Raw genomic sequence first — 66784 nt, 5'->3', positions numbered from 1 at the left:
AAAATAATCCCAGGAGACAGTCTGATTAATCCGGATTGGGTTAAGCACCCACCCAACTCTAATCAAGGCAGAGGGAAGGGTCACATAATATAAACATGGCCACAGAACCCACCTATGTGAGTGGAGGGTTGCAGTTCTCACCAGAGGAACCTAGAATGGAGAGATCCTATCTACTATCGACAATATGGGTGTCTTAGTTCATTTTCAACTGCTAAAACAGAGTAACAGACTGGGTAATTTACAAAGAAAAGGCATATATTTGGCTCATAGTTCTGGAGGCTGGGACGTCGCAGGGTATGGCACTGGCATCTGCTTGGCCATCTGGTCAGGGTCTTCTTGTTCTATCCTCCCATTCGATGAAAGCAGAAAGGCAAGTGAGTGCAAGAGCCAGAGAGAAAATGAGGGCCAAACTCATCTTTCATCAGGAGTCCACTCCCACAATAACTAACCCACTCCCAAAATAACTAACCCACCCCTGAGGAAACAGCTTTAATCCATTCAATGAGGGCTCTGCTCCCAAAGGTCTCACCCAACACTGTCACAATGGCAACCAAATTTTAACACGAGTTTTGGAGGGGACATTTAAACCATAGCAACAAGCAACTGCATTGGTACTAATGCCATCTGACAGAGTAGGAAATTCATGATGGGGAGAAGATTGAAATAGGATAATTTAAGATGATAACTTAAGCTTGGAACATGCTCAATTGAAGTGCCTGCAGAACACCCAAATATATCATTTAGGAGGTAACAAAATGGAGAGTCTAGAGCTCAGCATGGGAATTTGGGCTGGAAATCTAGATTTGTGACAATTAGCGTGAAATTCTGTTTGAAACCATGAGTAAGTAAGGGGGAAAGAAGATGGTTCAGAATAGAACCTTAGAGAATAAGACACATTTACAGAATGAACAGAGGAAGAGGAAATGCTGAAAGAGACAGAAGAATTGGCCAAAGGACTGGAGGAAAAAAAAGAAACAGAAAAATCATGGTGAAAGAGAGAGAAGAAAGAGAAAGGAAGTTTCAAGTAAAAGAAAGTGGTCAATTTTGTCAAATGCTTCTGAGAGGTCATATAAAATAAGCCCTGAAAACTCCTTGTTTGGATGTGGCCTCAAGAAGATGTCTGATAATTTGGGTATCAAAGTGAAGGATGAAGCCAAATTGCAATACACTTTAGGAGGTTAGGAAATGAATTCCTCATGATGCAATTCCTTTGCCACATTCATGAACGGGTAGGTGACAAGCTTTGACTAACATTAAATAGAAGAAATAAGCCATTGTGCTTGTATGTCATGGTTTTTCTGCAAATTCTGCCCCCTCTTTTTTTTTTTTTTTTTTTTTTTTTGAGACAGAGTCTTGCTCTGTCGCCTAGGCTGGATGCAGTGGCACGATTTTAGCTCACTGCAACCTCCGCCTCTCGGGTTCAAGGGATTCTGCTGCCTTAGCCCTGTGAATAGCTGGGATTATAGTCATGCGCTACCACGTCTGGCTAATTTTGGTATTTTTAGTAGGGACAGGGTTTCGCCATGTTGGCCGGGCTGGTCTTAAACTCCTGACCTCAGGTGATCTGCCTGCCTAGGTCTCCCAAAGTGCTGGGATTACAGGTGTGAGCAACCACACCTGGATGCAAATCCCTTTTAATAGGGTAACTTGGACTAATCTCGTCAGTTCAGAACATTTACAAAGGCCAAATCTCAGGTTTATACTTTGAATTCACAGGGCAAATCACAAAGGTCCCCTTGCGGTTGGTGATTCTTATATACTCCCAGTCTAGAGAAACATCAGAACAGGGGCCAGCCAGCTACAGTCCTTGTGCTGCATCTGGCCTGCTGCAAGGTTTTGTATGGCTTGTGAATAAAGAATATTTTTTACATTTTTTCAATGTTTGAAAAATAGCAAGCCGGGCGTGGTGGCTCACGCCTGTAATCCCAGCACTTTGGGAGGCTAAGGTGGGTGGATGACTTGAGGTCAGGAGTTCAAGACCAGCCTGACCAATATGATGAAACCCTGTCTCTACTAAAAAGACAAAAATTAGCCAGGCGTGGTGGCATAAGCCTGTAATCCTAGCTACTCGGGAGGCTGAGGCAGGAGAATTGCATGAACCCAGGAGATGGAAGTTGCAGTGAGCCAAGACTGCACCACTGCACTCCAACCTGGGTGACAAAGCAAGACTCCATCTCAAAAAAAAAAAAAAAAAAAAAAAAAGAAAGAAAGAAAAATAGCAAAGGAAGGAAAATATTTTGTGATACATGGCATTATATGGCATTCAAAATTTCAGTGTCTATAAATAAATTTTATTGGAACTCAGCACTCATCTATGTCTGACTGCCTTTGTGCTACAATAGCAAAGTTCAGGATCTATGACAGAGACCATAAAATGCTTACTATCTGGCCCTTTACAGAAAAAGTTTGTGGATCCCAACTCTAGAAGATTGGACAGAGCAGTCCTGGGACTTTAGGTTGCTCTTTGGAGATACAAAAATAGCTTAGTTATGGTCACCAAACCTCAACAAAAAGCATACTATATATTTGTCTAACCTCCTAAAATTTTAGGTATAGGAACAACCCTAGCATAATTAGGCCCACACGAATGGCCAAATCTAGGGGTTTTCACTTTTGACATGTAGCGAGCTATGTACTTATTTGTCATATCTTGGAACACAGCTGGACAAGACTCTGTGCCTGGCATTGGGACAGGCTAGAATAGAGAGAGGAAAAGCCAAGATCTGTAACTAAACTTAGGCCCTGGTGTGGAATAGTTCCAGGACGGGCCCTGGAAGTTAAGTGGCAGGGAACAATAAAATGCCATGGAGTACTTCCCAGATGAGAGGCTTACCAAGGGCTTTACACACACTTACCAAGATAAACAAGACTAACGCCTCCTCTTTCACCAAAAAGCTTACCGTCTGAAGAATGGGAATACAAATCTAGGGTTAAAATCCTAGGTTCACAGCTGGATCTGGGAGATCGCCCATTCCAGTTTTCCCTTTCCAGGTGAGTTGAACACCGTGAAACAGAGGCAAGCAAGATGCTAAGGTAGTTTAGAGGAGGATGAGCTTACTTGCTGGCAGGCAATTTCAGCCTGGAAGGAAGGAAATACTTTAACAAAAGAAAGTGGAAAGTGTGAGAGACAAGACACCTCAGCGTACATTTAAGGAACAGCATGAAGATCCTACTGGCTGAAATGGAGGGTGTGTATGAACTAATTTTTAACTTACAAATTTACTTTTAATTTCCAGCTATGCCCAACAGGAGGTCTTTTTGGGTTCAACTAAACATGAACTCACAATCTAGACCACACTCGGATACTTCAGCGGATACTCCAAAGGAAGCATAGATTGCCATCGGGCCATGGCCATGTCCCCCAGGGACTCCCTGCAGCAGTCAACCCAGCAGCGCTGCTTAGGTTCCTGCAGCAAGATCCTTACTGGCCACCAAAGGTTGAGTTCTCATGCAGAAAGGGAAACAGTTTTGCTAGCCCTTTACTCATGCTCCCCAACACCAGCTCCAGTTTCACTGCTTTCTCCCCAAATAACTCCTGGTAATATTTTTCTGAGAATTTACATGAAATTATGTAGATATAGGTGGACATTTGGTTTAGATCTATTTTTTCACTATTAAAACAAGCAATGAACATCCTTACACATGAAAGTATTTCCTATCAGTGAAATTACTTGATCAAATGGTAAATTTTCAATTTTTTTTTTAAGAGACAAGGTCTCACTATGTTGCCCAGGCTGGAGTGCAGTGTCTATTCACAGGTATGATCCCACTACTTATCAGCATGGGCGTTCTGACCTGCTTGATTTCTGACCTGGACTGGCTCAACCTTCCTTAGGCAACCTGGTAGTCCCCTGCTCCCGGAGGTCACCATATTAATGCCAAACTTAGTGTGGACACCAGATCAGCATAGTGCACTACAGGTCAGAATTCCTAGACTTGAGCGATCCTTCCACTTCAGCCTCCTGAATAGCGGGGACTACAGGCACGCACCACTGCACTCAGTAAATTTTAAATTCTGATAGGTAATATTAAGTGGCTATTACTCTTAATGCACACCAACAATGTATAAGTACCAATTTCCTTTCACTCTCTGTGGCTGAATATTAGACATCTTTAAATTTTGTCTTTATAATGAACCAACGTCTTGTGTTAATTTGCATTTCTCTGATTACTAGTGAGTTCATACATCCTTATTTAAAAAAAAAAAAAACTTTTTACATTAGAGCGGGAGGGTCTTGCTATGTTGCCTAGGCTGTTCTCAAACTCTTGGGCTCATGTGATCCTCATGCCTTGGCCTCCCAAAGTGCTAGGATTACAGGCGTGAGCCAACATGCCTGGCCATGTATCTTTTCAAATGTTTATTAATTACCATTTGTATTTTTTGTATGTGTGAATTACTTGATCATATTCTTTGCCCATTTTTCTATTGAATTGACTTTTTTCATCGATTTGTAGGAGATATATATATATATGGCATACATATTAATGTATTGTTTATATACACATGATAAATATTTCTATTTTATTGAGCATTATTAGATATGAATGGAAACTATTACAAACTTTTGATCAATACAGCTTGGTGGCTAAGTGAATGTTAGGGCTTTGTGTGTCTCAGCTCTATGACTTCCTAGTATGTGACCTTGGGCAAAGCCCTTAATCTCCCTGAACCTGTTTTGCTAAGTGGGGATAATAGATGTACTCACTGGCTTGTCTTGAGTATGGGGCACATAAAGTATTCAGTAAATGGTAACACTTAGCTTTTTTTTTAAAATTGAGATATAATTCACATACCATAAAGTATACAAGTCAGTTGTTTTTAGTATATTCACAAGGTTGTGCAACGATCACCACTATTTAATTCAAGAACTTTTCCATCACCCCCACGTAAAAAAATTCTGTACCCAGTCACTCCCCATCCTCCCTTCCCCACCCATCTCCTGGCAACCACTAATCACTCTCTGTCTCTATGGATTTACCTATTCTGGATGTTTCATATAAGTGGAGTCATACGGTAGGTGGCCTTAGTGTCTGGCATCTTTCATTTGGCATGTTTATAAGGTTCATCCTGCATGTTTAGCACATCATTCATTTTTACTGCTGAGTAATAATCCATTGTATTGATACACCACATTCGATTTATTCATTCATCAGTTGATGGACATTGGGATTGTTTCCAATTTTGGCTATTCTGAATTATGCTGCTATAAATATTCATGCACAAGTTTTTGTGTGGACATGTTTTCAATTCTCCTGGGTATATATCTAGAAGAATTTTGAGGTCATATGGTAACTCTCTGTTTAACATTTTAAGGAACTCTGAAACTTTTTGTACAGCAGTTGCATCTTTTTACATTTTTACCAGAAATATATGAGAGTTTCAATTTCTCCACATCCTCATCAACACTTATTGTCTGTCTCTTTTATTGCAGCCATTCTAGTGGATGTGAAGTGTTACCATCATTTTGATTTGTATTTCCAAACGATGTTAAGCATCTTCTTATATGCTTATTGGCCATTTGAATATCTTCTTTGGAGAAATGTGTATTCAAATTTTTTGCCGAATTTTTAATTGTCTTTTTATTGTTGAGTTGTAAGAGTTCTTTATATATTCTGGATACTCGACTCTTGTCAGATATATGAGTTGCAAATATTTTCTCCCATTTTGGGGTTTTTTTTTTTTCACTTTTTAAAGAATGTCCTTTGAAGCACAGAAGTTTTTTTTTTTGGGGGGGGGTGGGCAGATTCCTGCTCTGTTGCCAAGGCTAGAGTGCAGTGGCATGATCTTGGCTCACTGCAAGCTCCGCCTCCCGGGTTCACGCCATTCTCCTGCCTCAGCCTCCTGAGTACCTGGGACTACAGGCACCCGCCACCATGCCCGGCTAATTTTTTGTATTAGTAGAGGCAGTGTTTCACCATGTTAGCCAGGATGGTCTCAATCTCCTGACCTCATGATCCATCTGCCTCAGCCTCTCAAAGTGCTGGGATTACAGGCGTGAGCCACCACACTCGGCCAAAGCACAAAAGTTTTTAATGATGAAGATCAATTTGCCTTTTTTTTTTTTTGAGACAGGGTCTTGTTCTGTTGCCCAGGCTGGAGTGCAGTAGCATGATCCTGACTCACTGCAACCTCCATCTCCTGGGCTCAACTGATCCTCCCACCTCAGCCTCCCAAGTAGCTGGGACTACAGGTGCACACCACCATGCCCAGTTAATTTTTGCATTTTTTTAGTAGAGACAGAATTTTGCCATGTTGCCCAGGCTGGTCTTGAACTCCTGGGCTCAAGCAAGCCACCCACCCTGTCTCCCAAAGTGCTGGGATTACAGGTGTGAGCCACTGTGTCCAGTCAATTTTTGTCTATTTTTTATTTGGTTGAGTGCACTTTAGGTGTTGTATATAATCATTCATCCTGCAACTTTGCTGCATCCTTTTATTACCTCTAATAGTTTTGTGTGTGTGTGTGTGTGTGTGTGTGTATTCCTTGGGGTTTTCTTTATACAAAATTATGTCATCTCCAAATAGAGATCATTTTACTTCTTCCTTTCTAATCTGGATGACTTTTATTCCTTTTGCTTGCCAAATTGCTCTGGCTAGAACCTCCCACACAATGTTGAATAGATGTGGAAAGAGTGAACATCCTTATCTTTTTCCTAATCTTATGGGGAAAGAATCCAGTCTTTTACCACTATGTATGATGCTTTCCACTGAGGAAGTTCTCTTATATTACTAATTTGTTGAGTGTTTTTTTAATCATAAATGGGTATTGGATTCTGTCAAATGATTTGTCTGCATTTATTGAGATGATCATGTGTATTTTCTATCCTTTGTTCTGTTAATATAGTCTATATGTTAGTTATTAAGGCTGCCATAACAAACTACCACATACGGGTATTTGGTATTTATTTTCCCACAGTTCTGCAGATTATAAGTCTGAGATCAAGTTGTGGGCAGGAGTAGTTTCTCCTGAGGCCTCTCTCCTTGGCTTGTAGATGGCTGTCTTCTCCCTGTGTCTTCATATGGTCTTCCTTCTGTGAGTGTCTGTGTCTTAGTCTCCTCTTACAAGGACACCAGTTGTATTAGTCTATTTTCATGCTGCTAATAAAGACATACCAAAATTGGGTAACTTATAAATAAAAAGAGGTTTAATGGACTCACAGTTCCACATGGCTGGGGAGGCCTCACATCATGGTGGAAGGTGAAAGATGAGCAAAGGAGTGTCTTACATGGTGGCAGGCAAGAGAGTGTGTGCAGGGGAACTACCCTTTATAAAACCATCAGATCTCATGAGACTTATTCACTATAATGAGAACAGCACAAGAAAAACCAGCCCCCATGATTCAACTACCTCTACTGGGTCCCTCTCACAACAAGTGGGGATTATGGGAGCTACAATTCAAAATGAGATATGGGTGGGGACACAGCCAAACTATATCACCAGTCGTATTAGATTAGGGCCCAACCTAATGATTATAATTACTTATTTGACACTATCTTCAAAAACAGTCACAATCTGAGGTACTAGGGGTTAGGGCTCAACATGTGAATTGGAAGAGGGTCACAATTCAGCTCATAACGGTGTATTACACTTATTGATTTGTATATGCCGAACCAACCTTGCATTCCTGAGATAAATCCCAATTGATAATGGGACTTATTATCCTTTTTATGTTGCTGGATTTGGTTTGCTAGTATTTTGTCAAGGATTTTAGCAGATGGCCAGCATTATTATCTTTTTATTCTTACCATTCAACACGCTTTTACATGTGCTATGTCATTTACCCTTAAACAGAATTCCGTGAGGTAGGTAGTATGTTTACCACAGCAAACTGAGGCTCAGGAAAGTTTATTTTCCCCTAATTATAAACTTGCAGTAGTATATAGTATAAATTGGAATTAAAATTACAGATGGCGAGAACATTTAGGGAGATGAAAGAAAGCAGGATTTGGTGAGAACAAAGAGAAACTTTGTATGGATGGAAGTTTACAGAATCAATTTGAATAGCATCAGTGATCTCAATGATGTAAGAACTGAGGTCATCTGCTGATGTGCAAAATAAGAGTAAATAGATTCGTGGTTTCAATTCATGCATGTAATTAAACCAAATAGGAGTGACAATTCTCATTAATTTTGAGAACATGATTTAACCAGATTAACTGGTGGGAGAATGAGCCAAAATTTTAATAATAGGGATTGGACTATATCAGTAACAGTAAACCTCAGCTTACAGATTTCTTCTTTCTTGGAAAGTTTGTTTCCCAGTTGATTTCCAGTTTGCACACTCTTCTCTAAGCTTTGGGGGAGCTGTACCATGACTGTTCAGTCAGGAAATGCTGAATTAAAATTGAATCTCTGGTCCCAACAGATTGTGTGACTCTGAAAGTCATTTAATTTCTTCATGGCTTTACTCCCTTATCAAATGAGAGAATTAAGTTAGATGATTAGCTCCCAGCTTTATGACTCTATTCATTTAGTGAATAAGCAGACTGGTGATTCAGTAGACTGGAAATTTTCAGACAGCAACAATTAAGAATTTACTAAGGGTAGACTAAGGAATTACTAAAGAGCAATGAAGCCGTCTTGAGGGTAGAGAACAGTTAACTCAGGATAGCCAGTGAAAGTGAGAAACAGCAAACAGATTAGGGTGGAGATCCAGGAGGGCTACCTAGAGTTGGGGATTGACATGAGGCATATTACATAAGGCTACTGAAATCTAGGTGGTCAATTGGTTAAAATTTATCTTAAGTACAAGTAACTAAAAATAATTTAAAAGCCAGATCAGAGAGTCCAGGCTGGGGGCAAGAGATAGATGAAACTTGTACCTTTAACTATTTTTACATTAGGATCATAATGTTATTTATCTGAGTTCACTGGACAATGCACTGAAGAGCGAGGACCTTACCCGTAAGTCCCTTCAGTAAAGTTCCTGAAGGAGTCCTGGCCCTGGTCCCTTACATCATTTACAGGTCATGTTTAATTTCTTTGAACTGTCACATGACACTTCATCACAGGAGGCAATGTTCTGATAATCAAGACGTCTGTTTTTCCTTTTCATTTAATTTTTAAACTATTTTTATTCTCTTTCACTCAAATGAAATGCATTATTTTTTAAAAAGCTAAATATTTAGATACATAACGAAGATAGTTACAGTCCCTAAAATTCTTCCTGTTAAGTTTGGTGATGATTCATTCCTCCAAGTTACTTTTCTTTGCTTACTAACATATTACTTACAAAAATTGAATCATAAACACTGTTTTTCAAACTGCCTTCCCTCCCCCACCAACAAACCAGCATAGATCTGCTTTATTCATTTTGACAACCACAGAGGATCCCATTGTATCATGATATATCATATTTATACAGCTTCTATTGATAGACATTTGCCTTGCTTCCAATTTTTTTCTTTTTTTTATTGTAAATAATGCTGTAGTGAAAATTCTTGTGCATATCTTGCATATTTGGATAAATGGTTTGTAAGTAATACACTTTTTTTCTTATTTTTTTCCTTTTCCCGTCTTTCTTCTGTGAAAATAAATATTCCTAAAACTCTACTTGCTTTCAATAAAAAAGTAAACAAGTGTGAATTTTAAAAGTGAAACTGTTGAGTCAGAGTCTTTTAGCAGATATTCCTAAATTATCCTCGGAAAACATTGAACTAATTTATAATCCCATCATTGTATAAGGGTAGCTGTTTCCTCACTCTCTTGCTATCACTGTCTTTTTTTGTTTTGCTTTGCTTTTTTTAAATCTAAAATTTAAAAAGTAGAGTTAGCAAATAAAAATATAGTATGTTTAGTTAAATTTGAATTTCAGATAAAAAAATGATACTCTATCTCAAGCTAGGCATGGTGGCTCATGCCTGTAATCACAGCATTTTGGGAGGCCAAGGTGGGCCGATTGCTTGAGCCCAGGAGTTCAAGACTAGCCTGGGCAATAATATGGCGAAATTCTACAAAATATAGAAAAATTAGCTGGGCATGGTGGTGAAGGTCAAGGCTGCAGTACTCCAGCTTGGGCAACAGAGTGAGACTCTGCCACAAACAAACAAACAAAGAAACAAACAAACAAACACACTATCTCCATCTCCAGATGGCCTGTTTCTGGTCTCTCTGTTGGTATCATCAGTGGTGTCTTCTCTGTTATCAATTTATCTGTACCATTTATCTCATCCTACATGGATGAGAAATATTTGCTATTTAAATATGCATATTCTTAAGATTAGTGAGACGAAGCATAAAATTGGTTATTTTTATGTCCTCTTCAGTGAACTACCTGTCCAAGTCTTTTGCTCCTTTTGCCAGTGGTTCATTTGTTTTCCTTAATGATTCATAATAATTCTTTTAATCTTAAAGCTTTAGACACATATATGTCCCACTTTTCCTTTAGGCTATTTTTATTTTTTGTCTCCATCTAGAAGCGTTGCATTTTATGTAATACAATTTGTGCAGTTGTGCCACTATGCCATTTCTCAAATCGCCTGGATGGCTTGTACAAATGCAAATTCCTGGGCCCCATTCTAGACCTAATCAAATGTCTTTACTATTGTACTCTGAAATATTAAGAAGCTCCCTAAGGGGTTTTCTTTCTCCTTTCCTAACTGCCCCCTTTATTTTTTCCTCCCTCCTATCCATTCTTCCAAACTTCTATTACATTCAGTGATCAGTACTGAAGAATTTGCTAGAATTGTTAAAATAAAACATACAAGTAAACATGCTAACCATGCAATTGGAAGCTACTGTCATCTTGTGAGACAGTGTGCTGATCCAGTAAGATCAAGATAAGATTGACTTATTCTTCATCAGTTGACTTAAGGGAGAAAAAATGATTTTCTCTGACATTATTAAAAACCTTTTTATGGAAAATCTCAAGCACACACGAGTTCAGAAAACAATAAATTCCCATGTACCTATTATGAAGCTTTAATAATTAGCAACAGCCAATCTTGTTTCATCTGTATTTCCTATTCCCCCACCATCCCCTTTCCCCAGATTTAGCAACTCTCAAGAGATTCCTAAACTCATTCAAATTTGAGATCCAAAACTTTATGATTTCTGGGTTTTGCATTGTACTTTCCAACTCCAAGAAAATAATATTTACTTTTTTTATTTCTTTTCTTTATCAGTTGTTGGCAGGGGCTGGGTTAAGGGGAAGCAATTTACTCTTATTTTTTTCCTAGCTGGTACTTGTATGATCTCATTTTCTTTCTTTTTTTAAAAGAGACAAGGTCTTGCTCTGTCACCAGGCTGCAGTGCAGTGGCCCACACATAGCTCACTGCAGTCTCAAACTCTTGGGCTCAAGCAATCCTCCTGCCTCAGCCTCCTGAGCAGCTAGGACTACAGGAGGACTACTCCACACTTGGCCAATTTTTCTGTTGTTTGTGTTTTTTGTTTGTTTGTTTGGTTTTTTTTTTTTGTAGAGACCAGGTCTCACTATGTGACCTAGGCTAGTTTCAAACTCCTGGCCTCAAGAGCTCCTCAGCCCCACAAAGTGTTGGGACTACAGGCGTGAGCCATCATGCCCAGTCATTTTCTTTGGTTTTGATCTCAAGAGTTTGAAATCTATTATTAAAAAACAAAACTGAAGACATTAGGGGTAATGTTAAGGAACAGGTACCTGAAATGTTTTCTAAAGAGATTTCAAATATCTATGCTTTAGTATTCCATCCAACAGAATTAACACTAGAATTTTCTTACATGTTATTAACGGCTAGCAAGATTTTTATCTACGGTGTTTTGCATTTATGCTACCTGATGTTCGTATTTGATATGGTATTAAGTTACTACAATTAGTTAAAGGAAGGAGGTTTGAGAAGTATTTAGGCATGAGCAACAGACAATTAAAAATGCTAACACTTTGAACATGAGAATTAAGTATTAATGAGACAGAAAAGCCCATAGCAGATTACTCATCTGAGTCACTGCTGGTTGACTCAACACCAAGCTATAGTTCCTTAATCTCCTATCTGTGAAATATGAATAACATCACCAACCACCTACATTAGTTAGAAAAAATGAGACTAATACTTTGATCTTCTTTCAAGAAGTGAGCTGCCTAATTAGCTGAGTTTCTTTAATTCTTCTTATTGTCTAGATGAATAAATTATCCCTTGGGAAATACTCTCTTTCCACTTATAAAAGAATGGGAAAATCTATCATATGGAGATACCACATTTAAAAAATGCATTCATTAGTTGATGGACATTTTGAATTGTTTCCTTTTTGGCAGTCATGCATGATGCTATGAACATTGATGTACAAGTTTTTGTGTGAACATGTTTTCATTTCTCTTGGGTATATATCTAGGAGTGGAATTGTTGTGTCATTGGATAACTATGCTTAACTTTTTGAAGAATTGCCAAGCTGTTTTCCAAAGTGGCTGAACCATTTTACATTCCCACCAGCGATATATGAGGGTTCCAATTTTTCCATATCCTCACCAACTTTTTTGGGTATTTTGTTTAAAATTATAGCCACAATGGTGGATGTGAAGTGGTATCTCATTGTGGTTATAATTCACATTTTCCTAATGATGAATGATGCTGAGCATCTCCTCATATGCTTATTGACCATTTTGATACCTTCCTTGGAGAAATCTCTGTTCAAATCCTTTGCCCATTAAAAAAATTTTTATCAAGTTATAGGAGTTCTTTGCAATGTCACAGTGAAATCCTACCAAGATTAAAGCCAACAAAGAAACAAGAGCGAATAGAGAGTAAGATTGAGCCATGACCACATATTTTGAACCCTTGTATGCATGCATGAAGTCAGACCTACCTACATGGACTTTAGTTTTATGAACCAATACATTCTTGGGGAGCTGACTAGAATAATGATTGCCTGTGCCAACTCCTCAAGTAGAATGGGGCTTTTCCCTCATGTCATTTTCCTGATCTATCCCCAGGCCCTATGCTATACTTGGGGAATCTTATCATGATGAGCCTGGCAGGTAGGCATGGGGATAAAAGGTGCGGAGAAAATGAATGATGCCTGGCACAATTAAAAGTACCACCATCAAGCCCCAGAGGGCTCTGGCCGAAATTTCAGACCACAGAGGCCTTTGTACATCCTCCATAATAATTGCAAAAGTCACAACTTTAAAAAATAAAGCCACAAAGTAAAAAGTAACCAATCCATCAGGGCAGACAGATAAAAAAGTATTTTTTTTTCCTAGGTTGCCAAGATGGTTCAGCCAACATACCTTTAAAGATTAGGTATTAATGAATGTTAAAAGTAGATGAATCCAAAAGTAGAGGACTTGCTGTGTGGATTTGAACAGAAGAGGCTAAAGAGGAGAAGGTAGGAGTAGTGCATGAAGCTAATGCACAGCTGCAGCTGCTTCCCATATGTCTCTACAAAAGATTTAATTTTTTTTTTTTTGAGATGAAGTCTCATTCTGCTGCCCAGGCTGGAGTGCAGTGGCGTGATCTCAGCTCATTGCAACCTCTGCCTCCTGGGTTCAAGCAATTCTCCTGCCTCAGCCTCCCAAGTAGCTGGGATTACAGGCATGTGCCACCATGCCCGGCTAATTTTTGTATTTTTAGTAGAGATGGGGTTTTACCATGTTGGCCAGGCCAGTCTCAAACTCCTGACCTCAGGTGATCCACCTGCCTCGGACTCCCAAAGTGCTGGTATTACAGGCGTAAGCCACCGTGCCTGGCCCCTAAGAATTAATATATTTGTATGTGAAGAATAATGACACTGTGATATAGGCAGAACAAAACTTAAAATATAATCTTTGCCATCAAAGAGCTTCTATATGCGACAATGAGTGCCAATAAGAGATGTGACGTCACAATACTATAAAGATACTTTAATTGTATTGAGGGAGTTCCAGAAAGTCTTCAAAGAGGAAGAAACACATCAGGAAGGAGAAATAGGATCTGTAAACTACATTTATTGAATACTTACTGGACACATCATATACAAAAAAGATAGGATGGGGGCAGGTAAGAACTTGAAGAAATTAAATATACACATTAAGTTTCTTCACTAATTCTAGCCACTAAAGAAGTACAAAATTTGTACAAGTAATACTTTATAATGAAATTTTGATGCCTGTCAAAAGGGTAATAAGCTATACATATACTACAATAAACATTTTTAAAAACTGTGCTTAATATCATAGAATTTTCTTAAAATGTGTTGGTAAAATACCTATATAGCATCCATTCTTACACGCATATTTTCCATTAAAGATTGCTTAAATAGTACAAATTCCTATTGCTAAGAAATTCATGGTCAACAGCTATATATGAAGTTCCTCTAAGAAACATCATAGCATTTGCAGTAAGTCCATTTCTCCAGTGAAGCCCACCTTATTTTCAGTTTAGCTTACTACCAAGTTCTCATGAGAACTGTTTATATGTCTTTTGCTTGGTCATCTTCTTCAAGTTTTCTGATTTCATTTTTTAAACAATTTATAGTTTCACGACTTGCTTTTAATCTCTCCTTAAGCTCTGCAATCTCAAAGCTTGTTTTTTTCTTAGCAGCTTCTAATTTTTCTCTGGTTTTTACTTCAAGCTCTGCAACTAAAGAAAACAAAGACTTTTACTAAAGTATTTTTCTCACATGTTTAAGATATATGACAGGGTAATAAATATGGCATTTCCTGACGACAATGTCTCCATGATGAAATGTGGATAACTCAAGAATTACAACATTAAACATGGGTGCAGGTTGGGGGAGTGGAAGAATGTCTGAATTCCCAAGAGAGGATCTAAGATGTTTCCTACAACTAAAAATGAAATTCTGGTCACCAACTCACAGTTAAAATTTTAAGACATAATGTCCTTTTTTCCATACACATATTAAGATTGAAATAAGGGGGCACACAAACCCAAGATACATCAGCTAATGAGAGGTGACTGGGCGCAGTGGCTTATGTCCATAATCCCAGCACTTTGGGAGGCTAAGGCAGGTAGATCACTTGAGGCCAGGAGTTCGAGACCAACCTGGCCAACATAGCAAAACCTCGTCTCTACCAGAAATACAAAATTAGCAGGGTGTGGTGGTGCACACCTGTAATCCCAGCTACTCTAGTGGCTGAGGCATGAGAATCACTTGAACTTGGGAGGCAGAGGTTGCAGTGAGCTGAGATGATGCTAGTGCACTCCAGCCTGGGTGACAGAGTGAGACTCTGTCTTAAGGGGTGGGGGGGAGAAGAAGCGTTAACTACAAGTATTCTTAAATATATATACAGGTGAAACTTTTTTTTTTTTTTGAGATGGAGTCTCGCTCTTGTCGCCCAGGCTGGAGAGCAGTGGCACGATCTCAGCTCACTGCAACCTCTGCCTCCCAGGTTCAAGCAATTCTCCTGCCTCAAACTCCTGAGTAGCTGGGACTACAGGTGCATGCTGTCATGCCTGGATAATTTTTTGTATTTTAGTAGAGACGGGGTTTCACCATGTTGCCCAGGCTGACTGTGAACTCCTGAGCTCAGGCAATCCGCCCTCCTTAGCCTCCCAAAGTGCAGGGATTACAGGCGTGAGCCACCGCGCCTGGCCCAGGTGAAACTTATAAACAAAATCACACTATCAAAACAAGCCAATATCTTTTTTTTTCAAATAGGTGGCAATAACTGCTAAAATTTGAATCCCAGCTCTGCCACTTACTAGCTGTGACACTGTAAGCTATTTCACCTATGTTCCTCACTTATGAAACAGAAATGATAATGGCAAATACTTCATAATATTATTTGTTGGGAAACTTTTGAGACAGGATCTTACTCTGTCACCCAGGCTGGAGTGCAGTGGTGTGATCTTGGCTCACTGCAAACTCTGACTCCGAGTTCAAGTGATCATCCCACCTCAGCCTCCCAAGCAGCTGGGATTACAGGTGTGAGCCACCACACCTAGCCTGTTGAGAAGACTTAATGAATTAATTTATGTAAAGTACCCAGAATACTGCCTGGTACAGAAAAAGCCCTATCAACTATTGTTATGAGAAAAGAGAAATATTAAGTGATATCTGAAACTATCTATCCATAACAAAGTACTAAAGAAACGTTACTGCACAACAGGACACATCTATTTAAATATGCCACTTGGATATGTAGCATGATGTTTTACAAAGAAAAATATCTGCTTGTGTCTAACATTTCCATCTTGTGGACATTTTTGGTAACTGCTGCTCACTATTAAAGTACACTTATACTTACTTTCTTCACTAATAAAAGATGGTCACTAACTGGAAGCCAGATGGTTTGGTGGGAAAAAACCCAACTATGGAATCAGAAAAGATCAGAGTTCAAATAAACCCTTGCTTCCTTATTAGCCGAATGCTGACATTTCTAAGGCTCCATCAATCTCTTTGTACAATACAGTTAAAACTAGGTATTTCTCAGAGGATTTATGAGGATTACATGAAGTAATTATATGTAAAGTATCTAGCACATAAAAAACATGCAATACATGGTGAAACCCTGTCTCTACTAAAAATACAAAAAATTAGCTGGGCATGGTGGCGAGCGCCTGTAGTCCCAGCTACTCGGGAGGCTGAGGTGGGAGAATGGCATGAATGCAGGAGGCGGAGCTTGCAGTGAGCCGAGATCGTGCCACTGCACTCCATCCAGCCTGGGTGACAGAGCGAGACTCTGCCTCAAAAAAAAAAAAAAAAAAAAAGAATATTAATGAGTTCTTTCCTTATTTTGCTCATTGCTGGTGACTTGCTTTTTGTGATTGCCAAAACAATTCATATTTTACTTTGTAATTTTCATTCTTTTAAAAATTATTTTTATACATAGGTAGTACACACAAGATTACAAATTAAAAGATTAAAGAGTAGACAGTGAAAAAATATGCCCTTCTACACTTGTTTCCCAGCCTGCCACGACCAATCAGTGCTTCTTTCCAGAGATAATCACTGTTGTGTTCTCTGATATCTTCCCAGAAATAGTCTGCTGATATACAAAGCATATACCCAAGTGCAGTTTCTTCTTCTTCCCAACACAAGTGGTATCATTCTATACACATTGTTTTGCACCTTGCTGTTTCACTTAACATTATATCTGGAAGCTCATCCTATAACACAGAGCTGTCTCATTCTTTTTAATGACTACAGAGGACCTAATTGAATGGATATACAAAATTCATTTAGTCTGCCCCCTATTGATATACACTCAAGAGTATCTCCATTTTTTTCTTTTACAAACAATGCAATAATGTGTATGCTGTGAATAATCATTTTAGTATATTTATAGGATAAATTCCCGGAAATGGAATTGTTACAGAATATGTATGTACTTGCAATTCTGGAAGAAAGTCAAGCAACTCAAAAGGATCTACCAATTTATAATCCCATTAGCATTGTGTCTGTTTCCCTACTGCATCAACTTTTTGGTCTTACCTAACCTGAAAGGTTAAAAACAGTATTTCAATGTAATTCGAATTCATCTTATTACTATTGGGGCTGACTCATCTTTTTCATAATGTTTGAGACATTTCTCCCTTTCTACAAATGATCTGTTTTCCTTTTGCTCATTTTCCTATTGGGTTATTGGCCTTTCTTATTGATTTGTAGGAGCTACATAGAGCTTTATACAGTAGTTCCCCCTCATCCATGGTTTCATTTTCCATGCTTACAGTTAGCCACTGTCAATAGCGGTCTGAAAACAGGCGAGTAAAAAGTAGAATAAGATTTTTTTGGGGGGTGGGGTGGGGGGAAGAGCACACATTTACATAACTTTTATTAGAGTTCATTGTTATAATTGTTCTATTTTATTAATTATTGTTGTTAATCTTTTATTGTGCCTAATTTATAAATTAAACTTTATCATAGGTATATATGTATAGGAAAAAACAGTATATAGGGCTTGGTACTATCTGCAGTTTCAGGCATCCACTGGGGTTCTTGGAATGTGTCCTCTCCAGATAAAGGGGGAATACTATATGTTAAGAAACTAGTCATTTGTGACATGAGTACATTTTTCTATGGCTTGTCAGTCTTTAGACTTTGTTCCCAGTGCTTTTTACTATGCAGAAATTTGTATTCCCCTATACCCTCTCCCCCCACATCAATTTAAAAAACACACTGAATGATATGTGCTTTGTTAGATGCTGGGGTACAGAGGCAGGAAACAGGTAAGAAAAAATGCACTAATGTTATGAGGTAATCATAGGGAATGACAAGAGTAGACTGGATTCAAATCAAGTAGAAAGGGTGAGTTTTATGAAGGAGGGCTTCTTGGTAGTAGTAACATCTAAACTGAATTTTAAACAATGAGAAAGGAGTTAGGTAAATGAAGTGGGCATACAGGCCCAGGAAGCAGCATAAAAACAAGGAGTCCTGTATAGCTGTAAGCGGTAGTTTTAAAACTAGCCAGGGAGACCTGATGAACTCAACTGTCAGAAGGACAGCATTCACTGTAGATATAACATAGATTGATGTTGTTTGATTCATGATACTTTTATTTTTGACAACTTGTATGACTGCGAAGGGCACTAGATGTTTGGAAGAAGACATGAGTTAATTAGCAATGAGATCCTGGCGGAAAACATTTTAAAACTTCTTTTAGCTTGTTCCAGTGTTCTGCTTCCTATGTGTTAAATGCTTATACAAAAAAAGAAAAGTTTGTTTTTAATTTCCCAATGAAGTCTCAATTTCGAGAAAACAAATCCAAAGAATTACTACGTTTATAAAGTCAGTTCAACATACTGGTTAGGAGACAGACTATCAGGCTTTTTACAACTTATTAGTTAAGTGGACAGATTTTGGGTTTAAAATGCAGGCTCTCCTGGGTAATTTTGGGCAAGTTATCAAATCTTTCTAGAGTCTTTACCTACAAAATGGTGCTAATCATAGTATCTTCCTCCTAGGGTTATTTAGAGTATTCAATAAGTTAAGAAATGGAAAGTGCTTGTCAGGTACATAGTAAGCTCTCAGTAAGTGTTCACTATCATTTTTACTATTTCTTGAAGAAGCAACTAAAAAGCTAGATCATTAGTGCTTAAATAAACTTCCAATATACTCCATAATAAATATTCTCTCTATAAAAATACTATTAAATTTTTGGAGCCTAAGTTCTGAGGACTGCCAGGGATCAAGTTCTGATTCTACTACTAACTAGCTGTGTGACTCTGGGCAAGTTTCTTAACCTCCTTACATCTCGGTTTCCTTTTCTAAATATTACCTAATAAAGTTGTTATAGAATTAAGTGAGTTTGTACATGTACAGACTCAGAAGAGTACAAATAGTAAGCACTGAATAAGTCTGGCATTTTATTATTACTAAATATTGACTATCATATGCCCTCAAATTATTAAAACTATACATACATTTTTTAGACCTTTGATTAATATTCCCAGATAGCTTTCCTAAAGAGCTAAATTTATACTCACAAAACAATTCATGAGAATGCAAAGTTTACTATATTCTTAATCGGTACAACTATTTAAAATTCCTGGCTGGCATGGTGATTCATGCCTGTAATACCAGTACTTTGGGAGTCTGAGGTGGGAGAAACCTACCTCTACAAAAAAAAAAAAAAAAAATTAGCCAGACATGGTGGCACATACCTGTAGTCCTAGCTACTGTCAGGGGGCCAAGGCAGGAGGATTATGTGAGCCCACAAGTTTGAGGCTGCAGTGAGCTATGATCATGCCACTGCAACCTAGCCTGAGTGACAGAGTGATACCCTGTCTCTAGGGGAAAAAAAAAAATGCTTTTGCTAATTTAATAGGACAAATATAGTCATTCACTGCTATTTGGTTTGCATTTTTAAAATTATTAGCAGGGCCAAATATTTTATCATTTTATTTACTGGTGATCTCTTATTCTATCTGTCCATATCTTCTGCCCATTTATCTACTGAGGTTTAACATGTTTTTCTATTTATCAATTTTAGCATTTAAAAAACATTAATTCTTTGCCATATTTTCTGCAAACTTTTCTTCTTTGCCTTTTTGAAATGCAGAAATTAAATATATTTAATAAAGTCTATCCTTATTTTAATGTGATTTTTCCTAACACTTTAAATTTAGAAAGTCCTTCCTAGCCAGGATAGCCAGTAATCTAATTTTTCAAAAAACAGGCTGACTGATTTTCAAAAAAACATTTAAATATCTTTAACTAAACTGGAATTTGTTTTGGTAAGTACTATGAAGTGATGATCAAAATTAAGTTTTCTTCCCAAAAGCTTACCAATTATGCCAACACCATTTATGGAATTAGACTTTTCTTCCTTATTGATTTGGTACTGTTAAGAAAATGAACTAAAGATCACACAGAAAACGTAATTTATTGATAAAAACTTCCCAAGGTTATAGAGCTCCATACATAAGATTTAACACATCGAAACAGATTTATAGCCTTTTCACAAAACACATTATTTATACCTACTTGTTATACATAAATAAATGATGATAGTTTTGTCAAAAACAGAAAAATGTGAGCACTTGAATTTTAAAAGAGAACTTTCTGTCATGAATGGGCACATTTCATGGTATGAGAGAAAGAAGAGAGTGATCACTAATGAAGCACCGTAGTGCTTTTTACCTTTTCAAAGTGATCATATACTTAACTGTTTTATGTTCATAACATTTTTGCAGATAAAGAAATTAAAGCATACAAATTTTCAATGACTAAGTCACAAAATTATAATTAGTACCCAGATCTTTTAAGTCCTAATCAAGTGTTTTATGAAAATATAAACAAAACACTTCTATAACCACTAATTGTTAAACAGCAATTCCCTCCCCACTTCATTACCATCCCTCTACCTCTTCTTTTATTAGATCACTCCCTTTCAGCCTACAGATATACTAGTTTATTTCCCCCTGAAAACAACACCCTCTTGACCCCGTATTTTGCTTCTGCTACTGCTTCAAAGACTACTGCTCCCCTTTACAGCCAGGCTTCTAGACAGAGTTGTCTACAGTGTCTGTCTCCAATTTATCTTATCTGATGTTCTCTTACCCACTTCAATTGATCTTCTGACCTTACTGTTCTCCTTACACTGCTCCTGTTAAAGTCATCAAGGAGCTCCATCTTACTCTATCCAATTACTGGGCCCTCATCTTACTTGACCTATCAGCAGTATTAGACACTCTCTAGTTCCTGATACACTTTTTTCACTTGGCTGTGAGGACATTACATGCACCTAGTTTTTCTCCCTCCATATTTGCTGTTTGTTCTTCATTCCCTTTGCTGGTTATCTCCTCAATCTTTAAATTTTGAAGTGCCCAAGTCTCTCAGTCTTTGGACCTCTTTTCTATCTTCACTTACTCCTTTGATGATACCATTTGGTCTCATAATTTATAATTGTATTAACTTTCAAATTTATGTCTCCAGCCTAGATCTCTCTTCTCTCTGAATGCCAGGGTGCAACATCCTTCTCAACATCTCAGCTTACATGTCTTACAGACATCCCACACCCATCATGTCCAAATTTGCCCTTTTTTTTTTGAGACAGAATCTTGTTGTATTGCTCAGTCTGGCGTGCAGTCGCATGATAACAGCTCATTAAAGCCTTGCCCTCCTGGGCTCAAGTAATCCCCCCACCTCAGCCTCCCGAGTAGCTGGTACTACAGGAATGTGCCACCACACCCAGAAAATTAAAAAAATTTTTTTTGTACAGATGGGGTCTCGCTACATTGCTCAGGCTAGTCTTGAAGTCCTGGGCTCAGGCAATCCTCCCATGCTGGCCCCCCTAAAGTGCTGCGATTATAGGCATGAGCCATCACACCTGGCCAGCCAAGGCTGTACTCTGAATTGCAAAAATCCTGTTCCTCCGAGACTTCCCACCTGTGTAAAAAGCAATGACTTTTTTGGAGTTCCTCAGGCCCAAAACCATGTAAGTCATCCTTTGCTTTTCTTTCTCCAATACCTCATTATTCAAAGCATCAGCAAATCCTACTGTACCTATTTTCGAAACAGGTCCAAAATCTAATGTCTTCTCCCATTGCTATCACTCTGGTCCAAGCCATCATTCTACCAAATCTGAATTACTGGGACAGCCTCCACACACAGGAAAGAGTAAAGGGGACTTTGTCTTAAGCTTTGGTACCAACTCCCCAATTCCACACCTTGGCCCTTGGATGGCATCTCTGGACCTACCTAGGCCAGAGAGGAGCCCATTGCCCTGAAGGGAAAGTCCCAGGCCTGGCAGTACTCAACACAAGCTGACTGAAGAGCCCTTGAGCCTTAAGTAAATATTGGTGGTACCCTGACAGAACTCCTTGTGGGCCTGTGGTAGTGGTGGACACAGGGAAAGAATCATCTGCCTGGAAAAAGGGGAGGGAAGAATGGGAAGGACGCTGTCTTGTAGCTTGGGTGCCAGCTCGGCCACAGTAAAACAGAGCACCAGGACTATTCCTAAGGTTTCCAACTCCAGGCCCTGGCTCCTGGACAGAATCTCTGGACCTACCCGCGGCCCAGGGAAACTCAGTGCCCTTAAGGGATGGACACAAGCTAATCAAATTAATGATTTAAGACAGTCTGTTATTTGGCTTGGAGATTGGGTGGTGAGTCTCGAACATCGCATGCAAATGCAGTGCAACTGCAATACTTTGGATTTCCGTATCATCCCATATTCCTATAATGAGACTGATCATTCATGGGACATGGTCAAAGGACACCTTCTGGGTAGGGAAGATAATTTATCATTGGACATAACTAAATTAAAGAAACAAATTTTTGAAGCCTCTCAAGCTCACTTATCCATTGTGCCTGCAGCTGAGGCGTTAGATCAGGTGGCAGAAAATCTTTATGGATTAAACCCCACGACTTGGATTAAGTCTATTGGGGGCTCCACTGTAGTAAATTTTGGAATTATGTTTCTCTGTTTAATCGGTTTGTTTTTAGTGTGCCGGACCAGTCAAAGAATCCTGCGTCAAAATCAAGAGAACGAACAAGCCTTCATCAACATGGCACATTTATATAAAAAGAAAGGGAGAGATGTTGTGGGAAGTCAGGAACCCCGAACGGAGGGACTGGCTGAAGCCATCGCAGAAAAACATAAATTGTGAAGATTTCATGGACGTTTATTAGTTCCCCAAATGAATACTTTTATAATTTCTTACGCCTGTCTTTACTACAAGCTCTGAACATAAATTGTGAAGATTTCATGGACACTTATCACTTCCCCAATCAATACCCTTGTGATTTCCTATGCCTGTCTTTACTTCAATCTCTTAATCCCGTCATCTTCGTAAGATGAGGAAGATGTATGTCGCCTCAGGACCCTGTGATGATTGCATTAACTGCACAAATTGTTTGTAGAGCATGTGTGTTTGAACAATATGAAATCTGGGCACCTTGAAAAAAGAACATGGTAACAGCAATGTTCAAGGATCAAGAAAGATAACCTTAAACTCTGACTGCTGGTGAGCTGGGCAGAACAGAGCCATATTTCTCTTCTTTCAAAAGCAAATGGCAGAAATATCGCTGAATTCTTTTTCTCAGCAAGGAACATCCCTGAGAAAGAATGCGTCCCTGAGGGTAGGCCTCTGAAATGGCCGCTTCAGGGGCGGCTGTCTTTTACGGTCGCAGCTGTAGGGACAAAATAAGCCCCAGTCTCCCGTAGCACTCACAGGCTTATTAGGACGAGGAAATTCCCACCTAATAAATTTTGGTCAGACCAGTTGCCTGCTCTCAAACCCTGTCTCCTGATAAGATGTTATCAATGACAATGTGTGCCCAAAATTTCATTAGCAATTTTAATTTTGCCCCGGTCCTGTGGTCCTGTGATCTCACCCTGCCTCCATTTGCCTTGTGATATCTTATTACCTTGTGAAGCATGTGATCTCTGTGACCCACACCCTATTCATACACTCCCTCCCCTTTTGAAAATCACTAATAAAAACTTGCTGGTTTTGCAGCTTGTGGGGCATCACGGAACCTGCCAACATGTGATGTCTCCCCTGGACACCCAGCTTTAAAATTTCTCTCTTTTGTACTCTGTCCCTTTATTTCTCAGACTGGCTGACACTTAGGGAAAATAGAAAAGAACCTACGTGAAATATTGGGGGTGAATTTTGCCCGATATCTGGCTGAATTTCCCCCGATACTGGCTGACTTCATCACCTGCTGATTATAGAGCCTTAGGGCCTCACGCAAACATAGGTGGCAGCCAGGCAGCGGTTACAGTGGGCCTTGGGCAAGACCCAGTGCTGTGCTGACTTCAAGTCTGACCTAAGGCAGTCCCAGTGGTGGTGGCCAAAGGGGTGCTTGTGTCATCCCTCCTCAGGTGCAGGCAGTTCAGCACAGAAACAGAAACTCTGTTTGTTTGGGAGAAAGTAAGGGACGAGAACAAGAGTCTCTGTCTGCTAATCCAGAGGATTCTTCTGGATCTTATCCAAGACCACCAAAGTGGTACCCTACAAATCTGCAAGAACCACAGCATTACTGGGCCTTGGGGTATCCCCTAATGCAGATATGGCTGCAGTGACCAAAAATTTAGATCACAACACCTAAGTTCCTTCAAATACCTGAAAAGCCTGCCCAAGGACAGGTACAAACAAGCCTAGATTACAAAGACTACAACAAAAACCTAACTCTGCAATGCCCAGACATTGATGAGTATCAACAAGTATCAAGACCATCCAGGAAAACATGACCTCACCAAACGAGCTAAACAAGGCATCAGTGACCAATCTCTAACAGACGGAGATGTGTGACCTTTCAGAAAGATAACTCAAAATAGCTGTTTTGAGGAAACTCAAAAGAAATTCAAGATAACACAGATAAAGAATTTAGAATCCTATCACATAAATTTAATAAATAAATGGAAATCAAAAGAATCGAGCAGAAATTCTGGAGTTGAAAACACCACCAACATACAGAAGAATGCATCAGTCACTTAATAGCAGAACTGATCAAGCAGAACAAAGAATTAGTGGGCTTGAAGACAGGCTATTTGCAAATTCACAGTGAAAGGAGACAAGACAAAATGAAGCACATCTACAAGTTCTAGAAAATAACCTACAAAAGGGGAAATCCAGGCCAGGTGCAGCAGCTCACACCTATGATCCCAGCACTTTGGGAGGCCAAGGAGGGAGGACTGCTTGAGCCCAAGAGTTTGAGACTAGCCTGGGCAACATGGCAAAACCCCAACTCCACCAAAAAAAAAAAAATTAGCTGGGCATAGTGGTGGCATGTGCCTGTGGGTCCCAGCTACTCAGGAGGCTGAGGTAAGAGGATTGCTTGAACCTGGGAGGTGGAGGTTGCAGCGAGCCAAGATCATGCCACTGCACTCCAGCCTGGGCGACAAAGTCAGGACCTGTCTCAAAATAAAAAGGCAGGGTGGGGGTAGAATCTAAGAGTTACTGACCTTAATTAAAGAGGAGATAGAGATAGGAGTAGAAAGTTTATTCAAAGGGATAATAATAGAGAACTTCCCAAACTCAGGGAAAAATATCAATATTCAAGTACAAGGTTATAGAACACCAAGGAGATCTAACACAAAGAAGACTACCTCAAGGCAGTTTATAATCAAACTCATAAATCTCAAGGATAAAGAAAGCATCCTAAAAACAAGAGAAAATAAACACAAAAACAAGTAACATACAATGGAGCTCTAATACATCTGGTAGTGGACTTTTCAGTGGAAACTTTATAGGCCAGTAGAAAGTGGCATGACATTTAAAGTGCTGAAGGGAAAAAAAGCCTTTTGTCCTAGAATAGTACATCTGGTGAAAATAGCCTTCGAACATGGAGAAATACTTTCCCAAATAAAAGCTGAGAGATTTCATCAACACCAGAGCTGCCCTACAAGAAATGCTGAAGAGTTCTTCAATCTGAAAGAAAAGCATGTTAATAAGTAATGTGAAATCATCTGAAGATACAAAACTCACTGGCAAGTAAACAGAAAAACAAAGAATATTATTACATTGTAATTGCAGTTTGTAAACTACACAAGTCTTAGGTAGAAATATGAAAAGATGAACTGATCAAAAATAATAACTACAATTTTTCAAGACATAGATAGCAATAAGATATAAATAGAAACAACAAAAAATTAAAAGCGGGGAGATAAAGTTAAAATATAGTGTTTATTGCTTTCTTTTTGCTTGCTTGTGTATGCAATCAGTGTTAAGCGGTCATCAGTTTAAAACAACAACGGGTTATAGGATATTATTTGCAAGCTTCATGGTAAGCTCAAACCTAGAAACATAAAAGAGAAACACAAAAGATAAAAAGAAATTAAAATATATTACCAGAGAAAATCACCTTCACTAAAACAGGAAGGAAGGAAAGAAGAAAGAGAAGACCATCAAACAATCAGAAAAATAAAATGGCGGAAGTCCTTACTTATCAATACTAATGAATGTAAATATCAATATCAATGAATGTAAATGGACTAAAGTCTCCAATCAAAAGACATAGAGTGGCTGAATGGATGAAAAAACAAGAACCAATGATGTACTGCCTCCAAGAAACACACTTCACCTATAAAGACACATGTAGACTGAAAATAAAGGGATGGAAAAAGATATTGCATGCAAATTAAAAAAAAAAAGATATTGCATGCAAAATCAAAAAAGAGCAGGAATAGCAATACTGACATCAGACAAAACAGATTGCAAAACAAAAACTATAAAAAAAGACAGGGTCATTATATAATGATAAAGCAGTCAATTCAGCAAGAGGATATAACAATTGTAAACATATATGCACCCAACAGTGGAGCAGTCAGATACATAAAGCAAATATTATTAGAGTTTAAGAGAGACAGACCCCAATACAACAATACCTGGCATCTTCAACATCCAACTTTCAGCACTGAACAGATCATCCAGACAGAAAATCAACAAAAAATACCATTGGACTTAATCTGCAAAATAGGCCAAATGGACCTAATAGGTATTTATGGAACATTTCATAAAATGGCTACAGAATACACATTCTTCTCCTGACCTCATGGATCATTCTCAAGGATAAAGACCATATGTTAGGCCACAAAACAAGTCATAAAACTTTTTTTTAAAAAAACAAGTAATGTGAAGTATCTTCTCTGACTACAATGGAATAAAATTAGAAATCAATAACAAGAGGAATTCTGGAAACTATACAAACACATGGAATTTAAACAATATGCTTCTGAATGACCAGTGGGTCAATGAAGAGATTAAGAATTGAAAAATTGGATCAGGTGCGGAGGCTCACACCTGTAATCCCAGCACTTTGGGAGGCTGAGATGGGAGGATCACTTGAGGGCAAGAGTTCAAGACCAGCCTGGTAAACATAGCGAGATCCCCAGCTCCAAAAAAGTTAGAAAGAAAGAAAGGAGGGAAGGAAGGAAGGAAGGAAGGAAGGAAGGAAGGAAGGAAGGAAGGAAGGAAGCTGAAAAATTTATTGAAACAGATAATGGAAACACAACACAGCAAAAGCAGTACTCAGAGGGAAATGTGTAGCTTTAAATGTCTGTATCAAAATAGAGAAAAAACTTCAAATAAAATATCTAATGATGTATTGTAAAAAACGAGAAAAGCAAGAGCAAACCAAACTCAAAGTTAGTAGAAGAAAAAAGATCAGAGTAAAAATAAATAAAATTGAAATGAAGAAAAAAATACGAGATCAATGAAACAAGAAGTTGGTTTTCTGAAAAGATAAATAAAACTGACAAATCTTTAGCCAGATTAAGAAAAAAGAGAAACCTCAAAACAAAGGATGAAAAAGGAGACATTAAAACTGATAGTGCAGAAATTCAAAGGATCTTTAGTGGCCACTATGAGCAATTATATGCCAATAAATTGGAAAATCTAGAAGAAATGGATAAATTCCTAGACACATACAACCTACCAAGATTGAATCACGAAGAAATCCAAAACCTGAACAGACCAGTAACAAGCAACAAGATTGAAGCTGTAGTAAAAAGTCTCCCAGCAAAGAAAAGCCCAGGACCCAATGGCTTCACTGTTGAATTTTACCAAATATTTGAAGAAAAACTAATACCAAACCTGTTCAAACTATTCCAAAAAATTGAGAAAATAATACTTCCAAACTCATTCTATGAGGCCAGTATTACCCAGACACCAAAACCAAAGGCACATCAAAAAAAGAAAACCACAGGCCAATATCCCTGATGAACACTGATGCAAAAATCCATAACAAAACACTAGCAAAAATAATTCAACAACACCTTAAAAAGATCATTCATCATGACCAAGCAGGATTTATCCCAGGGATGTAAGAATCGTTCAATATAAGCAAATCAATGTGATACATCATATCAACAGAATGATGGACAAAAACCATATGATCATTTCAATTGATGCTGAAAAAAGATCTGATAAAATTCAGCAAAAGTCAAATTAGCCTTGTTTGTAGATGATATTATCATTATTTATTTATTTATTTATTTTGAGACAGAGTCTCACTCTGTTGCCTAGGCTGGAGTGCAGTGGCACAATCTTGGCTCATTGCAACCTCCGCCTCCCAGGTTCAAGCAATTCTTCCGCCTCTGCCACCCAAGTAGCTGGGATTACAGGCACATGCCACCACGCTCGGCTAATTTTTGTAGTTTTAGTAGAGACAGGGTTTCGCCGTGTTGGCCAGGCTGGTATTGAACTCCTGACCTCAGGTGATCCGCCTGCCTTGGCCTCCCAAAATGCTGGGATTACAGGCGTGAGCCACCACGCCCAGCCTGCAGATGATATTATATTTGGAAAAACCTAAACGCTCCACCGAAAAAGCTATTAAGAGTTGATAAACAAATTCAGTAAAGCTGCAGGATACAAAATCAACATACAAAAAAATCAGTAGCATCTTTATATGCCAACAGTGAACAATCTGAAAAAGAAATCAAGAAAGTAATCTCATTTACCACAGCTACAAATTAAATAACTAGGAATTAACCAAAGAAGTGAAAGATATGTACAATGAGAAATATAAAACAGTAATGAAAGAAATGGAAGAGAACACACAGAAAAGGAAAGATATTCCATGTTCATGAACTGGAACATCAATATTGTTAAAATGCCCATACTTCCCAAAGCAATCTACAGATTCACTGCAATCCCTATCAAAATACAAATGACATTCTTCACAGAAATAGAAAAAAAAAAAAAACTAAAACCTAAAATTTATGTGGAACCACAAAAGATCCAGAATAGCCAAAGTTATCCTCAGCAAAAAGAACAAAACTGGAGGAATCACCTGACTTCAAATTATACTATAGAGCTATAATAACCACAACAGCATGGTACTTGCAGAAAAAGAGACACATAAACCAATGGAACAGACTAGAGAACCCAGAAACAAATCCACACACTTACAGGGAACTCATTTTTGACAAAGGTGCCAAGAACATATACTTGAGGAAAAAACGGTCTCTTCAATAAATAGTGCCAGGAAATCTGGATATCTATATGCAGAAGAATGAAACTAGACTCCTATCTCTTGCCATATACAAAAATCAAATTAAAATGGATTAAAGACTTAAATCTAGGATCTCAAACTATTAAACTACTAAAAGAAAACATTGGGGAAACGCTCTAGGACATTGGACTGGGCAAAGATTTCTTGTGTAATACCCTATAAACACAGGCAACCAAGGCAAAAATGGATTAACGGGATCACATCAAGTTAAAAAACTTCTGTACCACAAAGGAAACAATTAACAAAGTGAAGAGACAACACACGGAATGGAAGAAAATATCTGCAAACTACCCATCCGTCAAAGAATTAATAATCAGAATATATAAGGAGCTCAAACAACTCCTTAAGAATCTGATTTTAAAATGGGCAAAAGATCTGAATAGACATTTATCAAAAGATGACATACAAATGGCAAACAGGTATATGAAAAGGTGCTCAACATCACTGATCATCAGAAAAATGCAAATTAAAACTACAATGAGATGTCATCTCATGCCTGTTAAAATGGCTTTTATCGAAAAGACAGGCAATAACAAATGCAGGCAAGGATGCAGAGAAAAGGGAACCCTTATATACTATTGGTGGGAATGTAAATTAGTAAAACCACTATGGCCAACAGTTTGGAGATTCCTCAAAAAACTAAAAATAGAGCTATATGATCCAGCAATCCCACTGCTAGGTATATATCCAAAAGAAAATAAGTCAGTATATCAAAAAGATATCTGCACTTCCATGTTTATGTTATTGCAGTACTATTCACAATAGCCAAGATTTGAAAGCAACCCAAGTGTCCATCGACAGATGAATGGGTAAAGAAAACATGGTACATATACACAACAGAGTACTATTCAGCCATAAAAAAGGAATGAAATCCTGTCTCAACAACATGGATGGAACTGAAGGTCATTATGTTAAGTGAAGTAAGCCAGGCACAGAAAGATAAACATCATATATTCTCACTTATTTGTGGGAGCTAAAAATTAAAACAACTAGGCTGGGCATAGTGGCTCATGCCTGTAATCCTAGCACTTTGGGAGGCCAAGATGGGTGGATTACCTGAGGTCAGGAGTTCGAGACCAGCTTGGCCAACATGGTGAAATCCTATCTCTACTAAAAATATTTAAAAAATTAGCCAGGTGTGGTGGTACACACCTGTAATCCCAGCTACTCAGGAGGCTGAGGGAGGAGAATCACTTGAGCCTGGGAGACAGAGGTTGCAGTGAGCTGAGATCATGCCACTGCCCTCCAGCCAGGCCAATAGAGTGAGGCTCTGTCTCAAAAAAAAAAAAAAACTGAACTCATGAGATAGAGAAAACAGAGTAGAATGACGGTTACCAGAGGGTAGGAAGGGTAGTGGGTAGGTGGGTGAAGGATGGTTATCGGTACAAAAAATAGAATGAATAAATTAAGTATTTGATAGCACAACAGGGTGACTATACTCAATAATAATGTAATTGTACATTTAAAAATAACTAAAAGAGTATATTTGGATTATTTGTAACAAAAAGGGTAAATGCTTTAGGTGATGGATATCTCATTTCCTGGATGTAATTTTTAGCCATCGTATGCCTGTATCAAAATATCCCATGTACCCAGTAAATATATATACCTACTACATACCCACAAAATTAAACATTTTAAAGAAGTTAAATCTGACGTCATTCCTTTGCTCAAAACTCACAAATGACTTCACATCTCAGTTTAATAATCTGAAGTCCTCATAGTTACCCACAAGTCCCTATATGACCTAGTCCCCTATTAACTTCTCTGATCTCATCTCCCACTCCTCGTCCTCTTGTTCACTCTACTCTAGCCACATGGGACTTCTTGCTGTTTTTCAGCCATGCACTTACCTGAGGGCCTCTGTCCTCACTGCTCCCTCTACATATAATATCCTTCCCTTAGATCACTCCTTTACCCCGTTAGGTCTCCAAATGCTCAGAAAGCATTTCCTGACTGATATTTTGATATCAGTATCTAAAACTCCAACCATCTCCTCCCACCAAAGATGCTCCTTGCCCCACTTTGTTTGTCTCTATAGCACTTAATCACTACCTTATACTTCCTTGTTCTGTTTATTTAATACCTGTTTTCCTCCCACTAGAATGTAGGGCCCATGAGGATAGGGCTTTTTGTCTGATTCAGGCACTGCTCTAACCTCAGCAGCTAGCACCTAGAACAATGGTTGGCATTAACTGGTACTCACTATATATTGTAATGAATGAATAATCAAAGATGACTGAATAGTAACATCAATGTTAACACAGGGATGGCAAATAGATTTCATATTAAATGCCAATTGCAAATGACTGAGAACAGATGCACAGATTAATGCGTACAGGATTCTGAGACCATGTCAACTTAGAGAGAAAATACAACATGACCGATTGTCAATGTGGCATGCAGGTAGTCAACACTTGAGCATTAAGCTGAAACTATGTAAAATGACATCAGCAAAAATACAAGATAAACTAGTTCACAGTATATAAAAGTATAATTATGGTTTGCAAGGTTCTTCACATAGATTTTGTTAGCCAAGACTAGTAAACAGAAAATGATAGGCTAAGCAAGACTAATAAAAAACTGTACTTAAATGTAATTAGGGAATAAAACAGACAAACAGTACTTGAGAGAATGTGAGAGGCTTTCACCCTTCTTGAAAGCAGGCCTACTTGAGAACAATTTAAAACATCCTTTCTACATGTTCTACTGTAATACAAACTGTGTTTTTTAACACCTAAAAAACTTACCTATATCATTTTTTTTAAAGTGTAAAAGGCACTAATCATACAACCCTTTCACTATTACAGAATACATTATTTTTCAGAATTATGAATGCATGGCACTTACATTCTGTTTCATGCTTATAGGCTCCTAATGTTAGCTGACGAGATGTTGTCAATAATTGTTGCATCATTGCTGTTGGGTCTTGAAATATCTAATGGGATAGAATGAACAAAAACCCAATAACTTCAAAGTTCTCCAACTTCAAATGCTTTTAAAACTATCATTATAAAATCTTCTTACCATTTCATCATAGAACTCTGAAACCACTGTCTTTTTCCCCAGCATTGCATTGGTGTCTGATTGAAACAGCTTTAGCAAATGATACAGGGTTACCTGTGAAATAAAAACAGATGTCAAATCTGTGCAATGGTTTTTATCATCACAAGACACTGGCATTTTTTTAACTGAAATGGAGACTGAAGTATATACATGTCAAATTCATGATCTTGTTTCAACTGCAACTTATTGCAGCAAATCACCCAAATTTTCTGTACTTTTATTTTCCTATTAGATTCATTCATATCTACCTAACATGAATATTCTTTAGAAGGTAATTAAGAATCTGTTCAAGAATCTCTAGAGAGGAAACTAAAAATAACACAAGATAAAGCTATAGAAATTAAACTGAAAAATCACTAAAACATGAATTCTTTTACTTACACAAGTGGATTAATTGTGACTGCTTTGAAGATTAGAGTTTACAAATTTACTGTGGGGAATGAAAAAGTTCAGTGAGGGCAAGATAATTTCTTTGGGGATCTATAAGATTATTACATAAATGACATAATAAATAAATAAAAAGTCAGTAATAATTCACTTTGGGAAGAGCAACATGTCTTCAAACACTTAAAAACAGGTATAGTAAGACATCAAGGGAAAAGTTTTGCAGCACAATGTGTGATTATTTTAGCAAAATAAAATCTAGTTGGGAAAACATCAGAGTTCATGTTGAAGTTCTGAAAACCAGACATCAAATAACTTTCCAAAAAGTTAGCTAGCATAATTGTAAGAGAATGCTACTCTTCAAAAAAGTCACCAAATAGGGAGCAAGGAAGGGTACATTGAAAAATTCAGAAAATATAAAATTCCTTGCAACTGAATTTAAACAAGCACCATCAACTCCCCCTAAAGACAATCTAGCTCAATTACCAGAATGTCAGATTTCCCTGGACATGGCTCAGCAAGTGGAAATATCCTACTTAAAGGACATCTTCCAGGCTCAAGATGATGCACTAAGAATGTAGAAAGGGGAGGAGGGAAATGCACAGAATTCTACTAAAATAACAGCAAAATAAGAGAGCATGAATTACATATCAAATTATTTAAAGCAAATAATTTAACAAATTTCTGGAACAGACAGAAAACAGATGAGTCTACCAAGAAGGATAATAAACAATAACAGAGAAAAACCACAACCTAAAAACTTAAGAAAACTGCCTCAGGGGTGTAAGCCAGAGCTCCCAGGAGCCCTACAGTGCTCCAAGCTCAGAATTGGCAAGTATCAAAGTCAAGAATGCTATGGGGTAGCTGGGCCTCTTGACCTTTACTTCTCTCTCCACTCATAGACAAGAAAGCATATCCACCTTTAGTGCCTAGAATTTTTCTCCCCAACAATGAAGTATGAAGAAAAAATAAAGACATTTCAGATGGGCAATATCGCTGAAAGTTTATTTCTCAGGCATCCTTTCTGAAAAAATTCCTTCAGCAAAATGAAAAAAAGAAACTTGGAAAAAGGAAGAAAAAGGATCATCTATAATCAATCATCAGGCACTGAAAGATACTATCTGAAGCTGAGAAATCCAATATTAGGGATTTAAATATGAGATGCATGGAAGTGAGTAATTTCTAGAGGAATTGAAAGCACGTAACTGTTAAAAAGCAGTTTTCTTGGAAAAGAGGTCAAAGATGGGATAAAGATATTATGGGCTGAATTGTGACCTCCCTACAAAAGGTATATTTTGTTTGAGATGGGGTCTTACTATGTTGCCCAGGCTGGTCTTGAATTTCTGATCTCAAATGATACTCCTGCCTCAGCCTCCCAAGTAACTGGGACTATAAATGCAGGCAAAAGATATGAAGCCCTAATTCTCAGTACCTGTGGATGTGACATTATTTGGAAACAGGGTCTTTGCAGGTGTAATTACAATGAAGTCATTAGGGTGGACCACAATCCAATATGACTGGTGTCCTTCTAAGAGAAGAAGACACAGAGACCAGGGAGAAAGATAAGGCCATGTGACAATGGAGGAAGATATTAGAAATATGTTGCCAAAAGCCAAGGAACATCTGGGGCTGGAAGAGGCAAGGAAAGATGCTCTCCTAAAGGCTTTGGAAAAAACATGGCCAACACCTTGATTTCGGACTTCTAGCCTCCAGATCTGTGGGAATAAATTTCTGTTGTTTTAATCCACCCAGTTTATGGTACCATAAAACTAATACAGAAGACTTACACTTATTTCAAAAATCTTCTCTTAAAACCATGTGCACATCTGACTTTTACAATTAAAAAATTCTTACAATTACATCGTAAAACTGTCCTTCCCTAAATTTATTATTCAGACTTCCAGAGGCATTCATGCAGATATAGGCAATAAAAACATTTCAAGACAGATGTCTGTAATTTTGAGTGGTGTTTGAAAATTCTTAGAACAATGAAACTGCCTATACTTGCCTAGAAATCCCTATTTCTAGGAACGAAAACGCAATTTGACATTTTGCTTTTAGAAACAACCATTCTTTTATAGTGGCTTGATCTGTATAATAGGTTACTGGGTAGCAGAAGTAAATCACAAGTTACCTTCCAACCAAGTTGTCTTTCTTAGATATTTTAAATAAACCTTCACTGGACATTTTCTGTAAGAGCCAACTATTGAAAAAGTACAATAGTTTAATAATACTAAAAAACCCTATAATACTTTTTAGAGAATAAAATTCAGGCCTATATAAATCTATATGGGAATCTATTCAATAGATTAATCACTATAGCAGTGCAATAGGTTATACCTTTCTAAGAGTGACTTCAAGAGCTGTCTCATAATGAGGTTACAGGATATGATGATTTCTTTCATAGATTTATTTTCCAATTGGGGATAAGGGGTAACAGATGAGGAGACAGGGAGGTAAGGTAGCATATTCTCAAAATAAAAATGAAAACCCAGCAATCTTACAAAGTTAAAAAGAGCTTCTACTCTAGTAACATACGGGCTTCTTCTCTCTCCCTCTCAACATCTGCTAAATTCTATGCTCTCTTTTCCCTAATAAACAATTCTCATTAAGGTCAGTGTCTCATTTTTGTATCCTTCTCAATCACTTAAACAATATCTTGCAAATAGCAGATATAATATTTAATAATTTCTTGGCCGGTTATGGTGGCTCATGCCTGTAATCCCAGCACCTTGGGAGGGCAAGGTGAGAGGAATGCTTGAGCCCAGGAGTTTGAAATCAGCCTGGGCAACATGGCGAGCCCCCATCTCTACAGAAAATAAAAAAATAAACTCAGCATGGTAGCATGCATCTGCGGTCCCATCTACTGGGAAGGCTGATGCAGAGGATTGTTTGAGGCCAGGAGGTGGAGGCTGTAGTGAGTTGTGTTTATGCCACTCTACTCCAGCCTAGGCAGCAGAGTGTAACTCTGTCTCAAAAGAGAAAAAAATTATTGCCAAACAAAATATAACATGAGTGTGTTTTCCTGAAGGGCAACACGGATGGTAGGAGATCTAAAAACTTCATCACATGAAAACACAAAAAATGTTTAAATGAGCTATGGATGCTTACTCATAAGAAAAAACTAAGGTAGGAATAGTAATCAGTAAAAAGTTCAGGGAAGCATAATGAAGTACAGCTTTCTTAAAACTAAAACTACCCCAACCTTGAATAGGATGTTTTAGTGACATAAGTTAATTCTCCATATTGGAGATATGCAAGCCCAAACTAGATTCTCATTTGAGAGATTGCCTAAATAAATTCCTACGTAGGAAGAAAAGGCTACGTCATTGGGTCCCAAATCTCACTGTGCATCAAAATCACCTGGGGTGCTGGCCCCATTCCAAACCTACTGAATCAGACTCTCCAAAAGGTGAGGCCTAGGAGCTTGAATTTTTAAAAAGCACCTCACAATAAATAAATAAGCAAGCACCTCAGGTGTTTCTGATGCAGCCAGTTAGGAACTGGTTTGCTGAAATACTGGTCCAGGTGATACTCAGCTCCTTTAAAAATACATACACAGTTTAAAAAATATAATCTGATAATTAAAATGTAAATGTTTGGTGCTAAAAGAATAATGTGATTTTAACAAGATAAAATGGTGATGAATGTGAAAGCCTTGAAACTGGAGTTAAACCCCAGCCACATATGTGGAATGTGAGAGCCATTACTGAGTTTTGACCCTACAGGCTTAAGAAAAAAAAAGGCCTAGTGGTTTTACTCAAAAGAAAAAATACTAGAAAAAGGTATGAATGCAAATATCTGGGTTCAAAAACTAGCTCTACCATAATTAACTGAGTGTTTTTGAGCAGTGACTTGACCTCTGAGCCTTGGTATCCTGATCCCTAAAATGAGGGTATCACAACCTAACAAAGTTGCTGAAGGATCAAAGCAAAAGCCTGGAGGGATTTTTTTTACGTTATCAAGCAACAATCTGATAAGAAGAGATTAAAAGATGAAAAAGCCAGTGGCTATAAAGACTCATAAATAAGATAGAAAATGAAGCGCTAGTACTGATGACAGCCTAAAAAAGCAAAAACACTGTTTCTTAGGGTTTAACTACCAAAAACTATAAAAACCATTTTACACAGCATATGGGCTCAACTTGTTTATTACTAATAACCGAATGATAATAATAGTTTTAAGTTTTTTTGCTGCAGTAATCATCTGATTTCCATGGTTTCTTTCCAATATATGTTCATATTATATGTTTTTTTCCATACTTGAAAAAAAAAAAGGATTTTGAAAGACTACATTTAAAAATGAAAAACGTTCATGGCAAGATACATTGTGCCATAAATTTACATAAAACACATCTGAATGAAAACTATTCATTAAGTATTATTACATGTTCACATTTACTAAGAAATCTATTTTATATTTACAAAGATTAATGCTACTCACAGGTCTTTCATTAGGGTCAATGAAAAATATTTTGATGATTATTTCGAATTCACCCCATCCTGTTTCAGTAATTTCATATGGAGGTTTAGTAACAACTAAAGACAGAAAAAAATAGTAAATTATCAGTTTAGTTTCCTAGCCATTTTTAACTTTGGATATTGTGAATCAAAAGACTATATCGTACCTCTTAAAGGATTGCCATAGCTTTCATGTAATTTAAACTGGATTTTCTTCACATATGCTGACATATCCTAAAATATAAGGAATTAATTAGTTTTATGATCTACAAATGATAACTAGGAAAAAAAACACACTGAGCATATATACTTAATTTTATAAAAAACATACTTCCCTTCAAATTTTATGGAATCTAATTTTCTAAAAAACATGAATTATACCTGGGAAGTTATTTTGCTTTTTTTTTTTTTTTTTTTTTTTTTCCTGAGATGGAGTCTTGCTTTGTTGCCCAGGCTGGAGTACAGTGGCACGATCTTGGCTCACTGCAACTTCCCTGACCCAGGTTCAAGCAATTCTCCTGCCTCAGCCTCCTGAGTAGCTGGGATTACAGGCAGCTGCCACCACGCCCAGCTAATTTTTTGTATTTTTAGCAGAGACGGGGTTTCACCATGTTGGCCAGGCTGGTCTCGAACTCTTGACCTCAGGTGATCCACCCGCTTCGGCCTACCAGTGTGCTGGAATTACAGGCATGAGCCACCGTGCCTGGCCTATTTTGCTTTTTTAAAAAACAAAAACTAAAACAGAGGAAGCCTGTGTTGAATTCTTTTATGATTTGTAATATATAGAAATACATATCCCAAATTCACTTTTTTTTTTTGGCAAATCTTGTTTTAATACACCTCTATAGATAATATTCTAAATCAATTTTGATTTTTTTCCATTAAAACAACAGTACATATCTGGTACTGTTACAGAAATATAAGGCAAATCTATAGTCAATTTCAAAGAACAAAATTATATCACATATGCCGGGCACGGTGGCTCACGCCTGTAATCCCAGCACTTTGGGAGGCCAAGGGAGGTGGATCACCTGAGATCAGGAGTTCGAGATCAGCCTGGCCAACATAGTGAAACTCCATCTCTACTAAAAATACAAAAAATTAGTCAAGCATGGTGGCGGGCGCCTGTAATCCCAGCTACTCAGGAGGCTGAGGCAGGAGAATTGCTTAAACCCAGGAGGCAGAGGTTGCAGTAAGCTGAGATAGCACCATTGCATTCCAGCCTGGGCAATAAGAGAGAAACTCCATCTCAAACAAACAAAACATTATATTACATAAAGCTAAGGACAACTAATTTAAAGCAATCTAAGACTGTTGAGTACAAAAACTCCTCATTTTCTTAATTTTATTTTAAAAGTACAGAAGCATATTCATTAGTTATGGCAAATAAAAGGGCTTCTGTTGGCAAAGGTGGCTGTTAAAATATATAATTCATTATAGAAGAATAAAAAAATGCAAAGCAATAAGTCACATTCAATAGTAATGTTTATTAACTTTTTAATTTACTTTTAGGAATTTTTAAATTACTTATATCTACATTAATATCTAACTTTATTATTTAAAAAATAAACTGGAATCTTACTATAATGATACCTTTTTTTTCTATAGAGATGGAATCTTACTATGTTGCCAGTCTGGTCTCAAACTTCTGGGCTCAAGCGATCCTCCCGCTTGGGCCTCCCAAAGTGCTGAGATTACAGGAATGAGCCATTTTGCCTAGCCAATGGTTTTTGGTTAATATTTACAGAGTCTCATAAGAATCACTGCAATTTTAGAACATTTTTATCACACAAAAGAAAGCCATATCCATTAGCACTTACCTCAATACCCTTTCTCCCCCACCAACTAGCAACCACTTTTTTCTTTGTCTATGGATTTGCCCCTTCTGGACATTTCATATAAATAAAAGCATATACTATGTGGCCTTTTTTATATTTGGCTTCTTTTACTTAGCATAATGCTTTCAAGTTTCATCCATGTAGTAGCATCTTTACTTTATCAATACTTCACTTTTTATTGCTTGATAATATTCAATTGTATGGATATACTACATTTTATTTATCCATTCATCAGTTGATAGACAAATGAATTGTTTCCACTTTTTGGCTATTATGAATAACACTGGTATGAATATTCACATCCAAGTTTTTGGGTAGACTCTGAAGGGTTTTAAATAGAAGAATAATTTACTCACTCAATAAATATCTGTTAAATACCTACTGTGTACTGGCTATGTTCCAGGCATTGAAGATTCAGCAGTGAAACAAAATTACTAGCAATCGGATGACACAGCAGAGCTGTCTTTCACACTTATTACCACATTATTACTTTAAGGATTAGCTGCTTATTCCTGAAACTCCTGATTAAATACTATGTTAACTTAGATATGATGTTAGGAAGATGTACTTGTACTGTATTTATAGCATAAATAGTTCTTGTTATCTTAATTTTAATTAGGAAACATTTTTGGAAAATTGATTTCTAGTATCCCATGAAGATGACAGTTCTCTATTTTTTCAAAAACTTTCTGACAACATTCCTACAATGGACCAATTTTATAATCAGAAAGTTACTATAAAAAATTACAGGTTGTCGGCCAGGCGCAGTGGCTCACACCTGTAATCCCAGCACTTTGGGAGGCCGAGGCGGGTGGATCATGAGGTCAGGAGATTGAGACCATCCTGGCTAACATGGTAAAACCCCGTCTCTACTAAAAAATACAAAAAATTAGCCGGGCGTGGTGGCTGGTGCCTGTCGTCCCAGCTACTCGGGAGGCTGAGGTAGAAGAATGGCATGAACCCGGGAGGCGGAGCTTGCAGTGAGCCGAGATCGCGCCACTGCACTCCAGCCTGGGCGACAGAGCGAGACTCTGTCTCAAAAAAAAAAAAAAAAAAAAATTACAGGTTGTCTTTAAGCAAAACAAATTATAGACAACTTTAAGCAAAACAGTTACAGAAAAAACGAGTGCCTACCTCGTTTCTATATGGTTTTACATATACTGTCCACTGATGAGTGTGCCCATCTTCTTCTCTTTTCTTTCCAAAATACCGAGCAACATTACCATAAACTATTGGTTTAACGATAGTAACACCCTAAAAGAAAAATAATTTTAAAATAAACGAATATTGTACCATTAGCTAAATATGCAGAATAAGAGCTCTGAAAACTTGGTTTAAAGAATGGCAGTCTAACAATCTATAGTTTGCTTATAATATGGATTTCTCTCAAATCAATTTCAGACACATCCTCATTTCATAGTAACACAAAAAAACACCAGAATAATTACAATGTTCCCTCTTTGAAAATGCTTTTATTTAAATTACCACGTAAAGCGCTTTTAGAGTGTTGTTAAAAGAAATGCAAAAGGCCTTTACTTAAACATCTGAAAGCTAGGCATTGAAATAAAAATTGCCAATTCTGACTGGCATCATCTGTGGTAACGTCCTTATCACCGAGCCTGTGGCAGTGTTTCTCAAAGTATAGTATAAATATTAAGAGTAATTTGTGAGAGGTAGAATAAAGGTCAAACATTTTTCACTTTTTTACTTACGTGTTTAATCAGTATTAAAAAATAATAATAACTGTAACTAGAAATTAAAACCTACAATTTCACCAAGGCGGGTGGATCACCTGAGGTCAGAGGTTCAAGACCAGCCTGGCCAAGACGGTGAAACCCCGTCTCTACTAAAAATACAAAAATTAGCTGGGCTTGGTGGTGTGCATCTGTAATCCCAGCTACTTGGGAGGCTGAAGCAGGAGAACTGCTTGAACCTGGGAGGCAGAGGTTGCAGTGAGCCGAGATCATACCATTGCACTCCAGCCCGGGCAACAGAGCGAGACTCTGTCTCCAAAAAAAACAACAACAGAAAAACAAACACCCTACAATTTAAAAAACATTAACGCTTAGAAAGAGGCTTTTAAAAAGTAAATTGATTTAAATGTAAATGTTACAATAAATATTACAGTTGAATTCAGACATGGCAAAAATGGCCAAGTGTCACTTGGATGACTGAAGCTTGGCAAATAGCGGCTGATGACATGTTTGCTACATTTGTCCTTAGTTTAACATACATATTTCTTATATCTGATAAGTGCAAAGGCAGTGAGTATTGACAGATTATGTCGGAAAGATAAAAAATTTCAATTGAAGTGAAAATATTGAATGTTGCACATGAATCTGAAACCAATGGCTCAGTTACAGAAATGTATCTGAAGGACAATGAGCAAGATTTACCAAACATTTGAAAAGTGCTGAGCGAATGTAACCAACAACAATAAAAACGAAGAAAAGTGGCCAGGCACGGTGGCTCACACCTGTAATCCCAGCACTTTGGGAGGCCGAGGTGGGCAGATCACCTGAAGTCGGGAGTTCAAGACCAGCCTGACCAACCCGTCTCTACTAAAAATACAAAATTAGCCAGGCATGGTGGCGCATGCCTGTAATCCCAGCTATTCGGGAGGCTGAGGCAGGAGAATCGCTTGAATCCAGGAGGTGGAGGTTGCAGTGAGCCGAGATTGCGCTATTGCACTCCAGCCTGGGCAACAAGAGCAAAACTCCGCCTCAAAACACACACACACACACACACACACACACACACAGATAAGTATTTTTAAAACCTACTAATTATTATTATTATTATTTTTTAAAGAAACAGAGTCTCGCTCTGTCACCCAGGCTAGAGTGCAGTGGCGCAATCTCAGCTCACTGCAACTTCCACCTCCCAGGTTCAAGCGACTCTCCTGCCTCAGCCTCCCGAGTAGCTGGGATTACAGGCGCCCGCCACTACGCCCGGCTAATTTTTGTATCTTTAGTACAGACGGGGTTTCACCCATCTTGACCAGGCTGCTCTCAAACTCCTGACCTCAGGTGATCCACCCATCTCCGCCTCCCAAAGTGCTGGGATTACAGGCGTGAGCCACCGCGCCCAGCCGTGGTTGATTCTTTTTAAAGAAAAATTTCCTTTCCTTTATAAATAAAAATCAGAAGGGGTACAAATAGTTGTTTTATCAGGAGCCGGTGGGTCCTGCCTTAAAAATTAACGTGCAGGGCAGGGCAAGGTGGCTCATGCCTGTAATCCCAGCACTTTGGAAGGCCGAGGCGGGTGGATCACCTGCGGTCAGAAGTTCAAGACCAGGCTGGTCAACATGGTGAAACCGTCTCTACTACATAATCAAAAATTAGCCGGGCACCTGTAATTCCAGCTACTAGAGGGGCTGAAGCAGAACCGCTTGAACCCGAGAGGCGGAGGTTGCAGTGAGCCGAGATCGTGCCATTGCGCTCCAGCCTGGGCAGCAAGAGGGACACTTCGTCTCAAAAAAAAAAAAAAATTAACGTGCCAGGGGATGTGTGACGGAAATAAATATCACAATGTCAAACATTACGCTAGGCTCTATGATTTCATCAAAAACAAAAGAATTTGACATTTACTGAATGTTCCCCATGTGCCAGGCACAGTGTTATGCTCTTGCTTTGGGGCTCTGTGAACACCATGAACTCCGGCAAATTTTCTTAGCTTTCGTATGCCTCCGTGCCTCAGTTACCGCACTTGGAAATACTGCGGGTAAGCGCTCAGCAACTGTTTGCTACAGTTATTGTTATCCTCACACCAGGGGGGTGGCGTCACCACTTCACCATTAACCTAGATTGGCAGCGAATGTGCACCAAGCTGAGCTTTCCCAGCCCTCGGAATCGCCCGTTTCCTCGGCGTCGCCCGTTTCCTCGGCAGCTACGTCCGGGTTTCCCCAAGCCACCACTGATCTGTTTGTTTTTTGGCGGGGATGGGAGTTGGCAGTGACGCGAGGAAGTTGGGGCCCAATGAACGCCGGTTTTTCGCTCAATGGCTCTGACTCGCTCTCCGCCTTGAAATCACGGTTCAAATCCGAGGAGAGAAGGCGCGAAAGGAAACCCAGTGGGCCCTCCCCGCACCGCGCAGGGAGGAGCTGGGGCGGGAGAGCCACCCCGGAAGAGGGGCGGTCCGGGCACTGACCTTTACTCTCCCGCCGGAGTCAGGCCCAAATTCGGCCATTCTCTTGAACATATTGTCCCACGGAAGAAGCCGCCGCCGCCAGGGAAAGAGACCGGGGCTGGCGGGGTCGCCGCTCCCCTCAGAGGCCGCGCTCCTCGCGCGCGGACCCAGGCGGAGAGTTTCTGGCCGAGGGAGGGCGAGTTACTAGGGCTCGCGGCGCTGAGTAACCTTCAACTCCTCAGGCCGACAGCGCTCCTGAAGGCCATTCAGGCCCGCGCAGGTGGAGAGCGCCGCGGAAGGAGGGGCGACGGCGGCACCGCGCGCAGGCGCAACGGGTTCGCGTATGCGCACGCAGTGTATACACTGCGCACGCGCCTGGCGGCTGCAGTCCCATCACAGAACCAGTCCAGGAGTTCCAAACAAAAAAAAAATGAAAGGAAGGAAATAATCAATAAATGACTTAAGAAAGTTGTCCAGATGTTAAGGAGATGAGTTTCCACACTGAAAGATCCTACTAAGCACCCAGCACAAATATTAAAGCATCCACGTCAAGGCATATCATTGTGAATTTTCCGAACATCGAGGAAAAAGAGATCCCACACCCTTCCAGGTTATAAAGACTATAGAATCAGAGTGGCTTCAGATTGCTCAGTTAGAATCTAGGAAGCCATACGGTACTGTCTTCAAAACTCTGAGGGAAAATTACTTCCGATTTAGTCCTCAATACTCATCCAACTACCAATCTAGTGTGTGAATAGAATAGAGTTTCAGACGTGCTAAGTCACTACACACAAAAAATAGTACCTATCTTACTTTTCTCAGTACCTCCAGGAAGATCCTGTAGATCTGATCCACCAAAATGAGGGAATAAGCCAAGAAGGAGGAAATTATGAAATACAGGAAATACAATAAATAACAAACAGAAAATAGTAAGATCCCAAGATGATACTGAAAGAGCCCCGGGGACGATAGCTGTGTACAGGCATAGACGGCAACGCATCCAGATTAGATTTGGTCAGAAATCTTTGGGAGACACTGCTTTAGAAGGATGGAATTGACAAAATTCCAGCTGGCGTTGAATCCTCAAGAGGAGATTTGACAGAGAGTTTGGGAGTTTAACTCATGACAGGTCACAGAAAACTAAGCGGCTGTAAGAATTATGCAGCTATTAATTCTAGGGAAAACAAAATCTTGTGCAAGAAAGGAAAGTAATTGTATTTGTGGTTACATAAATACTGAGTATTGGCCGGGCGCGGTGGCTCACGCCTGTAATCCCAGCACTTTGGGAGGCCGAGGTGGGCGGATCACGAGGTCAGGAGATCGAGACCATCCTGGCTAACACGGTGAAACCCCGTCTCTACTAAAAATACAAAAAAATTAGCCGAGCGTGGTGGCGGGCGCCTGTAGTCCCAGCTACTTGGGAGGCTGAGGCAGGAGAATGGCGTGAACCTGGGAGGCCGAGCTTGCAGTGAACCCAGATCGCACCACTGCACTCCAGCCTGGGTGACAGAGCAAGACTCCTTCTCAAAAAAAAAAAAAAATACTGAGTATTGTTCCCCACTCCCCCTCAAAAAAAGAATTACATTTGGAAGGATGGGCTTTGGAGAAGGGTACTATGCTTGATGGGGATGGAGGAGGAGGAAATAGAGCTTAATCTTTAACTTCCATAGTAGGAAGTCAATATCTTAAAATGGAAAAATCAAGAAGAAGCAATATAAGTGTAATACTGAAAAGCATGGAGGTAAATATTTTGAAAAATAAGCTAAAAGAGTAGAAAATACTGCTGATTGTAATTTTTAGTAATTCCATTTAACAACTTCTAAGAAAATATTTTTTAAAAGACTTCACTAAATAGAAGTGCAAGGGATGTGCTCAAGGCTTAGTTATATTAGTGCCACATGAAAAGCTCAATTGTCATATGGATGTGACTGCATTTCAACCAAGATAGGAACTGAGTTTCTTTGAAAATGATCAAACATTGATATTGATTTTTATTCTGTTGCCAGAATAAGAGTAGAAATTTGGTTTGGGGGCATAATTATATTTAAAACAATTGTTATGACTAAGAAATATTTATCAAAAACTAAAACAAAATCTCCAACAAACATTGCTTTCCCTCTTCAGTCTACTTTGTCTACTCTCTGGCAGTTTCCTCAATCAGCCTGTGTTGTTGGGTTATCCTGGCACTTCTTGGACATGTCCTATCTCTGTTTCTCAGCTGTCACTCTTCAACTCTCTCTCCCCTACCTTGACTCATCCTTTGTACACCTCAGGGTATCTCGATATGCGTAAACTCATTATTTTTTAGTTTAATCACATCAGAATGGTCCAAGAATTTTGAAGCCTAAGGTTGCACCTATGTAGTGGCCCTCTGCTGCCCTCCCATGGCTAGTCTATGTGCTGCATTTACGTAGCCAAGACGTGGCTTGGAACCCCGCAAGCTGTTGTACTGGAGTCATGGGGCCTTGAAGAGTTAATTTAAAAAAAAAAAAAAAAAAAAAAAAGGTTGGGCGCGGTGGCTCACGCCTGTAATCCCAGCACTTTGGGAGGCCGAGGCGGGCGGATCACGAGGTCAGGAAATCGACCTCCTGACATGGTGAAACCCCCTCTCTACTAAAAATACAAAAATGAGCCGGACGTGGTGGCGCATGCCTGTAGTCTCAACTACTAGGGAGGCTGAGGCAGGAGAATCGCTTGAACCCAGGAGGCGGATGTTGCAGTGAGCCGAGATCGCGCCACTGCACTCCAGCCTGGGTGACAGAGCGAGACTCTGTCTCAAAAACAAAAAGCTTAGAATGTTCAGCTTGGAGGGAACATACTAAATAATCAGCAAGAGATTTATTCGATCAACTGATATTGATTAGGCATGTACCATGTTCCAGTCACTCTCTAGGTGTTTAGAATACAGAAGTGGAATGAGTGAAAAATTTCTGTTCTTCCTATCAGGACAGTGGTTCAGCATATTATAAAATCAGAGATGTATCATGGTAAGGAGGGTGTCCAGGTGTTGGGGAAGGAAGCAACCCACTGAGGGATGTCAGAGCCTGAGTAGAGAGCACTCAGTGTTGGGCAGAGTTGGGGAATTGGTTACATACAGGCAAACCCATCAAATAGGTGAATGTACTAAGGATACATTTTAAGGATAATGAGTATAATGGATGCTAAGTTTCTTACTGTCGGAGAAGAGAGTTAAAACATGCGAAAGAAGAAAACTAGAGTGAATCCTGTGGTGTGAGATTAGAATTGGAGATATTGGTGTGGATTCATGATTTTCAATATAAATAGATAGATATAGAGATAAATATAGTGTAAATACATATATCTTCCAGCTCTGTTCACTGATAGGGCCTGGGAACAGTGAAACCCTAGTGCCCAGATCTTGTTTTTTAATACTATTATGCAGTTTGAGGAATCAGGGCTCCTTGGAGAAATGCCTATTCCATTTTTGGAAGCAAGGAAGGAACAAGGTGAGCCTTAGAATATCTTGTGCCAGAAAACAAGAAAGTGCTTGAAGAATGATGGAAATATGTCGGAATGGCACAGAAGCCAACTTGCAGGGACTCACTGGCCAAATCGAGGACAGTGTGAACATCAAAATAAATAATAGTAATGGACTATAACTCCTTATGATTTGAATAAAATAGAAGCCATGGGTCTATACTGATATAATAAATAAATGCATGACCAGTCACGGTGGTTCACACCTGTAATCCAGCACTTGGGAGGCCAAGGCAGGCAGATTGCTTGAGCTCAGGAGTTCAAGACAAGCCTGGGCAACATGGCAAAACCCCATCTCTACTAAAAATACAAAAATTAGCCAGGCATGGTGACGCGTGCCAGTAGTGCCAGCTACTCAGGAGGCTGAGGCGGGAGGATCGCTTGAGCCCGGGAGGCAGAGGTTGCAGTGAGCCAAGATTGCGCTACTGCACTCCAGCCTGGGCGACAGAGTGAAATCCTGCCTCTAAATAAATAAACAAACAAACTGAAAATTTGATGAGCAGTAGTCTCAAGGCACCTCCTCCCCAAATACTTTACAGTGAAGATGGCTTGCAGGCCTCAACTTAATCAAGTGATCCAAGTGAACATAATCAATAATGGGGCAAATCAAAACTGCAAAAACTGCATGCCACCTGAAAGGATGCAGTGAGAACATCACTTCTGTGGTATTCCTACCAAAGATGCATAACCTGATGGAATCGAGAGAACACCAGAAAAACCTTAGGAACATTCTATAACATAACTAGTCTGTGGTCTTCAAAAGTGGCAAGGTCATAAAAGTCCAGAAAGAAACAACTGAGGAAACAATCCAGATTGAAAGAGACTTAAAAAACATGACAACCAAATACAACATGATTCTGAATTAGATGCTTTTGTTATGAAGGTCTTATTGGGACAATCAATGAAACTGAGTGGAATCTGATGACCAGGTGGTAGTAATGTATCAGTGTTAATTTCCTAATTTGGATAATTGTTTTAAGGTTTTATGTAGGAGAATGTCTTTATAGGAATTACACACTGATATAATCAGGGCCATTGGGTATCATGTTGGCTGTTTACTCTCAAAACAGTTCCGAAAAATAAAAGATCTTTGTACAGTACTTTTACATTTTTTGAAAGATTGAGATTATTTCAATGTTTTTTTAAAAAATAGAAAAACCTCTGTCATTTTGGAAGTTATATTTTGGTGAGAAGAGACAAATAAGTAAAATATGTAGTATATAAAATTATTATAGACTTGAGCCCTGAGGCACTCTCACATTTAGAAATTAAATAGCAGAGAAAGAGTGAGCGAGAAGGACTGAGAAAGAACAGCCAGTGAGGTAGGATGTAAATAAGGAAAAGCCAAGGGATAAAAAACTGCTAAAAGTATGAAGCGGTTCACTTTGTCAAATTCCGCTGAGATGAACAAGATGATCACTGGAATTAGCACTGAGGAGTCATGGGAGAAATCCTGGAGGAGCAGTTTCAGCTGGGTGAGGATGGAAGCCAGATTAGAGAGGGCTGAAAAGACAATGGGAGGTGAGGTCATGGAGTTGGTAAGTACAGACATCCTTCCCCAGAAGTCTTGCCGTAAAGGGAGCACAGAATGGAGCTGCAGTTGGAGGATTACGTAGGATCAGTGGAGTATTTGTTGTAAGATGGAAGGTTACTAGGGCAGATTGTAGAATGATGGAGGTGATCCAGCTAAAAGGGACAAACTAGGGATGCAGGAAACAGCCTAACTTGGAGTGGTGAGAGGGATGGGAGGGAAACTGCATGTGGAGTCAGTGCTGTTGGCAGGAGCAGAGGCTCTTCATCCTGACATAGGAGGGAAGGAAGGAAGGATGGGCCTATGGGAAGGTATGACTGCTGCTTTGGTGATGTGGAGGGGAAAACTTGGTATGAAGTTGCTTTTGTTTTATGAGTGTAATATGAGGCCAGGTTATCTGCTGAGAGCAGGGGAGGGTGGAGGATAAGGGGACAGAGGAGGAGGCTGAATGTGTGTCTTGAGGCTTTGAAGAGAGAAAAGTAAAATAGTAACAGTCATTTTGGAGACTAGGGACATAAAAATGGAAGGATTGTAGAGAAGTAACTAAAATGGTCAGGCAGGCTTGAGGGCTTATTTGAGATTTATGGTTATGAATTTAAAGTGAGAACTGTCAGCATGCTTGTGGATTTTTCTCCAGCAATATCTGACTATTTGAGTGAGGTAAGTAAGGATATAAGAGATATTAAGAGCACCAAATCATATTTTTTCAAATATTTGTATTTTTTTTCTTCAGAGACACTATAGGAGTCTAAATAAAAACAGACAAGGTATGTGTTGCAAAGCCTTTAATTAGAATGTTTGTATTTTTTACATCATGCATAACTTCACATTTGTGATTAATTAGTAATTATTTCAATACTTGTAAGCTCATCTGCCTCAGATTTAATTATAATACATGAATTAAATTAATCAAATTATGGAACAGCAATTTAGAAAGAAACACACTTTAAGAAATCAAAATTCTCAACTCAGGCAGTCTGTTTCTATCATTTGGTATTCTACTCCTTTAAAAATTTCATATTGCCCAACAAAAAGTGGTTATTTTTACTGTTTTTGGAGATGACTGAACAGATGAAGGCATCAGATGCCTTCATCAGCTGGTATTTTGCCTAAGATCAATTTAAGATAACCTTTTGTTATATTTTTTACTTATATTGGGCATAATCGTATCATTCAAGATTAAGTCTGGGTTATTTCTTTGATAAGAACTGAATGTACTGGAGATGTATTTGATAACCAAGGTTTTAGATAAATTTTCACCAGTATTAGTTCTATTTGCAAACTGAAAAATGTTGTAGGCTTAATATAAAATAACCACATTAGTGAATGTTATGTCTCTTAGAAGAAAGGCCATATTTTGCTCCTGCTTCTGTAAAAATATAATTTGTTTGAAGAGGAAATAATGGTAGTGTGACCTTTCCCTTAATTACTACTCCCTTAATGTGAGAAACAGACAAAATGAGCTGAAAAAGGAAAATTCTGGAGTTATACTCCACAACCTTGAATATACTGACGGAGATCTCTGTTTTGACAACGATTTCTCCATGCCACCCTGTAGAAAAAGATGAAGCAAATGGTGAAAGGTTAAAACATATCTTCATTGTAATATACATACTTCACACCCCTTGGGGAAACAAAATATTTTATCACTAGATGAAATAGTAAGATAGACCCAGCTATTGCTATTTATTAAATGAAGATATGTATACAAAATACTTCACTCCTACCCAAATTTCTCAGTAGAGCATAGAATGCCGAACATAAAGATTGAGTAATGTGCGTTGTACAGCAGCAACTGCAAAGTGAACGCCACATTTATTTATTTATTTATTTATTTATTTGAGACAGAGTCTCACTGTGCCGCCCAGGCTGAAGTGCAATGGCGCAATCCTCTGCAACCTCCACCTCCTGGGTTCAAGCAAGTCTCCTGCCTCAGCCTCCCGAGTAGCTGGGATTACGGCACCTGCCACCACACCCAGCTAATTTTTTGTATTTTTAGTAGAGACGGGGTTTTGCCATGTTAGCTAGGCTGGTCTCGAACGCCTGACCTCAGGTGATCCACCCGCCTCGGTCTCCCAAAGTGCTGGGATTACAGGCGTAAGCCACCGTGCCCGGCCCACATTTACTTATTCTAAAAAGAATTTCAAGATATGACAAGGAACTGATAGAGTGTGAATCATCTTAAAACTCTAGAAATCCCCTAAAATAAATTGAGGAGTAAAAGAGGAAGATTCTGGATCAGTTAAAGTAGATTGTTTCTTCAAGGATATAGGTAATACGTTATTTAGCATAAGCCAAAAGCTGCAATTTTTAGGTGTCATTAGCATACTTTGGTCTTTAAAAGTCTGCTCTCATTGTATATATCAACAGTAGAGTAAAATAGTTTTCCCTTTTAACACTTAAAACATACCATGCTCTAATGCCTTGTGGATCGCGGACAACCCTCTTTGCACAAGCTACAGCATCAGCGATGTTATCTTGCAGCAAAGCTGAAAGACAGGTGGTAAGGAATAAAATCTTTAATAGATATTTTATTTTAAATTTAGGTAGAGCCAGCTTTTTTCTGTTAGGCTGTGGAAAGAATGCTAAGATATTATTTTCTATGAGTCCATATATGTGTGATTGTTGGGGAAAACTCTCTTCATTCTCTCCCATTCAGCATGAAATGAAGCATTTTTTTCTTCATTTACCAAAGTCATTGGAAGCTCTGGAAGGATTAATGAAATGATTAAAGGTCTTCTTTGTACTAGACACTGTAAAAAAAACCTAGTGATATTTTACTCAGCAGTTCTATTATTGAAAATTTATCCAAAAGAAATAAGAAATGCACCCAAAGATGTATACACAAAGCTATTCATAGCAATTTATGAGGGAAAAATGGAAACAACCTAAGTGCTCAGTAGTAACAGTTGGATCAGTAAATTATAGAATATTCATATATTAAAATTCTAGTCATTATTTTAAAATGATGAAACAGATTTGTATTTTTTTCTCATCTGGAAAATGGAGCAAAAGATGATTAAAAACCGATTTGTATTTGCTGACATGCAAATAATTTTGTGTGATAAGCAAATTGTAAAGCAGTGTGTATAATACAATTTATTTATTTATTTATTTATTTATTTATTTTTTATTTTTATTTTTATTTTTATTTTTTTGAGACGGAGTCTTGGTCTGTCACCCAGGCTGGAGTGCAGTGGCGCGATCTCGGCTCACTGCAAACTCTGCCTCCCGGGTTCACGCCATTCTCCTGCCTCAGCCTCCCGAGTAGCTGGGACTACAGGCGCCCGCCAACACGTCCGGCTAATTTTTTGTATTTTTAGTAGAGACGGGGTTTCACCGTGTTTGCCAAGATGGTCTCGATCTCCTGACCTCGTGATCCGCCCGCCTCGGCCTCCCAAAGCGCTGGGACTACAGGCTTGAGCCACCGCGCCCGGCAATACAATTTAATTTTTGCAAAAGCACACATTATTTACATGTTTGTATGTGGGTATATATGTGTATGATATAATTTAACATTCATACACATGATTGATATACATTCTGGAAGAATATATACCAGAATTTACCCAGGTTATAAACCTCTGGGTAGTAAGATTATGGGTGTTATTTTTCTTATTTGTATTTTCTAATTTTTATTTAATGACCAAAGATTATTATATAATATAAATTTTTTAATTAACTGGATTTTTGAAATAAAATTAATGTTCTCTATTGGGAATTTTAATATTTAACAATTTAATAATATCAACTTTGCAAGATTTCTGCAATATTTTTGACACTGAAGATTCCACATGGTATTTCTATTTTTATGAGTTCAATAAAATATTTGTTTCACCCCAAATAAATAAATCCTTAAGTTAATTTGTTATTTACAATAATAATTCTACAGGAACTGTATTTTTTGAAGATGTAAACTAAAGAATTTAGAAATGGAATATCATCATGTTCCTAATTCACTTAAATGTCTCTCAGCAGAAGCCAGGTACAGTGGCTCACGCCTGTAATCCCAGCACTTAAGGAGGCTGAGGTGGGAAGATTGCTTGAGCTCAGGAGTTCAAGATCAGCCTGGGCAACACAGAATTTGCCTGTACTAAAATTTTCAAAAATTAGCCAGGCATGGTGGTGCACACCTGTAGTCCCAGCTACTTGGGAGGCTGTGGTGGGATGATCACTTGAAGCTGCAGTGAGCCGTGATGGTGCCACTGCACTACAGCCTGGGGGACAGTGAGACCCTGTCTCAAAACAAAACAAAACAAAACAACACAAAACAAAACAAAACAAAACAAAACACTCTCAGCAAAAAAAAAAAAAAAAAGACATAGAAGAAGCAACTATGGCAAAATGTTAACAACTTTTAAAGTGCATAATGGGCATATGGCTGTTTATTATACTAATGTCTCTAATTTTCCATACATTTAGAAAATTTCATTAAAAAAAGGTAAAACAATTGAAAAAGGACCATACAACTAAATTCTCCCTAAACCTCCCCAGAGTAGGCAGGAGCAATGGCATTGTTCTGGACAAAGCATCAGTAAGGCCATTGACAGTAAATTAATAGGTCATTCCAGAAACTTCTGTATATTAAAAAACATCAACCTTTTATGATACCACTTCTTTAATTTCTTACTCAGGGAATTATGAGGAAAATAATAATGACTTTCTGGAAGTTGAGATGTAGTTTTTCTAGGTCCCTCATGAACCTTTCAAGGCTTTTTCATTTGTATTGCATCTCAATTCTTGTAAGTATAACCAGATTGGTCAAATATTAGCTTGTCTTACCATTGCAGGATAAATGACAGGCATTAACTGCTCCTGGGGTTTTGCCATCATTACACCAGTAGCGGCTATTGATCTGAAATATCCCATAATCAGTGCTTCTGTCTCCAGGATTGTAGTTTGTAGCTCGTGTGTTATAACCACTCTCCCATTTGGCCAAACACATCCCTGAAAAGAACTTATTTTTAGTAATAAACAGCAACACTAAGTGACTTATACGCTATAGCAAAATCAGTTCTATTTAGCTACTTCTATTTTATGATTTGTTTTATAAGTATAAAGATTTACTTATAAAATATCTTAGCACTTTAGTGTTAAGATAAGGGACTTGTAAGAGAATCCTTTTGTAATGCAAATCATCTTGTAACACTAATGGACAATATAACATACTTTAAAAAATATTAAAATACATGTTTCTTCCATTGCTTTTACCCTTCCCGTGCGTGCTCCCAGCCCTCAGGCAACATTCAGCCAAGAACAGAAAAATCAACAGAGCTGTTGAGTAGACTTTGTAAATTCATAGCAGATACATAGGCTGATGGAAAAATGCTTTTTTTTTTTAATCAGAAAAACGTAAGGATTTTCTGATAGAAATTTTCTTATAATATCTAAAGGTGAATTTGGATATCAAGTTAGAATCTTGAAAACAAGACTATTCTGTGATTTCATCCCTTCACTCATTCATTCAAAAATAGCTATTGAGGGGAAATGTCTGAATTAAATCTGAAAACTACAGAGATTATTACATCGACAACTATGTACTAAACTGTAAAATAACTTTTCCTCATGGCATGTCTTGAATTGTGTGGGAGAAAATGAAAGATAGTTAATCAAGTAGAGTAGATAAAAATAATAAAACATTTCATGCTAAGTTTCTGGGATCCTATACAAAGAGTGACTGAAGGGAACTAGGTTCCTACTGCCCTTGTGTAGGGAATTCAATATATTCTTTAAAAACATCACTGTTAAAAATCCCATGTCGGCCGGGTGCAGTGGTTCACACCTGTAATCCTACCACTTTGGGAGGCTGAGGTGGGCGGATCATTTGAGGCCAGGAGTTCAAGACCAGCCTGGCCAACATGGTGAAACCCCATCTCTACTGAAAATACAAAACATTAGCTGGGTGTGGTGGTGCACACCTGTAATCACAGCTACCCAGAAGGCTGAAGCACGAGAACCACTTGAGCCCAGAAGGCAGAGGTTGCAGTGAGCTGAGATCATGCCACTGCACTCCAGCCTGGGCCACAGAATGAGACTGTCTTAAAAAAAAAAAAAAAAAAAATCCCACGTCATGGCAGGGGACTTGAAGACAAGAAAAATACTGCATCACTCTAGGCTGTCAGAGCCCAAGTTCAAAATGGGAAATAACTGGAGTCACATACCAAGGACTTGAGAGAGCTCTGCCAGGTCCTCAAATGTATCTTTCAGTCAGCTTACATGTGCCATTGAATCTCAGGGACCCAGCAAACTTCCTAGCACTAGAACAGTACAACAGGTCCTGTTTTACTTAGAATGGAATTTTCCCCTGCCATGCCCTTATTCCTTTATCGGGTATCTCTGGTTATAAAGAACCAAACTGATGTTTTTAGCCATTGTAAGTATCCAAACCCACAAAGAAATAAAACATCTATTCACTCAAAGCCCCTTCTTCTTCTTCCTTCTCTCCGAGTGTCTGTTCCATATGGAGCTAATTCTCTGGAAGTATGGAGAGTAGACTTACAGTTTGCTAGGCTGATTCCCCTGTAGCCATCCATTCCCAATCTTTTCAGAGTTCTGGCCAACTCACACCTTTCAAAGACCTTGCCCTGGACCGTAACAGAAAGGAGGACAAGCCCCAGAATAATGAGAGCCTTCATGTTGACTTCTAGGTCAGAGTGCTAGGCTGGCCAGGGTGAGCTGGCCCCAGTATTTAACATCTTTTAACTTCCTTCTTCCCCTTGTGGTTTGAGGGCTCCACCCTTTCAGCTGTGTGGAAAACAGGAACTGTCTATTGATCTACTGACTCTAAAGAGATTTTTTAATGCTTGAAGAGAGATACGCTGATTTCCTAAGAATTAGTCTACAGGAAAATAATGAAATTGAATTGTTTAAAGTACTGGCTCTGGAAGAATTGGGCATAGCACTGTTTCCAAGACAGGAACTTTCTTCTGTTTGATTATGAATTTGAGCGATTATAAAGAAAAAAATGACTATTTTGTACACCTTAAAATGATCTGTGATTTTTGAGTAACATTCACAATTTCGTGAAATTGTTTTGTATGCATTCACTTTTTTATATTTATCTTTGTTACTTAAAATTATTTTACATATCTTTTCCACAAAATGGACATGACACATGTGCCTGTTGTCTTAATGGGTGTATAGTGTGACACCACGTTGCTCAGCTAGTTTCTTACTCTAGACTCTTTTTGTTACTATAGCAAATTTTTTATTATTATAAATCAGTGTTTTACTATTATAAATAAGGTTCATGTGAACAACTTTACCAACTACCTTTTTTTTTTGAGATGGACTCTTACTCTGTCGCCAGGCTGGAGTGCAGTGGCGTGATCTCAGCTCATTGCAACCTCTGCCTCCCAGGTTCAAGCAATTCTCCTGCCTCAACCTCCCAGGTAGCTAGGACTACAGGCATGTGCCACCATGCCCAGCTAATTTTTGTATTTTTAGTAGAGACAGGGTTTCGCCATGTTGGCCAGGATGGTCTGGATCTCTTGACCTCGTGATCCGCCCGCCTCAGCCTTCCAAAGTGCTGGGATTACAGGTGTGAGCCACCACATCCGGCCTACTTTACCAACTACTTTTCACAACACTTTGCCTCCCATTTCCATATTAGAACATAAGGGGTCATTAGAAAGCAACAGCATTTTTAAAATAAAACCTACCCAAACATATATCCAACTAAATGCCACCTTTGAAAATAGCAATCTCAGGAGGCTGTGCACAGCTTTTAAAACAATGCTACCAGAACTCAAAAAGAACTGCGCTTCTGTATCTGTCTATGAGGACAGATTCTGAGCCACAGAAAGTGTCATCACTTTGTAGTTACCCTTATTTTTCATCAATGGCCTCTAAAGATTACCAGATTTGGTTTTAAATGACAGTTCAAGGACCCCGTTCAAAAATCAAGAATAATCTCATTTTTCAGGCTAGGCCTAATTTTGATTCTTCAATAATAAATAGGGCCAGGTGCCGTGGCTCATGCCTGTAATCCCAGCACTTTGGGAGGCCAAGGCGGGTGGATCACCTGAGGTCAGGCGTTCAAGACCAGCCTGGCCAACATGGTGAAACTCCATCTCTACTAAAAATACAAAATTAGCTGGGCGTGGTAGTGAGCCTATAATTCCAGCTAGGCAGAGGTTGCAGTGAGCCAATATTGTGCCATTACACTCTAGCCTGGGCAACAGAGTGAGACTCTGTCTCAAAAAAAAAAAAAAGAAAGGAAAAAAAAATGGCTGGCTGCAGTGGCTCATGCCTGTAATTCCAGCACTTTGAAAGGCCGAGGCGGGCGGATCACCTGAGGTCAAGAGTTCGAGACCAGCCTGGCCAGCATGGTGAAACCCTGTCTCTACTAAAAATACAAAAATTAGTTGGGCGTGGTGGTGGGTGCTTATAATCCCAGCTACCCGGGACGCTGAGGCAGGAGAATCGCTTGAACCCAGGAGGCGGAGGTTGCAGTGAGCTGAGATTGTGCCATTGCACTCCAGCCTGGGCAAGAGAGTGAGACTCTGTCTCAAATAATAATAATAATAATAATAATAATAATAATAATAATAATAATAATAAAATAATAATAATAATAATAATAATAATAATAATAATAATAATAATAAATAGTGAGACAGGTTTTCAGGACCCAAAGAGACAGAAACCAATTAAAAGAGTTAGTCTTGGCTGGGCGCAGTGGCTCATGCCTGTATTTCCAGCACTATGGGAGGCCGAGGCAGGAGGATTGCTTGAGACCAGGAGTTGGAGACCAGCCTGGGCAACATGGCAAAACCCTATCTTTACTAAAAATAAAAAAAAATAAAAAAATATGTTTGTAGTCCCAGCTACTTGGGAGGTTGAGGGTCAGAGGATCACCTGAACCCGGGAGGTTGAGGCTGCAGTTAGCTGAGATCGTGCCACTGCACTCCAGCCTGGGCAACTAGAGTGAGACTGTGTCTCAAAAATAAAAAAAAAAGAAAGAAGAAAAAATAGAGTTAGTCTTTGGTCCCCTTTATGCCATTCCCAACTCAATATTAAAGAACAGCCGGTTATTACATATGCTGGTTTCAGCCTTATGCTGATAAGATTAATTTTTGTTTTCAAATGTTTAAATAGTTATGACCTTATACTTTCTTGGAAGTGGAACAAGCAAATATTTGCTTGCCAACCTGAACCAAAGTGATAGCATGTTATCATGTGACTACTGCAAAGGGAAGAAGTGTTTTTGATCCCCTTAATTATCTCCTCTGGGGAAGAAGTTAAGGGCAGTTATAACATCCATTTATAATCCTGTCATTCCAGTTGAGGTAGGTTTAATGAGCAATCTATTTAAAAATAAAATAGCAAGTAAGCATGATTTGAGGGCAGAGATAATTTTTCTTCCTCAGAAATTTTGTATGTACTGCATGTTCTTTTTGATGCAATGTATGCATTTTATCTTTTTAGGAAAGTTGCTTACAGACCCTAGATTACTTTGTTGTATTACAATGGGCGATAGTCATGATTTACTCAACTTATTTGTTTCTCAAGATAGAGAAAAATAATTATTTATGGTGAGTGTTGGGGTCTTCAGGCCTAGGAAAGGGAATTTGACCAAGGGTTTCTCACACTTTTGACTATTCCCCAAAACTAAAACGATCCTGAAAAGATGAAGATTTGCTATAATTTAAGATATTCTAAAGAATGTGCTGTAGCCCTCTGTTTTGTTTTGTTTTTAGATAGGGCGTTAGGCCAGTTTTGTTTCGTTTTGTTTTTTTGGAGACAGGGTCTTGCTCTGTTGCCCAGGCTAGAGTGCAGGGGCACAATCTTGGTTCACTGCAGCGTGAACTCCTGGGCTCAAGTAATCCTCCTGCCTCAGCCTCCCAAGTAGCTGGGACCACAGGCGAGTAGCTGGGACCACAGGTGTGTGCCACCACACCTGGCCAACTTTTTTAATTTTTAGTAGAAACACAGTCTTGCTATGTTGCCCAGGCTGGTCTTGAACTCTTGGACTTAAGCAATCCTCCTGCCTCAGCCTCCCAAAATGCTTGGATTACAAGCAGGAGCCACTGCATGCAGCTCTGTTAGGCCATTCTTGTGTTGCTATAAAGAAATACCTGACACTGGGTAATTTATAAGAAAAGAGATTTAATTGGCTCATGGTTCTGCAGGCTGTTCAGGAAGCATGGCATCAGCATCTGCTTCAGGAGAGGCCTCAGTGAGCTTACAATTATGGAGGAAGGTGAAGGAGGAACAGGTATTTCACGTGGTGGAGCAGGAGCAAGAGAGTTGCCGGGGGTTGGGGGGATGCCACACTTTACAACAACCAGATCTCGTGAGAACTCACTATCACCAGGACAGCACCAAGCCACGAGGGATCTGTGCCCATGACCCAAACACTTCCCACCAGGCCCCACCTCCAACACTGGGGATTATAATTCAACAGGAGATTTGGATGGGCATAAATAACCAAACTATATCACAGGGTCTCACTCTGTTGCCCAGACTGGAGTGAAGCAGTGCAATCATGTTTTTTCAGCTTTGATTTCCCAGGCTCAGGTGATCCTCCCACCTACAGGCATGTACCACCACACACAGCTAATTTTTCATTTTTTGTAGAGACAGAGTCTTGCTATGTTGCCAAGGCTGGTCTTGAACTCCTGGGCTCAAGCAATCCTCCTGTCTTGGCCTCCCAAAGTGCTGGGATTACAAGCATAAGCCACTAGGCCTTCTGTTGAAAGTGATGGGTTGGGCACACAGGTTTCTCTCTGTTCACTTTCCAAATTCCATTAAAGTATCAACAAAAGGAGTTTGAAAAGGTATAAACCAATAAGGGCAAAGGAAAAGCAGAAGAAATGATAATAGATGAGAAATGTCAATAAAAGTTTATAATACAGAGTGGTTGAGTAGTAACTAACTTAGGATAATGGAGAAAGCTGACACCTGAGTGCCTGGAAAAAGGGAAATCAATACAAAGCAAACTAGTTTGTGCCCTAGATCCTGGAAAAAAACTCGGTAATTCCGAAGGCAGGACTGCATGGCAGTGCTATAAACAGGAAACAGGTTGGAAATCTGTATATGGAACAGTTAAGCCCCAGATTTTCTCCCCCAGACCAGGAAACCAGGTTGCTGCCTTTTCCCAACCCTAGAAGAAGGATGAGAAGATCACTCTTTGGAGAGGATGAACCAGAGACTCTGGACTTAGGACTCAGGGCATGACTAAAGACAGGGGATAATGCCATAATGAAAATAGGGGCATTAAATACAAATCTGCATTCTGAGCAGTAAGCCAGTCACCCAGCTCTCAACCTGCCTGAACTGAGCTCCTTGATGTCTGGCTGCCAAAACCACCTCCCAGGCAGGAGTAAATGTCTCTGGAGTAAATGTCTGAACCAGGAGAAAAGACCTATAGATACTAATATTTGGGGCCCACAGTGAAATGGCCAGTCTTGATCAATTGCCTGTGGTGAGACGTACCCAGGCTTACAGATTTTCTGCTCAGCTCCTTGGTGCTTTGTATTACTCTTACACAATCAGTGGAGGATACTTGATGAAAGACACTATTGCGAAAGACAGAGTGACATTAATATCAAAAGAAACATTTTGAGAAGAAGAACTCAAAGGAAGCAGAGGCAAAACAAAATAAGACATAAGCAATAACGAATATCTCAGGGAGATAACAGAAAATAAGAGAAAGAAAGGGAGGGAGAAAGAGAGGAGTGTGTTTTAGGCCTTGAAGGGAACTCTAAGAGAGAAGTTCCAAAAATATTTTAATCGATCGTGGAATTACTAAAGTAAGGGTGATTATTTTGAAGGCTTCCTCATTCATCTGCATATATGAACTCTGTCATATTTGTTGAGGCAGTCATGTTACTTTATAATCATCTTTCTCCTGCAGCTCATCTGTACCCAGATCTGTGTTCTCTTAAATTTCAATGGAAATAAGCGAAATATTTTCACAGAGCTTCATGAGCAGCATTCAAATAACATATAAGCCATGTAAAAAGTAACTAGAAAGAATATCTCAGTACAGTGTTCTTTTGTTAGGGTCACTTTTATTACATAGTTTAAAAAAAAAAGATTTAAAACTCTTGCAAGAATAGCATTTATATTTCCTGGAAGAAACACAAGTTGCCATGCTTCCAGAATGCTACCTCCTATCCAGGCTGTTGTTTGGGAAACAAATTCCACTGAGAGAGGATAAGCTGGGGAGGGACTTTCTGAGGCCACTGGGTATTAACGAGGCAAATTTGGTCACATCTAGGGTGATAGTGGTAGCAGATTCCAAGACTGGTAGCACTCTGCATCTCACTCCCATGTGGGGTCCAGGGCAATGACAAGTGGTCTCTTGGATGGCATGTAGTTGCTGGAGAAATTGAACACAAATTGCCCTGCCTTGGGCATCAACAAAGCTTGGAAAAGGAGCCTCCTGCCTTTGAATGACCACGTCAGCTTGGGCAATAACCACTGTCTGAATAGCTCAGGCATGACCATGACAGGCTGAAGCTCTAAGGTCTTCCAAAGTTTTCTGAACTTTGTAGTTTTTTGAGACTCCTCGAAGCTCCTGGACAGGAGATCAGCTTAAAAAGTTTAACAAAAACTAACACTGCCTCACCACATGGGGGGAGAGGGGCTTAGAGACATATTTTGTTAGATTTGGGAAGAAAGCAAAGTGATGTTTCTTACATCCATTTATGGTACATCAGATCTATACTAACCACACTACTTGATCTAGACTTGCTTGCTCTGATTAGAATGTGATTGGAAAGCAGAAAATGAGATGATTCCTGGGGGCTCTAGGGATTAAACTGTTTTCCTGAAACTAGCTCGTTGGTGTCACGATTCAGGTCACCATTAGCTCCAGAGGTAACTCTAGGTCATTTTTTTTCTTTTTTTTTTTTTAGAGACAGATTCTCACTCTGTCACCCAGGCTGGAGTGCAGTGGCACAACATAACTCACTACATCCTTGAACTCCTGGGATCAAGCCACCCTCCTGCCTCAGCCTCCAGAGTAGCTGGGACTACAGGCACGTACCACACACCTGGCTAATTATTTTAATTTTTGTATAGACGGGGTCTCACTTTGTTGCTCAGGCTGGTCTCAAACTCCTGGGCTCAAGTGAGCCTCCCACCTCAGCCTCCCAAAGTGCTGAGCTTGTAGGTGTGAACCACTATGTCCGGCCAGTGTTTGGATTTTCAATAGCTCACACTAGTGAGACAGACCTCTCTGTCTTTATAATCTTGTTTCGCTATAATTTATGTCACTACTATATATTTTTTGTTCCTGCAATCTTTTTTTGCTATTAGTATTAAGTAATTAAAATATTACCTGTGTCAGTATATGAGAAAAATGAATTAAAAAAACCTCAGAATGTCACTGACGCAGGTAAATCTAAATTGTATTAATTGAGAGAAGCATTGGCATGGCTTTTGTCAGAGGGTGCAAATAACCACTTGGTAGTGAAGCAGTGCTGCTTCCTCGAAGTTATTGAGGACGTTTGGATACTGTGGTTAGGATAGCGGCATTTCACTCATGACTCAGCTGAGGCTGTCCTGTGGGGTTTGGCTTAGGGGTGCAGAGGACCTAGTCTCATTTCTGTTGTGGCAGCATGGCTGCTAGCAGAATATGCAGGGAGTGAGAGAGTTGGGGTGTAGGGAGCAATACCCTCAGACTCTCCAGGGGACACTAGATGCTGAAAGGTTAAAGTGAAGTAATTACTCTCTCAACTAGTGGAGCTGCTGTGTACCAGTCTCGTGAAACAGGACGAGCACCCCTACCAGCTGCCCCCTGCAAGTCCAGGAGCCTGGCCATGGGTCAGAATGGCTTCCTGTGGGAGCAGTCCCTATGAGGAGTAGGGCTTGACCCCAATCCAAAGGCGGCATTTTGTTGGCTCCTGAGGCACATGGGTTGCTAGGAAATGGTAACTAATTCAGGCTTGGCTAATTCAGATTAGTGTATTTTTTTCCCAAGGATTAGTGATCACAGCGTGTTCTTTTTTGTTTTCTTTCTTCCCGTTGTGATTGGCGTGCAATCTGTTCTTTTAGCACTCAATATCCCTGTAATTTGAGATCCTGCTCATTGCAAAACAGATCAAACAAGCTAGATAATTTCCTTCCCAGGTTTTCTGACACCATCCAAACTCCAGTAATCATCTAACTTTAATTTATGCTGTGGTCTTGCTGCTGTTGCATTTTGGGTCAGGTAACTGGTTAAATCCGAAAGGAAATAATACTATTCACCATACATCCGAGGACTGGGTAATAGGGAATTATTTCTACTATATTGCCAATACTGTGCTACAATAGTCTCTAGCAAAAGCCACATGTTACTGTATTTAAAATCTGTCACTTGATCACTTGGCCTAATAAGTAGCACTAGCCTAGTAAGGGTATTGCTAGGCTCTGCCATGCATTTTACCTCCACCCACAGAGGAGAATTCACCATTTCTGGTATTTGTTGTGCATTTACTCTGTTCTTTGCCTTCTCTCTTGCTATTTCTTCAATCTGCTATGCCCTTCCCCACCTACTCTGCCTATGGAAAGCCTCTTAATTCTGCAAAGTCTTCAAGAAGTACAAGCCAGCCAGGGGACTGGAGGAATTGAGGTTAGGTGGGCAGTGTTCTAAATACAGAAAGTCACATAAGCAAAGGCAGAGAGCAAAGAGAGTAGGCCATATCTGAAAGAATCACTGAAAATAGTTTTTAAAAAGTAACATTTCTGTTAAAGGGATATTTAGAGTTAAGACTCTTTCAGAGTTACGTTTAAAGTTCAAAAACACTTTTGTAAAGGCATCCTGGCTTTTAAGCTCTTAAATTGCTTTTAATATGCTTCTTACGGTTGTTGCCTTTGCCATGTGCCATACTCTCATGCACTTATTGGGAAATAATTTGTTTGACAATTTTATCTAGCAGCTACTATCTGCTAGGCAGCACCGTGCAAGGAACTCAGGTTCTGGGAGGAACTAGGTAGATAACATCCTTGCCCTCACAGAGTTTATAGAATAGTAAGTCATGCTGATTGAAAACAATTTTAAGTGTGGTGAGTACTTCAGAATAGAAGCAATACGTTTACAGAAGAAATTAACAAAAGTGATAAACCTGTCTAGGAGGTTCTAATTGAGACCTGAATGATGAGTTGTAGTTAGCCAAATGAGAGAGGTAGGGAAATTGTGGAGAGAGAGTGGGGCTGAAACAGCATGTTCTAAAACCCAGAGGCAAGAGGCAAGAACAGGTTGATGAAGACCCTGAAAGAAGTGCTAGAATGTCTGGTAAACACATCTGGACTTGGCTGGACGTGGTGGCTCACGCCTGTAATCCCAGCATTCTGGGAGGCCGAGGTGGGCAGATCATGAGGTCAGGAGATGGAGACCATCCTAGCTAACACGATGAAACCCCATCTCTACTAAAAAATACAAAAAATTAGCCAGGCATGGTGGTGGGCGCCTGTGGTCCCAGCTACTTGGGAGGCTGAGGCAGGAGAACGGCGTGAACCTGGGAGGCAGAGCTTGCAGTGAGCTGAGATCACGCCACTGCACTCCAGCCTGGGCCACAGAGCGAGACTCCGTCTCAAAAATAAAATAAAAAGGCATTTGGACTTTAAATCTGTAAGTGCTAGAATGTCTGGTGGAAGACATTTGCCACTGGATAAAGTGGCAAAGAGAAATGAGATTGAGGTCAGGGTGGGAGGGACAGGGCCACATCTAGGCACTTAATCCCAAAGACAGTGGGATTTAGGATTTAATCCCAAAGACAATGAGAAACTATTTATGAGTATTGAAGTGGAGAGTGACAGCCTCAAAATTTTTAAAGAAATCACTCTATATTGTCTTCAGAGAGAGTTGCTAGAGAACTGACAAATAATCCAGATGGCAGATGATGATTGCCTATGGAGAGAACTGAGAGAGCTCAAGAGATACTTAAGAGGTTGAATAGTCAGCCTCCTAAAGTGGTGATTACTCAGACTGTTTGGAGATTAAGAAAAAAGGGAAAGGAAACAATACTAGCTTTTGTTTATCACATACTTACAAAGTGCTAGTCCATTAATAAACATTACCTATAATTCTTACAGGGATTTTATAAGTATCATTTCAATTTTACAAATAAATAAAGAAAGAAATATAGCTAATAAATGTGAGAGCAGGGATTTGGATTCAGGTTCAGTTACATCCCTTTTTCAGTCTACCATACTACCTTGTAAAAATTGAAGTGAAAAAGGAATAAATTCTGTTGAGACCCAATTCTCACGCTTTGACAAGCTATAACGTTGATTTCAGTTCCTGATATAGTTGTGCCAACCCATTATATTCTTTTTAATTTTAACTTTATTTTGTTATATTTTGTAGATGGGTCTTGCTATGTGGCCCAGGCTGGAGTGTAGTGGTTATTCACAGGCATGGGTATAGTACACTACAGCCTTGAACTCCTGGGCTCAAGTGATCCTTCTACCTCAGCCTCCAGAGCAGTTGGGACTATAGTCCAGACACCACCATACCTGGTTTATACATTTATTTTAAAGGTGTGAGTTTTCTGTAAGAGATTGTTCTAACAGCAGGCAATGCCATTGAACGCTTAGAGGCTGTCAGTGTTGAACAACTGATAAAGTCATTCTGAAGGGCTTTTGATTTCTTTCTCAATGCTCTATTATTTCCATTATCTTTAAGCTTCCAAGGCCAAAGTAATTAGAACTTTGGCTGGATCTCACTTCCCCCTTTCCCATTATAAACAAACACTGTTCTTCCCACTTTGGTCAAGTTACAAAGATCTTTCCTCAATTTACACAATAACTGGGCATTCAAAATTGAGAAATTATAATGAAATCATCAACTGATTTTTCAGATGTGATGAAATGCAGTCTTGTTTGCAAAGAAACAGAAGTGTTCCCATTTTAACTTCCTCTTTCTAGAAGGGCATTCTGATTTCATTTCTGTATTAAATAAGATCTTTGGATATAAGTTCTGTATAATCTTTTCATTTTGTATTTTTAAAATTTTGTTTTTATTTTTACCATTTTGTTTTTGTAAGCTAGGTTCTGTATAATCTTTTCATTTGTGCCTATCTCATTGTATATTTATTAAATTCCCTCCCACTGAACTAGTGATTTCAACCTGTAAATGAGCTCTGGTAACATCACAAAATGTTGATGAAAGAGGGAAGAAATTGTTGTAAATAGGATAATGGGGTCATATATGTGGGTTGCATTTTACTCCCTCTTGACAAACATTTTACTGCAACCCTTAGAAAGCAAATAAGTTAAAATGCTTAACTTCCTATTAACGATGATTTGTATATACACATTTACTTGAAGATGATGCTGGTCTCCCTTTTGGCATCACTCTGAGTTGTTTTGGGTGCAGCTACACTATCTTATTCTTTCCTCCCTCACTCCCCCAACTCTAGTACACAATACCTCTGTGAGGTGGCTGTTTGCCAGCATGGAAATACTCTATTTCCAACTCCAGTACACAATACCTCTGTGAGGTAGCTGGTTGCCAGCATGGAAATACTCTATTTCCACCTCAGTCAAGTAGAAACTGAACCCACAAATGTAGTGCCATTTACACCCAGGCCTTGCAATCAAGTCAGCCTGACCCAAAGAGGATGAGGGCCGGTATCAGTGTCTCACACATCTATTTTGTGTGGGTGTTTTTAGTTCCAGAAACACTGTGTTGAGATCACACATTTATTTTAGAAAATAATTTCCTTGACTGCTGTTTCAAACTGACATGTAATTGAAGAGTAACAGTAAATTAGAAATGTTATTTTAAAAATAGGATGCTAAACCCTAATCTGCTAAAAAAAAAAATGGATTTTTTTTAACATCTAAGGAAGTAAAGATATTTAAGTTTCCATGGTAAATGTGCTATCTTCTAAAACAGAAAAGTTTATACACACACATACACACACTTGACTACTAATTTTTGTGAAAAAAATGGTAGTAAAATAAACCTAAACACATAAAAACTACACTTAGAATCATCATCCCTATGTAAGGAATTCAATCACACTGCAAGTTAAATCTCCTCTGTGGAGTGTAGAATCTATTTTAGACCTGAATTTCATGTATGGACTTCATGATAACTTCATGTTAGTACATGGCTTTCTTACTAATCCCCTTAACTCCAGGTTTTCTCTCTTCTGACCCACTCCACACCCAGAACGTGCCATTCTTGAACTCAGAGGACTTAGTGTTAAAAACACACATGTGTCATTACATGTCATCTATGACTTCATTTTCTATTATTGTTGTTTGCTGTCGTATTGTCTTTATAACTGCTATCATGAGCTTTTTGAGGGCTTATGCTCCTTTAAACCTTTGATTCTGCCTTCCCAGTAAGAAGCCTTCACTTGTACAATGTAGACACTCAACAAATTTGGTAAAGTCACTGTATAAAAAATACATCCCACCTACAATTAAATTGTTGCTCTTCTCTTCTGAACATGTGTTTTAAAACAGGATTCTGACATTACACATGATGCTATGAAGTAACACAAAGTTCTAAATAAAAGCCAACCACAAACTACAGAGGAATGTGGTTTTTTTAATTAGAAAATAATTACAAAATATAGCTTAGAGTTAAAAAAAAGAGAATAGTTTTTATTTTTTTA

At 38.9% G+C, this 66784-nt stretch overlaps 2 protein-coding genes across 2 annotated transcripts; both read right to left on the bottom strand.

Moving 5' to 3' along the window:
- Positions 1 to 13874: 13874 nt before the first annotated feature.
- Positions 13875 to 43491, bottom strand: YEATS4 (YEATS domain containing 4). Its single transcript, XM_032170710.2, has 7 exons — positions 43211 to 43491; positions 40196 to 40315; positions 37391 to 37457; positions 37207 to 37301; positions 32341 to 32433; positions 32164 to 32251; positions 13875 to 14528 (listed from the first exon to the last, which is right to left on the bottom strand). Exons 1-7 carry the CDS (start codon positions 43259 to 43261, stop codon positions 14359 to 14361), a joined length of 684 nt encoding a protein of 227 aa, XP_032026601.1. The 5' UTR covers positions 43262 to 43491; the 3' UTR covers positions 13875 to 14358.
- Positions 43492 to 48997: 5506 nt separating this feature from the next.
- LYZ (lysozyme) lies at positions 48998 to 54859 on the bottom strand. Its single transcript, XM_032170709.2, has 4 exons — positions 54718 to 54859; positions 53001 to 53165; positions 50629 to 50707; positions 48998 to 49770 (listed from the first exon to the last, which is right to left on the bottom strand). The coding sequence occupies exons 1-4, from the start codon at positions 54851 to 54853 to the stop codon at positions 49704 to 49706; spliced, it is 447 nt and encodes a 148-aa protein (XP_032026600.1). The 5' UTR covers positions 54854 to 54859; the 3' UTR covers positions 48998 to 49703.
- Between the last annotated feature and the right edge of the window lie 11925 nt (positions 54860 to 66784).

Source organism: Hylobates moloch, unplaced genomic scaffold (genome assembly GCF_009828535.3).
Source record: "Hylobates moloch isolate HMO894 unplaced genomic scaffold, HMol_V3 SCAFFOLD_12, whole genome shotgun sequence".
Classification (NCBI taxonomy): domain Eukaryota; kingdom Metazoa; phylum Chordata; class Mammalia; order Primates; family Hylobatidae; genus Hylobates; species Hylobates moloch.
This window is presented reverse-complemented; position numbering and strand designations above follow the sequence as displayed.

Excerpts from the sequence above, each read along its gene's own strand:
- LYZ (XM_032170709.2), bottom strand. The coding sequence starts at position 54,853 with ATGAAGGCTCTCATTATTCTGGGGCTTGTCCTCCTTTCTGTTACGGTC. Across the intron at positions 50,708-53,000 it reads CTGTCATTTATCCTGCAATG|CTTTGCTGCAAGATAACATC; the intron begins GTAAGACAAGCT and ends CCTGTCTTTCAG. Across the intron at positions 49,771-50,628 it reads CCACAAGGCATTAGAGCATG|GGTGGCATGGAGAAATCGTT; the intron begins GTATGTTTTAAG and ends CTTTTTCTACAG.
- YEATS4 (XM_032170710.2), bottom strand. The coding sequence starts at position 43,261 with ATGTTCAAGAGAATGGCCGAATTTGGGCCTGACTCCGGCGGGAGAGTA. Across the intron at positions 37,458-40,195 it reads TAAAACCATATAGAAACGAG|GATATGTCAGCATATGTGAA; the intron begins GTAGGCACTCGT and ends CTTATATTTTAG. Across the intron at positions 37,302-37,390 it reads CTATGGCAATCCTTTAAGAG|TTGTTACTAAACCTCCATAT; the intron begins GTACGATATAGT and ends TTCTGTCTTTAG.